This window comes from Rutidosis leptorrhynchoides, chromosome 1, assembly GCF_046630445.1.
Source record: "Rutidosis leptorrhynchoides isolate AG116_Rl617_1_P2 chromosome 1, CSIRO_AGI_Rlap_v1, whole genome shotgun sequence".
Classification (NCBI taxonomy): Eukaryota; Viridiplantae; Streptophyta; class Magnoliopsida; order Asterales; family Asteraceae; genus Rutidosis; species Rutidosis leptorrhynchoides.
The window spans coordinates 533,808,080-533,880,168 of NC_092333.1; the positions used below are offsets into that span (position 1 = coordinate 533,808,080).

General features: G+C 33.9%; 1 protein-coding gene, 1 long non-coding RNA gene and 1 pseudogene across 2 annotated transcripts; 2 read left to right on the forward strand and 1 right to left on the reverse strand.

Annotated features, from left to right (window-relative positions):
* Positions 1-10,686: 10,686 nt before the first annotated feature.
* On the forward strand, positions 10,687-13,667 carry LOC139842400 (receptor-like protein 7; annotated as a pseudogene).
* A 590-nt stretch (positions 13,668-14,257) lies between these two features.
* On the reverse strand, positions 14,258-14,959 carry LOC139842406 (uncharacterized mitochondrial protein AtMg00810-like). Its single transcript, XM_071832550.1, has 2 exons — positions 14,869-14,959; positions 14,258-14,760 (listed from the first exon to the last, which is right to left on the reverse strand). The coding sequence occupies exons 1-2, from the start codon at positions 14,957-14,959 to the stop codon at positions 14,258-14,260; spliced, it is 594 nt and encodes a 197-aa protein (XP_071688651.1).
* A 4,055-nt stretch (positions 14,960-19,014) lies between these two features.
* On the forward strand, positions 19,015-20,021 carry LOC139877637 (uncharacterized). The gene is made up of 4 exons (XR_011768705.1): positions 19,015-19,131; positions 19,552-19,628; positions 19,709-19,852; positions 19,937-20,021. It is a non-coding gene; the product is annotated as an uncharacterized lncRNA (long non-coding RNA).
* The last annotated feature ends 52,068 nt before the right edge of the window (positions 20,022-72,089 follow it).

A 72,089-nucleotide genomic window follows, 5' to 3' on the forward strand; every position in this document is an offset into this window, starting at 1 on the left:
TGTAGATCAAATTGATGAGAAACACAAGTAGAATCAGAAAAACGAGATCAAAAACTCCCCTTAACACTTTGCAATATTTGATGATTTTAACACTTAGACAAATGAGAGCACAAGCAACCCACGGTTCTGATTTTGGGTATTTGTACCCATCCTGCAACAGTGCGGTTGCAGCATTGTATCCGGCCCAAAATTATGTAACCATGCGGATGCAAAGTGTATCCGTGCGATTAGATTTTAAGTCCAAAAACCCCTTAAGTTTCACTTAACCGGGCGGTTACATGGTGTAACCGTGCGGTTGCATTGTATAACCGTCCGGTTGCAACAGAATCACTAAAACCTAGTTTTCCAATTCTCGTTTCAACTAACTCTAATTCTCAACCAATTCAACTCACATATGTAAACTAGTCCATAAAATCTCAACTTTACTCATTCTATCAAGATCCAAAAGCATTTTATCCTAAGTCAAATAAATTAATACCCGACTTATAAAACTTTACATTTTACGGATCTCTTCCACTAATCCCTTACACACTTGTTTACTCCCCCTGGTCCACACATACAGAGTTTATGAAGTAACCACCAAATGATATGCAAAATATACAGTATGAAACAAAAAAATTAAATCTTTTTTTCTTTTCATGCAAACTATGAAAAATTAAAATAATGCAAGCATATACATATGATGAATTAACTCAATAAACTAGCATGGTGAATATCACAAGCATGAAAACAGTTTAAACTATCAAGAATGAAACTGTACAGCTAAAATAGCATAAACACGTATTTTTGTGAGAAGATGAATTAATCAACATTTTTCTTGGGATCAGAACTGAACTATCATTTGCAACTATTCATTCATTCAGAACTTTTTGTTCCATTTCGATTTTCAAGTGCTTACACTTTCAGTCTTTGAAAATCAATAAACTTATCAGACTTTCCTCCCAGACTTTTTGAAAATCACTTGCGCACATGGGTAAATAATCTTAAACTTAGTCCTCACTTGAGATCGCACAAATTTATTAGGTAGTCAATTGAGCACAATATATTGACGCTGTCCGCTATCACCTCGATGTACTTTCGACTAGATTGAACAGGAACATCTCACGATGTTTCTAGCAACCCTGTCAGCCATGAGCTTCTACCTTAAACTTATACCTTTTGATTCAGAAGGCTTTGTTTATCTCAATTTTATTGCATACTCTGTAAGAACACAGTTACCAGTCGCTATAAACCCCATGCTTGAGCGGAAAGCTAATAATGATAGAATGATATGATGATTTTGGGGGTGATGGAATTCTAAGTCAGAATACCCTCCAGAAGATATCCCCATCTATCTAGATCAATCGGCACAACCCATATCACAGACAATAGATGTAAGGTCCCTTTAAATGATAGAATGATTTGAGTTTTCTAGATCTGAGACTCTGACACTTCTCCCCCTCAGATATAGATAACTTAAATTGTTCTGATCAGCATAGCGTATGATCATCTTCCACATGTAGACTTTAAATTTTGATAGACACAAAGTCTAAACTTTCATAACACAAATTCTATGTATTTGATGTGGTGCAGCATCTTTATTTCTTCATAAACATATACACATAAATAAATAACAAATAACATAATCCACAATTTTTTTTTCCTGATGTTGCTCTTTTTCCTTTGCAAACATAAACATAAATGAAAACAAACTTAAAATAAAATAATAAATACAACTTGATGATGATGCACCACACTTAGAGATGAACCACACTGCAACTTTAATCTTTGGCGTTGAAGCAGTCTCCTTTAACAAGTTTCTCAAACTGATGAAATGTCTGTGATACAGAATTGCACTTTTCAACCCGTTCATAGTGAGAACACCCCCTTCGGATACCTGACTAACCTAAGGCGTTTCGGCCCAAGCAATAAAGGTAAATAGAAACTGGTATAGGTTCGAACAGAGTAAACTCACCTTGTGGACTTACTTTGCAATCCTTCACTAGAGTATAAATCGTATTAGGGGAGACCTCAACCATCTGTTGAGTTCCTGAACAATCATTTCTCAATACATTCGCAGTGATAGTTAGGTGACTACCGTCAACCGCTTTAAACCTTTCCGCGATTTCCTTGCCAAGATTATTTACTTTATGCACAAGTGATCCTCTCTTTCCAAAATTCAATCCTCAAAATTTATTAACATTCATTAACTAATCATGTACTACTTACTTTTTACATAGAACGTTTAACATGCAAGTCCAGTAATACAATCATTTCTCGTTTTCGACATAGCAACTTCTCATTTTCTGATTTTTATGAGTTTTTCATTTTTCACTGTTTTTGTATTTTCTGATGAAGCAATTTTCTCAACTATTCTACTTAACAGAAAGTAAATAAATACAATATTTTGGGTTTTTCAATTTTAAAATGCATAGCAGAAAAATAAAATGAACATGCAAAACAGAATATAAACGAAGTAACATGCAAAAATGATGCAACATGCAAATGCAAATATACAAATGATTCAGATTGGATGGTTACTTCAATAACTCCTTGTCGGACACAACCTCCGCCCTTTCTTTCACACCTAACACATTTAACAGGAATAGGATATGGGGTCTATCAAACGCTTTTGTAAACAAGTCAGCCCTTTGGGTTGTTGTACCTATCTGTAGGACATCTATTAGTTTCTTTTCATAACAGTCCCTAATGAAATGGTACTTGATCCCTATGTGTTTGGTCTTAGAATGATTAACAGGGTTCTTAGTAACAGCAATAGCAGCAGTATTATCAACATATATAGGAGTGTTAGAAAGTTGCAAATCGTAGTCCCGAAGTTATTGTTGAATCCAGACAACTTGAGATGTACAACTTGCTGCTGCAATGTATTCATCCTCACACGTTGATTGTGTGACTGCCATTTGTTTCTTACACTGCCAACTTATCAACCTGTTACCTAGAAACTGACAACCTCCAGAGGTTGATTTGAAGTCTCTCTTACAACCTTCATAATCAGAATCACTAAATGCCGTTAGATCGAACCCATCTTTTCTAGGATACCATAAGCCCAAACTCGGAGTTCCCTTTAGATAACGCATGATCTTCTTTGCTACTAACATATGATTCACATTCAGCTGTGCCTGATACCGAGCACACAAACAAGTCGCGAACATGATATCTGGGCGAGACGCTGTGAGATACATCAAAGAACCAATAATAGCCATATACAGAGTTGGATTGACTTTCGGTCCTATATTTTCCGGTGTAATCCTGTGATTCACCGATAAAGGATTCTTGGCAACACGTTCATCTTCCATCTTGAATCAGCTCAAGATGTCTGCTATATACTTCGATTGATGTAGAAAGATGCCCTTTGCAGTTTGATCCACCTGCAACCCTAAAAAGAAATTAATGGCCCCTAGTGAACTCATCTTGAATCATTTTTGCATAACGTCCTCAAACTCATCAACCATTTTCTGATCAGTTGACCCAAAAATGATATCATCCACGTAAACTTGTACCAACATAATGTCGTCCCCCCTTTCCTTAATAAATAGGGTCTGATCGATGACCCCTCGGCTAAAACCATTCTCTATCATATAGTTGGATAGAGTAGCATACCAAGCTCTCGGGGCTTGGTGAAGACCATAAAGCGCCTTTTCTAAGAGATACACCTTTTCTGGATGATGTGGATCAACAAAGCCCGGTGGCTGAGTCACATACACAGTTTCTTGTAGAGTACCATATGAAAACGCACTCTTAACATCCATCTGAAACACTTTAAAACCTTTTCACGAAGCAAATGCCAAAAACATCCGTATCGCCTCAAGTCTGGCAACTGGAGCATATACTTCATCATAATCAACTTCTGGAATTTGTTGATAACCTCGAACAACCAATCTTGCTTTGTTCCGGATCACGATACCCTGATCATCTGTCTTATTTTTCAATACCCACTTCAGGCCATAAGGCTTACAACCTGTAGGTGGTATTACCAATCTCCAAACACCCAAGTGATTAAACTGTTGAAGTTCTTCATACATTGCTGAAACCCACTCATCATACTGCAAAGCCTCTTTGACGTCTTCAGGTTCGATTTGCGATACAAAAGCACAGTATGCATTTCTGAAGATTCTACCTGTCTGATTCAATTCAGTATAAAAAGTAGTAACAACATTTGCAGAGGGTGTTACACGCTCATCCGAAGCAGAAGATTCACCTGTATTAGCACCTGAAACACCTGCAGGATTAATTATATAATCATCAAAACATTTAGGAAGAGATACTGAACGGCCAGATCATCGTAGTCCTCCTGTTTCAGTGGTGTCATCTGTATTAGTTTGTAAAGGATCCACAGTAACTGTATGTACAGGTTCCTCATGGAGAATAGATTCCTCTAGTACAGTCCTTAAAGGTTCCTCCACTATCAAATCCTCATCTACTTCATCCAGATAAACTTCCTCCCTCTCAGACTGTAAGGTCGATTCCTCTAATGCTGGAACTGAATCGCCTGAGTCCGAGTCATCATCATTAGACCCTGTCACTGGTGCTATAAAATCAGTTGCCTTAGGCATTTGAGATTGCACACTCACATCAGACATACGTTCTGCAGAGAGACGCATGTTATACATCATATGTGCAGCTATCTCTTCATCATCTGAATCATCTTCAGGAAGATTGAATGAATCAAACAACTTATCATAATCAAACTGCCACGTATACCCTTTACCAGATGGGATTGCTGCATGTCTTTGAATATCAATTTCGGTACATTCTTCAACACACCTCGAATCCAAATTATAAACACGTTTGCACGCATTCCCATAACCCAAGAACCTACCTGTAACAGCTTTCGAATTGAATTTCCCACCTGTATCTCTAACCATTATAGTATAAAGAGAACCAAACGGTTCAAGATGCTTAATGTGAGGTTTTCATTTTAGGAGCAGCTCATAACATGTCTTGCCATGACGTTTCACAACAAGCACTCTATTCATCGTATATCATGCATTCAAAACTGCCTCACTCCAAAAGGTAACTGGTAATTCTGAGTCAGCTAGCATGGTCCTAGCAGTTTCAATTAGAGTACAATTCTTTCTTTCAGCAACACCATTCATCTGAGGAGTATAAGGTGAACTGAATTGTTCTTGAATTCCTCTTTCATTGCAATACTCTTCCATCTTCTTATTTTTAAACTCTGTCCCATTATCTGTTCGGATCCTACGAACCCTCAATTTGTACAACGTTTCAAGCCTCGTGATCAGAAACTTGATTTGTTCGAACGTATCAGCTTTACTTTTCAGCATCACAACCCACGTAAATCGTGAGTATTCATCAGTAACCACTAAGCAATAGGAGTGTCCAGTAATACTCTTCTTGTTAACCGGACCATAAAGATCCATATGAAGCATTTCAAGAGGAGTATCAACGGAGTGATGTTTCTTTGCCTTATGTGGTTTCTTAGCTTGTTTACCCTTCTTACACGGCACACAACCATCAGGAGCGTGAAATCCTTTAACATTTACCCCTTCTACCAAACGATTGTGAACTAAATGGTTCATTTTCCTGAAACTCAAATGCCCCATTCTTTTATGCCATAACATCGACTCTTGCTCAGAAGCTTTGGACACAAAAGCCTGATGTCCCGTAGCTGCATTCACATAAGCCTTTGACATATCGAGAATGTACAAATCTTGACATCTTGGTGCCGTCATAAGAATCATATCATCTGGAACTTTATAAACTTTTCTCATGATATAACACTGCTGTTCATCAAATAAAACTTTGTGCCTTTTATCGCACACTTGAGAGACAGACAGCAGGTTATTGGACATTTCTTTTACATAGCTCACTTTGTCAAAACTGACTGATGAATTTGAATCCATCCCTTGAGCGGTTATAAACCCTCCTTGATCACCAGCAAACGAAATAGGTCCACCCTTAATAGATTTAACATCATTTAGCAGAGACATGTTCCCTGTCATGTGCCTGGACGCCCCACTATCAACAATCCAAGTATTTTTGTTTGGACTATAGGTGACCTGCACAAGTAATAAGAAAAATGATTTGTTTGAGGGGGATACCCATGCCTTTTCGGCAATGTGTTTCCCATTTACATTAACAGCCTTTTCATTTTCCCTGAAAGTAGTGCCCAGACCACTAGTCCCATTAGAACCCTCCTTAGTCACCCACATTTGGCTTTTATGTAAGGGTTGCTTAAAATAAACATTATCTTGCTTAACCCTTTTACTGTTTTCAGTCTTGGACGGATTCTCATAAATCACATGTTGACTTGACCCTTGAGAGTTTGGTCTAGACGACATCCGATTTTTAGGAGGAGAAACTGATAGAAATTTTTGAAAACTTTTAGGGGGACTCAGTTCGATCTTCCTTCTGGGTGCTACAAATCGTTTAGAACAATGAACTGCCCAGTGACCTCCCAACCCGCAATGCAAACATGTACGCACTGTTTCAATATCATCATTCCTAAAGTAGGAATTGAAGCTAGGTCTACGAGCAGGTGGTGATCTATTTCTAAAATATCGGGGCGAAGATCTCCTGTTTACAGGAACTCGCTCAGGAGCTCTTTCAGGAGACCATTTTGGTGGAGGAACATACTTGGACTGCGAATTTCCAGCAGGTTTCAAGAAGTCCTCCTCCTCAAAATTGGGACCTTTAACAAATTTAATTGGCGATCTGTTCCTAATCTTTATTGGTTTCTGATTTGCCATATTTCTCAAAATTTTAACAGTTTCAGGGTTGGGTTTTTCTACGTTTTTAGACTTCTCAACCTCTAAACTAGGAGTCACTGATGTACCTAACCCGTTACCCTTACCTTGTTCGGTCTGTTGAATGGGGACATAATCTTCCCCGAACTGTTTCTCCGGAGGTGGGAAACTATAGTCATGCTCGAATGGAGGTGGACACTGTTTATAATCACTACTAGTTTCTTTTCCACCTACATTCTGACAATACTCAAGGACAAACGCACATCTCTTGTAGATATAGGCCTTTTCCTTTTCAGTTTCAAAACTAATTTTAAAAGATTCTTTTTCTCTCTTAAACTCATCTATCTCCTTAATCTGCCTCATTATGGTCTGAGTATTTAACAGCACATTTGACTTCAAATCTGTCACCTGATCGTCTAGAGTCTTAATAATGTCCCTAAACTCTTTTTCCCTATTCTTAAAGTACAGGTTGTCCTCATATTGCTTCTTAAAACCTGATTAGCCTTTTTAAGAACATCTATTTCTTGTTTTAAAGAAACACAATTATTACAATTTAGGCAAATATCAGACAATTTTCTAACCTGATCCTCTAGAGTTACACATCTACTGCATGTTTTAACTGACTCTCTAAGTTCATTAAGTTGCTTTTCGAGATTATCGCATTTAGTACAAACAAATTCAGTTTCAAGAGTTACCTTGGCTTTATTTGTCGAGTCAGCCATAAATGCATATAGGCGTGGTGCTTTGTCTTTAGCTTGACCTGATTTTGAATCCGATTCTGATTCCGATTCCGAACTCGAGCTATCCGAACCAAAATCCGATGAACCCTTTTGCTCAACCACAAACCTGTCCCCAACTCTTCCCTTTGTAATGCTACCGACTGACCAGTTTGTTTACACCAATTTCCCGATTCATCGTCTGAGCTAGAAGATTCACTATCGGTCCAAACATCTCCATCATTATGTTTTGCCCATTTAAACTTTTCTTAAACCCTCTTATTAACATACCCTCTACGTAAACAATTTGCCCAGTACCATGCCCTATCCAATCGTTCTTCCATTCTACATCCTAGGCATTTGCATTGTTTATCTCTACCAACACATCTCATCTTCTCTCTTTCTGCCTTTTCTCTTGCTTCCTCTTCCTCAGTCATCTGAATCCTAACAACATTAGCATGACGATCGTAAGCATCGGTCACATCGAAAGAACAATCATAGGACTCATCATCATCATAAGTAACAGCTAACGCCTTCTATGAGTCATCCAAAATGGGAACATTAACAGTATTTCTCGATTCACGCTTCTGATTATGAAATGGGTTATGAAATCCTTGCTGTTTTGGTTTAGTGCAATTTTGCTTGAAATGACCCAGCTCTTGACAGTTATGACACCTAACTTTGTTCATGTCAAAACCAAATTTGGTGTTCTTACTCACACCCAAGTGTTTCTCCCCAGTCTTTTCAATGTATCTTTTAGCCCTGCGAATCACACTTCCCATGGCCCAAAGAATATCCATTTTCTCCATCTCGTTTTCGTCTATCTGATCGTAGTCTTCCTGTTCCAAATGACTATTACCAATTCTCCCATGTAACAAATCATTATAAGAATTCACTACCATTGAGACTAATGCCATATCTTCCTCCACTCCTTTAATTGTACGCATGCGAATATTCTCTGTTCTCAAAAACTCAGTGCTTGCTCTCTTGTTTGAAGTTGTCTGATACAAAACACTTTGAGGTGCTGGAGTGACATAACTTGACGTGATCTTCTCAGTATTTGAAGTAAAGCCTGTCTGAGGCTGGGCGTGTTTTGTTTCAGATGAACCTATTTCTGGAGCCTTATACTTCACAGGATTCTGAACAGTCTCTAACCTCTTCAATCTCTCTTGAAATTCTAGTTCCTTTGCCTGAAGCTTAGTCACAAAGGCACTTAAAGAATTATCCATAATAGCAAAGGACTTCTCAATCTCAACAATCATAGGATCCCACTTAATCGGAAGACCCTCACGGAAGCATTGGACAATCTTCTTGGTAGTAAAGACAATATCAACTCTTTTGAGTTCAGTTAGCAAGTGACGATATCTAGCAACAACATCTTTTAGAGATTCATCAGATTGAACAGCAAAATTCTTCCATTCTTTCTTCAGAACCTTACCTTTAGTTTTTCTATACTCAGAAGTCCCTTGATTACCACTTTCTAAAGCATTCCATAATGTATAAGTTGTCAAATGTGTTTCAAATTGATGGAATATCTCTTTAGACAACGCTTGAGTAAGATGGCTATATGCTTTACACTCAAGATTATAATCCTCACGCTCAGTTGTAGACAATTCCATTGGTGTCTTGGTTTCCCCTTGATCCTTAACCGAAAAAAACATATTCAACTTTTAGGAAATTATATAGCCTAGAGTCTATACCGTTTAGCGAAATCAAGAACCTAGGCTTCCATTCTGCAAAGTCATCCAAAGATTCCAGCCTAGGTACCCTATATGAGCTACTAATCTCATTCTCTGTCTTCAACAAGTGATGAAGACCTGACGACGACCCACCGACAAGAGCAGATTGCATTTCACGAGATTCAAACACGTCTGACATTGTAACCGTACGGTTGCACAATACAGTTGTAGTAGTTTATACGGTTGCAATACACGGATGCAAAAGATCTGACACGGTTGCAAGTTACACGGTTGCAATGTGTAACTGGATTAGATTATACGGATGTAAGGTATAACCGGACGGATGCAGAGTGTATCCGCACGGTTGTGATCTTTTACGGTTGTGGTTTAAACGGGTGAAGATTATACAGATGTAATACGTATCCGTACGGTTGAGATATCCGGATGGTGTACCCGTGCGGTTACAGTGTGTAATCGTACGGTTGATTGCTTGGACGAATCTGGGCAGAAAACTGCACAGAAACTAGGGTTTTGGGTATTGGCCGATCTAGCACTCAATCTTAAGAGAAACCAGCTTATGTTTGACGTCCAAAATAAAGTTTTAGACCAGACTAACACGTTTACTTAACAAAAACACTAATTACCACTGAAAAATCATGATCCAAATGGGTTTTTGACAAAAACACTTAAAACACGATTTCTAAACAAAATTTGACAAAAACCAATCGTTCAATCAATCACACAAGCTCTGATACCACTTGTAGGATCGTGTAAACATGATTAAACGATCTTAGTCTCAATAACGAGTGCGGAAAATCTCGTTATTGGGTTTTATACTCAAACCTTAAAGAAAACCTTTGATCTTAGTAATAGAATTGACTTAGATATGTTAAAGATCGACTATATTGAATGCTAGAACACCAGGGATTCGGATTGTACGTGTGGGATAGGCTAGGATACGTAACCTTAACAATGAACCCGAAATCCTCTATAAATACACACAGCACGCTGCAACCGTGCGGTTGCACCTTGCAACCGTGCGGTTGTCTTCCTATCCGTACGGTTGCATCCTGCAACCGTGCGGTTGCATACCAGCAGAGAAACTTAAACTTTAAATCACTTGAACATGGTCATAATGAACTCGGGGACTAATTATGCACCAACAATTACTTTAGAATTCTTTTTGGTTAATGATAAAAGTGATATTTCGTCTATCAGAAACTTTGTGTTTTATGTTTTTTTTTTTTTTTTTTTTACCGTTTCCAAACAAAATCAATGACATACTGAGTAATAGATACACAGAAATTATACTAAGAAGTGGCGGGTAAAGTTCTTAAGTGGTGGGTCCTTCCAAGTGGTTATATATTGCTCCTATGTATATGATAAAAAGTTGTTTACAACACCCTCAACCAGTCAACCATGTTTACATTCTTTTCTCCATTGTTCATTTCTTATTTTGTTATGATTAAACGTTAAGCATGCGCATTCTCACTCTATATATATTAATATATACATATATACAAGGAACATAGCACCTCAAGAAACAATCAAATTAACAAATCATCTCTTCTGGCCTTAGTTCCTATGATTTCCTTTTTTTGGTTATTATTAGTCCTGATCACATCCATTGCATCATCATCATCATCTTTGATATCATCTATAATAAGCCATGATGAAGAGTGTTTAGCTTGGTTTGAATTTAAGCAAACCATTATTTATCAAGATTACACTGCACCTTTTAATGGCTGGCTTCAAAAGCTAGATTCATGGAGAAAGACCACAATTAGCAATACATCAGATAACGTTGTTTCTGATTGTTGTTTCTGATTGTTGTTTTTGGGATGGTGTTGTGTGTAGCACAAATGAGGGTCATGTGATCGAGCTTGACTTGAGCCAAAGCTCAATCAGTGGACCCATCAAGTCTAATAGTACTCTGTTTAACCTTGTCCATCTTCAAAAGCTCAACCTATCGAAAAACGACTTTGCAGAATCTCAAATCCCTTCTGAAATTGGTCGTTTAAACCAATTAAGAATTCTTGATCTTTCTGTTTCTGGATTCAGTGGCGAAATTCCAAATGAAATCTCACATTTAAACCAATTGTCTTTGTTGGATTTGTCATTGAATTTACTAAAGCTTCAAACTCCGTGCTTGTTGCAAAACTTGACTAGACTCGAAATACTCAATCTTAGACAAGTGTGCATCAGTTCTCATCCCGTACCGCCTTTCTTGGCCAACTTTTCTTCTTTGACGTTAATCAATTTCCAAGATTGTCAGCTTCAAGGAAAATTTCCATCCGCAATACTTCACTTATCGAAACTGAGATATCTTAGCTTGGCACTGAATCCCAACCTCTCAGGTTCCTTGCCCGAGTTTCATAACAACACCTTACTCAAGTATCTGAATCCGGACAAAACAGGGTTTTTAGGTATCATACCAAAATCGATAAGCAACCTAAATCAAATAGTAATCTTGACACTTGCTTGTTCCTTCTTTTCGGGGAGCATTCCAGGTTCACTTTCTAACTTGACACAACTCACATTCTTGAGTCTTCGACAAAACAATTTTGCTGGCCCAGTTCCTTCATTGGCAAGTCTGTTGAAACTCATGACTTTAGAGCTAAGTGAAAACTTTTTCGAAAAGGGGAGTGAATACGGATGGGTTGGCAAACTGACCAACCTTGAGGAGCTGTATCTTAACCATATCAACCTAAACCAAGAATTTCTACCCTCTCTTGCAAACTTAACCAAACTTAGTGTTGTCTCACTGGCAGAAAATTTTATTTTCGGTCGTATCCCATCATCATTTATGAACCTCACCCAACTAACAAATGTAGAGCTTCGTGATAATCAATTGCACGGACCCATTCCTGGTGCATTTTCCAACTTTAAAAAGCTAAATGTTTTTTACTTAACTGCAAACAAATTTAACGGCAGGGTGGACCTAGACACGTTTTTAAGACTAAACAAACTTGAATATTTATTCCTAGAAGGAATATCAGTTGTCACCACTGAGAACTACACTGATCGCACCCTACCCTAATTAAAACAATTACAATTGCAATCTTGCACCTTGAAGGAATTCCCCGCCTTCCTTCGCTTCCAAAAGAACATAACTGTCTTGAATCTTAGCCGCAACAAAATCGGTGGTCTCGTACCTGCGTGGTTTTTTTAACAGTAGTCAAGAACAAATGGTGTTTATCGATCTTTCACACAACTTTATCACTGGATTTCATCAACATCCTCGTTTTCTCCCTTGGGTTCGTTTGGAAGCATTTCTTATCGATAATAATCAGTTAAGAGGGCAAATCCTGATTCCTCCAAAGACCACACTTTATTATTCTGTCTCGAACAATAACATCACAGGAGAGATACCACCATTAATATTTCAATTGGAATCACTTCAACTCCTTGATTTGTCTTCTAACAGCTTGACTGGAACCCTTCCCACATGTTTCGGCAACTTAAGCAAATCACAGATAGTTTTGGATCTCAAACAAAATAAATTTCATGGAACGATGACGAATATGTTTACACATGAAAGCCAGTTGAAGATGATTGATTTAAGTGAAAATCAATTTTCGGGCCCATTACCGAAATCATTAGCTAATTGTACTAACTTAGAGGTTCTCAACATTGGAGCTAACTCTTTTGATGATTTCTTCCCGTTTTGGTTAGGAACTCTCACTGAGCTTCAAGTACTTATCCTAAAGTCTAACAGATTTTCCGGCACAATTCAAGTTCCATCTACTTTTAGCTCAGAGTTCCCTAAGTTACGGATTTTGGACCTTTCAAATAATGACTTCAGTGGTCAACTGCATGAGAAGTACTACAAGATTTGGAAGGCAATGAAATCAGTTTATGCCGGCAAATCGTCTACTATGGGATTTGAGATTTCTATATCATCTTTTTTACCCAGTGAGATTCCATACTCGATGACGTTAACCAACAAAGCTGTCAAAACAGAGTACTTAAAGATTTTAAACATATTTACTGCAATTGACCTCTCTTGTAACAATTTTGAAGGAGAGATCCCACAATCACTCACAGATCTTCAAGGCCTTCAATCACTTAATCTTTCCAACAACCATCTTACCGGATATGTGTTATCGTCATTGGGTAACCTAAAGAATCTCGAATCTTTGGATCTCTCCCGTAACGAGCTATCAGGAAAAATTCCTCAAGAATTGTTACAACTTACCTTCCTTGCCATTTTCAATGTGTCGTTTAATCATCTTGAAGGGCGTATACCAACTAGAAAACAATTCAATACATTTGAGAACAACTCTTACGTAGGTAATCCTCTACTGTGTGGAAGACCATTGTCCAATGATTGTCAAGGTTCAACCACATCAACACATTCGGATACAATCGATGAGTATGAGTCTCTCCTTCCAAATGACATAATCGATTGGGTTGTCATATTCTCGGGCGTTGGAAGTGGGTTGGTAATAGGAATTCTTTTGGGGAACTTTCTATATGGACGGTACCATGATTGGTTCTTTGAGCGATTTGGGATGAGGAAAGACACATGGGTAAGGCCACTCGGTTACCAAAGGAGAAACTAAGTCTATTGATTATTAATGTTTATGAAATGAATTATAGCATATGTAGCTTGTATGTATTTTTCGGTTTTAAATTATGTAATTTAAGTACATGTAAAGTAATATTGCTTAATAGCTGATGTTAATATTACGTACTATGCAGTATGAGTATTCTATCTATATCTATATAAACTCAAATAGCAAGTTAAACAAAATATGTCGGTGTATTATTGATGTCTGAATCGGGTTACAATACATTGTATATATAGAGTTTATATTTACACTTTAGACCCTCTACTATAATTATATAATTATGTATACAAGTTTGTGTCTAATATTTGCCCGCAAGCTGAGGCCGGGAAACGACCTGCAGCTTGGAACGAAGTAGAAGAAATCTTGGTGACGCTAGTGGCTTAGTGAAAATATCCGCAATCTGATCCTCAGTAGTTATAAATTGAACTGACAGCTTCTGTTGAGCAACCCTCTCTCGATTGAAGTGGAAGTCTACTTCAACATGTTATGTACGTGCGTGAAAAACATGGTTCACGGATAGATACGTAGCACCATGATTATCGCACCACAATGTAATAGCTTTGTTACTCGTCACACAGAGTTCACACAATAAATCTTGCACCAACATAAGTAGCTACAGTGTCAGCTAAGGCTTTGTATTCTAATTCTGTTAATGAACGAGATACAGTCTTTTGTTTCCGAGCAAACCAAGAGACAAGATTTGATCCCAAATATATATCATACCCCCTCGTGGATCGACGGTCATCAGGGCAACCAGCCCAGTCAGCATCAGAAAATCCGATCAATGAGTTGTAGGTTGAATATGTATAGGCATGAATACATGTGCCAGAGTCTAGTTGGAAACGTAAACAAAAATCAGTTGTGCGTGGTAGATATCGAAGGATGCGTTTAGCAAGAGTGATCAGTAGGCTATTGCATGAACTGACACACTTTGTTGACCGCAACGAGATATCAGGTCGTGAGAGAGTAACATACCGAAGAGCTCCGACCACTTGACGATACTTGACTGGATTATTAAAGATAGCACTATCGCCACGAGCAAGATGCGTGTTGGGAGCCATTGGGGAGGAGACTGGTTTGATATCTGAAAGATTAGCACGTTTGAAGAGCTCATGAATGTACTTCCGTTGTGAGAGAATAATATCATCACCTATTCAAGTCACCTCAACCCCGAGAGAATAAGAGAGAATACCTATGTCCTTAATGGCAAATGTACGCCCAAGACTATGCAAAACTTTATCGATGGTTTCCTGACTATTAACTGTCAAAACAATATCATCCATGTACACAAGCATATATCAAAGTGTAGTACCAAAGGAATAAATAAATAATGATGGATCAGTCTTGGAGCAATAAAAATCGAGAGATACAAGTACTTGTGATAAACGGCGAAACCATGCTCTGGGTGCCTGCTTCAACCCATACAAGGACTTATGGTGTAGACAAACATGATCTGGTTTGACGAGGTCAACAAAACCAAGGGATTACAGTCTCATCGAGATCACCATGGAGGAAGGCGTTATGAACATCAAGTTGTCGAAGAGGCCATTTGTGAGAGACTGTGAGAGAGAGCCTAACTCGGATGGTAGTGGACTTAACGACCGAGCCAAAAGTTTCTTGATAGTCAATGTCGTGTGTTGTCTAAACCCTTTGTCATGGAGTCGCGCCTTGATGACCCCTGTATGATCATGTTTGATTTTCTAAACCCATTTACAGTCAGAATATTGGCGTTCGGATTCTGGGCTACAAGAGACCAAGTGCCATTCCACACCAACGCTGAGTACACTTCGGCCATGGCTTCGCGCGCATTTAGGATCCTTGTTGGCAATGGTAAAAGTGTGTGGTTCAGAGAGAGGAAAGTGAGTGTGACAGAATGTGGCATTGTATTGTTTGTGTCGTTTAGGGTTTTTTTCGAAGGTTTGTTGGGCAAGGGCGTGTGGTCGTAGTAGATTGGGTTGGTAAACTATTTGTAGGTGGAGAGTTAAGAGGTGGCAGGTTATTGGTCTGGTAAGGAACTTTAGGGTGTCGTGTGTAGGTGCGAATGATAGGTGGGTTGGGGATTATCAGCATGTTGTGAAGATGTATTAGTCGGCTGAGTTGTGGAAGGTGTGTCGTGGTTGGTTGCGGAAGATGTCGGGGTTGGTTGGTGGAACCGAGTCAGGATAGATGGATGCATATGGGTTTGAGGTGGTAGTAGTGGAATGAGTAGGTCTAGTGGAACTAGCGATGGCAATGGATTGAATATAGATCGGGTGATCTCATATCGATATCCATATTCATTTAAAATTTTTAAATCCATATTCATTTAAAAATAATTCATCCATTCATATTCATATCCGTTGGATCAAGCGAGTTATTGGATATCCATTAGATGTTAAATTTTTCTGAAGATATTCCTATTATGAAATGAAATCATCAAAGTATTCATAAAAAAGATTTGTAATATATGTAAGATATATGAATTTAATACGATTTACATAGTTATATCTTTATAATATATATTTCTCGAGGGTATTATAGTAGTTTATAGTGTACATGTATAAGATGTATATCCGTCCCTAAATTATTGTCCGGTATTCTATTATGGGATGTCCCAAATTAATTGTCTACTTCCATAAATAGAAAGGAAAGAAGATATTTCATTGGTGGATCTGGAGAGAGAAGATATTTCATTGGTGAAGAAATGAAGTTAGTGGGATTTTCTAAAACTGTGTGTTTTTTGTCTGGTGACAATAAATATGGGATGGAGGGAGTATATATATATATATATATATATATATATATATATATATATATATATATATATATATATATATATATATATATATATAGGGGAGATCAAGGGATAAGTGGTATTTTTGGGATAAGGGGATAAGTAAAATGAGATTTTTATATCTTTTACATTAGAGCTCCAATTTAAAAAAAAAAAAATTCCGTAATCTACAGACATTGTGTAGATTCATAAAAAACTTTTTTTTTCAACAGGAGTTTAAAATGCATCTGATGCATGCTAACGTTTTTTGAGGTTTTTTTGAGTTTTTTTTAGGATTTAGCCCGATTTAGAGTTTAGGGTTTAGGGGTTAGGGTTTAGGGTTTGGGGTTTTCGGGTTTACTCCGTAAACCCTCAACCCTAAACCCTAAACCCTAAAATCTAAACCGTTCGTTTAAAAACTCGTTCTAAAACCCTAATTTCTAATCCCTAATTACTAAACCCTAAACACTGTTTTTTTTAATCAAAAGTCATTTTTTCTTTGTTTTTTGTTAAGATGCATCTGCTGCATGAAAGGCAGTTAAAATGCATCAAACAGCGGATAACATGCATGAGACGCATCTTATCGATCCAGTTGAAAAAAAAAAAAATTTCTGAATCTACACAATGTCAGTAGATACCAGCAATTTTTTTTTTAAAAATCGGAGCTGTAGAACTCGAGATATAAAAATCACAAAATCACTTATCCCCTTATCCCACTTAGCGCTAGATCTTCTCCCTATATATATATATATATATATATATATATATATATATATATATATATATATATATATATATATATATATATATATATATATATTTCGGGTGATAATTGGATATATCCATGTATGATAAATTGTCATTCAAATCCGATCCACTAATTTTTCACATCATACATATCCATATCTATATTCGTTTGTCATCCATTTAGATCATCCATATCCATTTAAATGGATCTGATCGGGTAGATATCCGATGGATCGAACATCCATTGACATCCCTAAGTAGAACAGGAAGCATGGAAGGGGAAAACGTGTTCGTTAAACCGAACATGGCGTGCTATATATATACGGTTGGAAAGTGGATCATAACATCGGTAGCCATGATGAGCGGTGCTATAACTAAGAAACACGTAAGGAGTGGAACGGAAGTCCATTTTGTGTTTGTGTTTAATTCGTGATTACAGCTCTGGTTCATGACAGTTTGACGTTTTCTAAAAAAGTCAAACTGATTCAAGCTTTTGAGCAATCCATGTGATATCAGATCAAATTGACTGTAGTTTCGTGATCCTCATATATCATTTGTGCTATCTGGATTCTAATTCTCAGGTCATAAAATCAAAGTTTTAAACCAAAAACTTAGATTTTTAATTCAATTCATACAAGTGTTTATAGAATCTGTTAATGATTAACGAGTGTTATATGAGCATTTTCAAACATATTTCGCTCATATATTATCGTCTAAAACTCATTAGAATTCATCTTTGATTCTTAAAGTTAGTTTTGGCGGTTTGGTACTGTAATTTGATGATTTTTGGATTATGAGTGTGTTAATCAGCTTCTAATCGATTTCTGTATGTTCTAAAATGATGCAGAAAGCTATTTGAAGCTTTTCAGGTTATATTTCATCGAAATCACAAAGTTGCAGGTGCTCACCGGGGTAGTTGCCGGAATCTGGTAACCGTTGTAGGAGATTTCATTTACGACACTTACACACGCATTTGTTATCTGACGGACGACTGACCTTCTTGCACGGTTGAATACATGGTTGAAACAATCAATTTCTGAAATTAGGCTTCCCACGTACGGTTGAACACGGTTGACTTGTGATTTTTGCACGGTTGACTAGTGATTTTTGCACGGTTGAAGTGAAGCGTACAGATTAGGGTTTATGTTCATTTGATTCTATTCTTACTATTTGAATTTAGGGAAGAAGACAATGGGTGTCGTAACTCGTAAGGTTATCTACTTATCCCGCAGAATCACGTTCAACTTAGTTTCAGCCCAATAACATTCAGGCCCAATAATATTTTAATTCATAAAACAATTTGACCTAACAAAGTCCAAGGCCCACTTCTAATTAGCTTAATCAAAAACTATAATTAGCCCAAATTTAATCCAAAGCTAATCAGAGCCCATATACTATTTGTCAGCGCATTAACAATAATATTGACATATTTGTTTACTTTTATTAAATAAATATAATATAATAAATATAATAAAAAAAGTGATTATATATATATATATATATATATATATATATATATATATATATATATATATATATATATATATAATCTATTCTATTCTATAATCTATATCTATAATAATAATAATAATAATAACTATAATAATAATAATAATAATATAATAATAATAATAATAATATAATATAATATAATAACTATATATAAATCTATTTACATTAGTCCACATGTCATTCAACCCTTGATTTATGGGCCAACTAGGAGAGAAGCCACACTCACAAAAAAAACCTATACATATATCATTTTGCTGCTATTCCATTTTACCTCACAAACTATCTATACATATAGATAGATACACCAATTTGCCAACCCATGTGACCCAAGTTTGAAATCAGATTCAAATTTGAATTTTTAATCCCAACTTTTTATGACACACTCATCTCCATCACCGCTAACCATCTCTCAATCTTTTGCAGAATCTAGATCTCAGATCTCAGGTACCTTTTAATATTTCATTCATCAAATTTTTATTTTTATCAATAAGTGAAAACAAAGAATTTATCAGTATCATTTTCCTGTTCTTTTGCAAAACCAAAGACGAAGACAAATTCTCATTCCCATTTGCCATCCCTTTCTCAGAAACCCTAAAATCGAAATCGTATACAAACTCTGAAATCAACGACCATGTTTGTATATGTGTTGTTTCAATTATGTCATTATAAAAGGTGCCTAATGCAATTTAATGTTTGAAGGTTTGATGTGGTTGCTCTTGAGCGTACAAATTATAAGGAGATCAAATTTAAGGAAGCAGATAATGAAAATCAGTTTTGCTTAGTTAGTAGTGTGTCTCACCATAACCTCTATTACTTATTTACTTGTGTTTAGCAATTATAAGTTTATAACTCAATCGTGTGCAGACAATGATATAGTGTTTGTAGATAGCCCGTTTGGATGTGATGGTATGCCATCTGTGAAAGTTAAGTTGTTGCGAAAGGTACCAATCTTTTTTCCTTTAAATAATTTTTGTACAGGGGTGCTGATGAACGTTGTTTGTTGACTACAATTTTTTTACAGGATGTCATGTATCTTAACCATCTTAATTACAAGGTACTTGGCGTACGACGGCAGGAATAAAGGTGGCGTACGTCGGCCGGATCTTCGATTGCCGGCGATTGTCACCATTATAATCACTAATTACCTAAGATTCTCATTTTAAAGGTATGTGCTTCATTATATCTAATTTTTTCTGAACTTGCTTCCTTTAATTATATATCTATGATTTGTCATTTCTGAATTTACAAGGTCGATTAGAGAGGTATGACCATTTATGGAAAACAGGGCTGCTTTTCATTGCTTGAAAATGAATGAGGTTTGTTGCACTTTTAGTATCTAAATTTTATGAATAGCAATACTTTAAGAAAATTGCAAAAGTTTATATTTTGGTTGACCAGTCTAATTTACAGGTGCTGTATTTATCTTTGTTTATAGTGTTTTGATTTTTGTCCGTCTATCTGTTTCTACTTTTTTTAGTCTCAATATGTTTTAGGGTATTGCCTCCTATCTAAGGAGAATCGAGAAAATTCTTACATTCAAATGCGTGGTCTACTTCAGTTATCGAGTGAAGGTTTATGGAGTTAGCTTGCACTAACACTGTAGTCTTTTAAGAGTCCCTTTTTATTGACTCAAAGCTGAGTAAACTGCAGATATCACAAAGTCGAAGATGCTTATCAGTTTGGTCAAAATACTCATGAGCTATGTCTAACCATGAACACATGAACTGCACACCAAATTGAGTTAAGTGTGTTCTTTACAAATATATGTTGTGAATCACTCTCATGCTTCTATACTTATTCTTACTTCTTTGTTTGAATTTTTGATCTCATGATGAAATAATGCAACAAAAGTCACATACGTACGTCAACTTTTCCTTTATATAACATGTTTAAGTAGCTCAATGAAATTGGTCATTAATGTTTATTGATTTATTTGTTATTTGATTTTTGAAATTTTATATAAAAAGAAATTTTGGATGACCTCAGACTTTAGTATCTGAAAGTAATCAAAATTTATATCTATTTATAATTATTTTTTTACATTATTTGTTAATATTTCTTGCTCATGTTAGTCTCTTAGTCACCACTTTCTTATCGTGAAGACCGTCACATGGTCAAGTCCAACAACTCTTTACATGTATCCTATCTTAATATGTATTCGTTTGTTTGGTATCTATGAGTTCATTGGTTACTAAATTAGTTATAACTTTGTTGTATTCTATATATATATATATATATATATATATATATATATATATATATATATATATATATATATATATATATATATTGGTAGGATCAAGAGAGAAGTAACCAATCGGGGGAAGCGAGGGAAAGCAAAAACTTTTTTTTTTCGTTTTTTGAAAAAACTTTGTTCACGAACATTATAGATTGGATGAAAATATGAACATTTAATAAAGACACTTTGTGATAAATGTTTTTATTTTGGCGGGAAAACGCTCGAAGAAGTAATATATAACAGTTATCGTGTTTTTTGAGCGTATGTTGAGGTTTTAGATATTAGGGTTTATAGGGTTTAGATATTAGGGTTTAGAAATTTAGGGTTTAGATTTAGGGTTCAGATTTAGAATTTAGATTGAGTTTTTAACACGAACGCTTTAGAGTTTAGGGTTTAGGGTTTAATGTTTGGTGTTTTGGGTTTATGGAATAAACCCAAAATACCAAACCCTAAACCCTAAACTCTAAATCGGGCTAAATTTTACTTCACAAAACATGAAAAAAAAAAAAAAAAAACGTTCACATTGTTCACGAACAATATTATCTTGAATGTTATTTTTGTCGATCGTTTTCCCGCCTAAATAATAACATTCATCACGAAATGTCTTTTCTAAACGTTCATATTTTCGTGTGATCTTGATGCCGGGAAAAAAATTCCAAAAAAACGAAAAAAAAAATTTGCTTCCCCCCGCTTCCCCGGTTACTTCCCCATTGATTCTGCCCCTATATATATATATATATATATATATATATATATATATATGACAAAATCGCTGAAATGGTCCATGTGGTTTGTACAAAAATGCTGATTTAATCCCTATGCTTCTTTTTTTTTACTGAGTTCATCCTCGTGGTTTGAAAAATGCTGCTGATTTCGTCCCTCCGGCAGGCGGCCGTTAAAAACTTCCGTTAACTCATGTCACATGCTACGCACATGAGGGTAAATACGTCTTTTATATTTTTTTTCCATTTTTTCATTTTCTTTATTATCTAGAATCCATCTAATCTCTTTCTTCCACAAATCTTCTGTATTTCAAAAAAATAAATTTAAATTAAAATAAAAACAACATATTAAATCTATCCATTCAAACATACTATCTGATCTTACCAATTATTATCATTTTATAATATCAAAATCAAATCAGATTACATATACACATTCGTTCATCTTGTAAATCCAGATTTAAAAGAAAAAAATAAAAAAATAATGTCAAACAATTTCTTCACTGCTACCACCTGCACACTTTCTTCAAACCTAATTTCAAATAAACAAAACCCATCTCTTCATATTACAACCATCAAAACAACTTCAAATTCAAAATAAATGTACACAAAAATCGTAAACCTAAATCAGCGTAGTTGAGTTCTAAATTTAAAATCCTTTTGTTCTTCTCTTAATTGGACCTTCATATCAAAGAATAGTAGCAGCAATCGATGAATAGCAGATCGATGAAACTGTTGGAAACAAAGAAACAAAGAAAGCTTTGGTCGGGGGGTTTCCAATTCATTTTTCAGGCTACCACAACATAGGTGGCTCGCCGGAGCAGCGGTGGCGTCGAAGGAGGTGAACCACCATCGTTCATACCTGAATTCAAGATATGTAAATTGGTATGTTCATCTGATGTCACAATCCCATTTCGAGATCTGTTTTTGTAAACCAATGTTTATAAAATGAAATGAGGGATTATTGGATTTGAATTTTTTTAGGGTTTAGAAATGTTGTGTTTGTAAAAATGGTGCGATAGTTGGAGTTTTTGTGTTTAGGGTAATTGAATTGTGTCTGTGTTTGTGAAAAACGGTGCCACACATCTATGAAATTGTATGAAATTGTAACAGAGCAATTGAGAGAATTTAAGTAAATCCGTTTTGTTCTTTTCAAGGGATTTAGAGATAAAGATAAAGATTTTGATGAATTAGTTTTGTTTGTAGTGATTTTGATGTTGGGGAAGAACATATATGATTTAGGGTTTGGTAAGGATGAAGATGGGTAAGTTGAAAGACATGAGATGTAAAAGACAGACTTACCCTCACATGTCTGGCACATGACTCTGACTTAACGGATAATTTAGACGTCTGTCAGGAATAGGGACTAAATCAGCAACATTGACATACCATGAGGATGAAATCAGTCAAAAAAAAGCACAGGGACCAAATCAGCATTTTGATACAAACCACAGGGACCATTTCAACGATTTTGTCTATATATCTATATATATATATATATATATATATATATATATATATATATATATATATATATATATATATATATATATATAGGGGCACGATCAATGGGGAAGTAACCAATCGGGGGGGGGGGGGAACGAGGGGAAGCAAAAAAAAATATTCGTTTTTTTGGAAAAAAATTTCAGGCATCAAGATCACATGAAAATATGAACATTTAAAAAAGACACTTCGTGATGAATGTTATTATTTAGGCGGAAAAACGATCAACAAAAATAACATTCAAGATAATATTGATCGTGAAGAATGTTAACGTTTTTTTTCATGTTTTGTGAATTACTTTTTGTTAAAATTTAGCCCGATTTAGAGTTTAGGGTTTAGGGTTCAGTGTTTTGGGTTTAGTCCCTAAACTCAAAACCCTAAACTCTAAACCGTTCGTGTTAAAAACTCAATCTAAATCCTAAATCTAAACTCTATACCATAAATTTCTAAACCCTAATATCTAAACCCTAATATCTAAAATCTCAAAATACACTCGAAAAACACGATAATTGTTATATATTAAGTCTTCGAGCGTTTTGCCTCCAAAATAAAAACATTTATCACAAAGTGTCTATACTAAATATTCATATTTTCATCCAATCTATAATGTTCGTGAATAAAGTTTTTTCAAAAAATGAAAAAAAAACTTTTGCTTCCCTCCGCTTCCCCCCGATTGGTTACTTCCTCCTTGATATATATATATATATATATATATATATATATATATATATATATATATATATATATATATATATATATATATATATATATATAATTCTTTGTCAAGACTCAGTTATTATCATATAATAATAAGCGTTTAGTCCATTCAACAAATAAATTTTGGTTAACGAAGACTTAACGGTCTGTTAGTTTTCTTTGTTAAAAACTTAACGAAACCGAAGTGTGACCTGCTAGCCCATAAGTAAGTACTGTGACAAGCAGTTGTTACTCACCCGACATGATTGTACGAGGTCACAGTTCACCCAACACGATCACCCGAGGTGAACAAAAATCGGGGATCGGATGCGGGCGAAATTCCCGCCAATGGCTGAGAATTAACCGTGCAAAGAAATTTAACGATTTTTGGTTTTAGTCTTCAACAGAATTTTAAAATTACAACAATGACGACCATAGATTTGTTAGCTCTTGGAACGGTAACCAGGCCACCAATGCTTTCTAGAGGCAGTTTTATAACTCAGAGATCCCGATTTTTGAAATTTTTTTGAAGAGTCATGAACGAGGAAAAGATATAAAGGAAACATTAAAGCACGTATTGGCTCCAAAGCAATTTCAACCCGGAACAAACATCGAACTCGATTTTTTTAAATGAACATTCAACAAAAGAATCGAATCATTGGTGCTCAAAAATTGATATCATATTTGATGTAATTTTTTAACCGGCGAGGTTTTCGAAGACATTGACACTTACGAATCAGAAAAATACATTTGGCATGAACTAAACAGTCAAATGCATGGATCTCACACTGCTTCTAAATCACGGATCACAACGACACTGAAAATATATGAATGTTTCAAACATGAGGAAGGAGAACTTCTCAAATCAGCTTATAAAAGAGATTTTGCAATATAATGAACTGAGTTATGAAAGAATGAACTTCTAAAGAACACTTAAGATAAGACATCGAGAATACCGGAATTCGAGACTAGGAGAGACATGCAATATGGACCCAGACTAGGAGAGACATGTAATGAACATCACTCAGAATTAAGACATCGAAAATACCGGAATTCGTTCGACTGTTGAGAAATCGGAATTTAATCAAACAGAGGTTACATGACGAAATGATGAGAAGGGAAGTTATCAAACAACTGTCGTTGATCCACTTACACTAATTGTGGAAAGGAACCAAGCTGTTATATATTCACGACAACCAAATGTTGAAGAGGTCGAGAATTCAGAATATGAAAAATCTGAAGCTGATGACAAAAATTCTGATTTTCTCAACATGGTTACTCTTCTTACCTGTAAACAAACAACTATCTAATGTCAAGTCAACCAACAACAATCTACGGCTTACTTCAGCATCTTCATACAACAAGAAGTCAGAGTTCGAGAAGTCGGAGTACCAAAAGAACTCTAAAATAGGAAATCGTTCAACCGTAGATGACAAGTCAACTGACTAGAAAGCTTATGCAAAAGGATTCTATAGTTGTGGGAAGCCAAGTTACTTTGTACGAGATTGTTGGAGGCCCGTGAAAAAAGATGAAAACTAATCTCGGCACAAGATTAAGACATCCTGATTTTTGGTTACAGCATAGTGCGCACCACGCAATATGCTTGCGCACCGCGCAATTCTGCAGACGGACAGGGGTTGGAAAATTCAAGGGATTTTAAGGTTAAAACGTAGTTTGAGTATAACGTCGTATAAGCTGAGTATGCTGGACATTGTACATCTCATGTTCACTCCAAAACACCGTATTTTAGTGAGAGAAAGTGTAACATCCTCTATCGGGCCTAGCTGTAAGATTACTAAATTGCCCTTAAGTTAGTATTGTATTATTATATGCTTTTATTTTTATTTAATATTTACTATTAAATAATGATGTGGTTAGGACCAGTTTGTGACAAAGGTCACAGAACAAGTTTGTTTATTTAATTTGGACTTCGTTTGGGTTGCCAAATGATGTACGAAAGATATCAGAGATAACTGATAAATACCCGTGTGTTACACAGTATGGGAATTAACTCAATTAAGATGACTAGTGCAGTCCATTTCTCTCACTTTCCAGACTTTTCCAAACACCTCGTTCTTCATCTTCTTCACCTAACAAACCCTAAATTCTAATCCTTGTTCTTGAGCTCAAATCTTTTGCATTATCTTGTTCTTTGTGATTTACTGATTCTATCAAGGTAAGAACCACAAGCTTTCATACTCTAAACTTTGAGAAATTTGAGTTTTTGTGTAAGTTTTTACAAAGTGAGTATTTTGGGTCAAAATGGTTAGATTTGATGTTGTTTGAGTCTAAATCTTGTGGGTTTATGTTTCTACATGTTTAGTGTTTTCGATTTGGTCAGTTTTGAGGTCGTAATCGAGCTCTAGAGCAAGAATTGGTCGATTTTTGGTGAAACCTGTCACTTTGTTCTTCAGCTTCTGCAGATAAACACAGTCGGCCGAGTGTCTCCTAACACTCGACCGACCGACTCGACCATCGATCGAGTGTGTATGACCCACGGCCGAGTGTGTCTGAGAGAGACCATCGACCGAGTGACTAGACACTCGGCCGAGTGAGTGTAGACAGTCGGCCGACTGTCTTTGACAGTCGACCGAGTGTCTTTGGCAGTGAAAGTGCTTGTTGCCCGTTTGTATTTTGATGATCAGGATGTAAATTTTGAAAGTGCTTGAAAGTGCTTGAAAGTGCATAAGTGTTAAGCAAAAATTTTTAGCGGACGCTTTTTGATACAAAAAATTCTGTATTGTGTTATTTGATGTTAATGGACAGTAACTAACTTGATTTGCCTTATGTTCAGGTGATAAGGATAAGAAAGCCGCTCAGTAGTAGATTATCTGAGCTGGTTGTTGGTATTTGGTGAGTGGGACTAACTGGAGAATACATGTTATATTATTTTTTTTTTGAAAAGCAAGAAAGATTATATTCCACCACCAAATTACATCAAGAGTACAAATCAGAGGATGAGAATCATCCTTTATACACGATCATACATACTACATACACAATACACATCCAAACTTGAAAAAAGAAGGTTGCAAAGGTGGCAACCAAAACCTTAAAACATGGACCTAAATACTATGAAAGAAGGTACGTGCCCGGATTTGTTAACCAAGATAGCCACTCGAATTTCTTCCCCTTTGATCTAAGGGATATCCATTCAAATGATTTGCTTTGAATCTCGGCAACAATAACCGGCGATGACCACGACTTTCCTTTGAACACCATGTTGTTTCGGTTCCTCCAAATGTAATAAACGCAAATCCACTCGATCGCTTGCCACACCTTGCTTCCAAAGCTTGACATCGTCGCGGAAGAATTACCCCTAAGAATTTCATTTGAACTAAAGTTACCAAAATTGCCAAGCCCCCACCACCGATATATTTTACTCCATACCTCCATAGCCTCTTTGCAAAAAATGAAGGTATGATCTATAGATTCCGTGTCATCATCACAAAGGGGGCAACGAACACTATGAAGGTCTATCCCCCGCTTATATAACTCTAAACGAACCGGAAGTCTCTTTTTCACAAGTCGCCATACAAAAATTTCAACTTTCTTAGGAACAAGTCGCCATACAAAAATTTCAACGAACACTATGAAGGTCTATCCCCCGCTTATCATCCTTTATACATGTTATATTATGATTGCCATGCTTGTTTGATATACTTACTGTTGTGGTTAGTTAGTACGTTGTGATGACTGCATGTTAGTTGATGCTTGTCTGCTGGAGCCCAGTGCGTCCCTATTGTGTGGTAGCCTCGGTAGGAGAGATCAACCTGCGGGTTGGGTTCCTCATGTGATAGCCTAGACAACCGAGGTGTATATTTATGTGAATGAAGCGTCCGTCGCTTGTGGATTATATATATACACACGATGGTGGAGGAACTTCTGGTAAGCCCCAATCCGATCAGTTGGTGGTTAATGGTTTGGCCGAGCCGCTAGAGTCTCTGTAGACGGCACTTGGGTGATGTTTGTGTGTTAGACTTTGTGACATGATTAGTATGACGGTTCCTGTATACTATCGCCTGTAGTTAGTCGTACTCACTTAGCTTCGTGCTAATTCCCCTCCATCTCCTCCCTGCAGGTTGTTAGCTTTTGTAAGTGATGCTTTTGGGGAGAAGACGGGCATGGTGATGTTATGTTTGACAGGAGTCAACTCTGATGTTGTCTTTCTTTGTTTAAACAATAATCTTTTGTAAACATATTGTAAATACATCTTCTCTGGTTAAATATGTATTTTGTTGAAACGACACGTGACACTGGTTGTTCTGTAATTAACAATAGTTAAAGTGTATTTCGTAATTAATTAATAAATGCTTCCGCCACGTATAAAAAAAAATTTAGCGGTGTCACAGAAAGCTTGGGAGCAAGTTAGGTTTTTAAGAAGGGGAGAGAACTCTCCATTTGAAGAAATCGAAGAGCTTTGGAGGTGCATGTCAGTTGTGAATGTTCTTCAAGAACAAACAAAGGGTATTCCAGCTGCGTCATCAATCTCTATCACTTATTTTGGTAAGAACCCTAAATCTAATTTTATGTTGATTTGGGGGTTTAGGATTTATAGATGAATTGGGGGTTTGTACAACCTTAAGATGAGAGTTCATCTTCATTTAAGTGTTTAACAAGTTGAGATGTGGTGAGAATTGTGTAAAATTAGGGTTCAAGGGATTAAAAGAGAATTTTGGGTAATTTCAGTATGAAGTTGTAGCATTACTACAAGTTATTAAGATGAAAATTTTGGGTCAAAGTGTATAAGTTCTTTTAACAAGCATTCTACCAAGGTGTGATACTTACTAGTAGTGAATTTCAAATGGGTGTGATTTTTGGGTATGAATGTCCATGTAAGTAACCAATAAGGAATGGGTCTTTTTGGGTAGTATTGATATGGGTTGGGAATTTTGGATGTGTGAACGATGGAAGTGATGAAATGGGTCACACTTCAACCATTATGGACTTTTTGAGTTGACTCTTTGAGATTGGGCAACTAACAGTGAGAATGTGTGTGTGTGTGTGTGTGTGTGTGTAGATGTGTTTATATAGGTTGCGCTAAGGAAAACTAAGTAATCACCAACCTTCACATTTCGTCGTCCAAAAGGTGAGTACATTGTTAGTAGGATGGCTTTTGGGAAAGGGATTGTGTGTTGTTGGATTGCACCCATGCAAGAGACGACATGCAATCTTGTGGTTTTTCGAAGGGACGTGATCCTCACACACCACTTTTTGATCCATCTACACTTAATTTACTATTATTCCCTTAATTATACATACAATAATAATATGAGTTCAACTCCCTAGGAGTATAAGTGTGAATAGATCAAAAAGTGGTGTGTGAGGATCACCTTCCTTTTTCGAAAGTGTTTACTTGAATATTTTAATTGTGTTTATAAACATTCAAGGTGGAAGTATTATCGAGTCCATACGGTTGGACAATTCTCGCAAGGGGCTAGTTGTGTGAGCGTGATAAGTGTAGGGTCAACTATTACACTTGGTTTTCCACGATTGGGGTCGGGCAAATGTAACCATATCGGAATCGGGATATTCATATTTGGGCTTGTTGTAATTGTGTGATGTTATTTATTCATTATATATGTATGTTGTGCCTAACTTGTATTCACTAAGCTTTATAGCTTACTCGTGTGTTTTATTGTCGGTTTAGTTTCAAGTGGTTTAAGTAAATATATACATATTTACTTAAATATATGCATTTACGTTTACAAATCCTTATATATTTACACTTAAACTACTGAAATGTTATCAAAATATAGATTGTGAAGATACAACTATATGAATAGTATTAAATTCGTATATATTGCATATATTACATATTTTTATTAAAAATACTTTGATGGTTTCATTAGATAATAAGAATATTTTTAGAAAAACTTAACATCCAACGGATATCCATTTGCCCGCTTCATCTAATGGATATGAATATGGGTGGATTAATTATATTTAAATGGATATGGATTTTAAGAATTAAATGGATATGATATAGGCTCACCCGATCCATATCTGATCCATTGTCATCCCTATTAGCCACCCACCCGATTATATCCAGGAAGTCACAGGTCCTCACTTTCTACACCCGTTAGGAGAAAATTTTAGGATATTGCACTCAAAGAAAACCCCTGAGGGGAGGAAATTGCATTATAAAATTCCCAACTGAGGTTCGAACTCGAGACCACCCTACACCCAGAAAAGAATGGTAACTACTTAGCTAATTGGAAATGGTTGCTAAAGTACACTATTTTGACTTGGAATATTTATACATTAGAAGACAATAAGATGACTTCAAAGTCTCGCATGGAATTTCTGCAACTTACTACCCTCCTGTTTATTTCCTTCTACAACTGATATTTTTCCACGTAAGACTACTCACAATGGGTCAGAGCTTTTTTGGAGGTGCCTTCCAACGGCTCCATTACTAGAGGTAGTCCTTGGGCCGCAGTTGAATGGCCGCCATTGAAGATGGTTATGCTTAGCAATGTTGGAAGACGAAATATGTGTATTATTTTGTTGTACATTACACATTAAAAGTGGTACAGTGTATTAATTAATTAATTTTGGTGGGTCCATTTGATGCTAAAAAGGTATGTCATGGATACTAGGGAGTGTGATGGGTTAAGTCTTATGAGGAAGTTGTTAAGGTGACGCTGGCACATGTGTCTATCTTCAGGAGCGGATTTGAGGGTGTTCAACGTGTGCGCTAGCACATGACCCATAATCCAAAGGGGCCTATAATCCAGCAATACGTAGTACTTATGAATAATATTGTTATAACTGATGCTTATACTTAACCTAATTTTTTAGTATTTAAAGAACTTATTCTTGCAATTGTTTAAAACTTTTGTATCACTACTAGAAAACCATTTATCCGGACGATAAATCGTCCCAGAAACTAATCCCGGACGACACATCGTCCCTGAAGAGTCGTCCAGGAAAGTCCGTCCCAGAAAGTTTTTTCGGACGGCAAGTTTTTTTCCCGGACGGAAGATGGGGCCCACATTGACATTCAACGCTTGCCTTTCTGGACGATATTTCCGGACGACACTTGGAGACGACTTGTCGTCCCTAAAGGTTTAATATTAAAATAATATTATATTTTTAATAATAAATATTTAATGATAACAGAAAATAGAAAATAATCCCGGACGACCTAATCCTGGACGACTAGTCATCCGGAAAGGGGTCTGATGCTTCTGCAGCCATATTCGGACCCGCTGTTTTCCAGCCGTACGAAACGGCACATTTTGCATATAAAAACATGTTACATAAATACGATTATAGTTTCACAAAATACCACAATAGCATTAAATAAAAGTATCCAGACGCCAATTACAATAATTATCCAAACATTTTAAAATCTGGAAAACTACCAAATCAACTAATATCGTTTACAACACATAACTTAACATTAAACACACCCAACAAAAGCATAATTGTCTTCAAACACACCCAACAAAATACAAATCGCCAAATCCATCATCATACAAATCTTCATCATTGTTATGGCTCGGGCGCGGAGTATTGGAATTGGAAGTAACGGTAGTATACCCAAAATTTGGTAGAATATCGGGAGGGACTACAAGATTATTGAAAGCAAAGATTCGTTCAAGTTGACTCGCCGTGTAGTATGGTTCCATTGGTGGTTGTCTACTCCGACCGCTAGACGATGAAGATGCGGAATTAGTTGCGGACTTTGGTAACTTCGGCCCCACTCCACGTTGGTGTCCACTTCGATCACCCAAAACTTCTTCCATGATATAGGTCTCGTCTCTTCCCGGTTGTTCTTTTAACAAAGCCTTCATTTTTGTCTACAAGGTTAAAAAAATATTAATATTATATATATATATATATATATATATATATATATATATATATATATATATATATATATATATATATAATATATTTCGGGACTTATATATATACCATTTGACTTATACTTATATTTATATTTATAAGTAGTACACCAAAATCTATGAAAATTTATTACTTACGTAGTTCTGTTTTGGTTTGAAATCCTTAGTCCACCTGGTTCCGTCCTTGGGTTTGTGCAAGAGCTTGTAATTTTTGATAGGACCGATTTTCGGACCGATCTTTTTCTTATTCTCGTTCTACAAACACACAAAAAAATAACTTAAATGTATATAAATCAAATAACATATTTTCTAACATTTTATCATTTATGTAAAACATTAAAAACAAGGAGGTTTAAGTAATTTACCAAATGTTTAACTATCGATTTGCTACCATGCAAACTGTGGCATTGGACTTTAGGCCGGTTTTTTGCATTTTGCTCACAATGCATTTGGTATACTTCGTTAAGCATCATGTTAACAAAAGGATTCCAGATTTCGGCTTCAACGTCCGGTGGTGGGTGGGAACGAACAAAATCAATATCATTAGGATATTGACTTCGGATGTTTTTGAAATAACCTTGTTGTTAACTTTTTATGTTTTTCCATCTATCCCCCGCTATCTTGTTAACAGCAGCTCAGACTATATGTTCTTTATCCGATTCTAGCCAAGTTTCAATTTTAAAGAAATTCTACGATATAAAGTAATAGATATATTAAAAGATTGTATATAAGAAACGCGCGTACACACACTCACACATATATATATATACATATAAAGTATATATGTATGCATATGTATATGTATAAGTACTAATTAATTAAACTAACGCGGATATCATGCCAAACTAAATCTTTTGATGGCTTTGGCACATCCGCCCAACACTCGTAATGTTTCGGGAACTTCGGGGACCTAACGACACTAGATATCAAACTAACAAACCTTGAACTATTGGGGCCAATCGGATTAATGGTATTCCACGTAAAATCAAAGTCAATATCGAGTCGTCCGTGAGCATCGTACAATTTTCGTAAACCTATGTTTTTTGATTTTCCCGGTTTACCCCGTGTATTAGGTTGGGGTTTGTTATCTTGGCCACCGGCCCCCGCACCGATCATTAGGAAAATGAGAACAAAGAAATTCATCTGCATAAATACAAATAAAGTGAATAGAACAATGATATATACATATACATTTATACATATATACATATACATATATATATATATATATATATATATATATATATATATACACACACACACACACACATATATGCATAAATATATACATTAAACTATAGTTTTTTTGTAACAACTATATATATATATACATATATATATATATATATACATATATATATATATATACATATATATATATACATATATATATATATATATATATATATATATATATATATATATATATATATATATATATATATATATATATATATATGAAGAAATATATACGTTAAACTATAGTTTTTTTTTAACGACTATATATATATATATATATGTTTTTGTGTGTGTGTGTGTGTGTGTGTATGTGTGTGCGCGTGTGCTTGTATATACATATACATATATTTCATGAGAAAAATTTAAAAAGACATTCATAGAAATAACATTCATAAAAATATTAAACATTTGATTACAACAACAAGCTTTTTTTTGATAAATGACAAGAATTACACATCAATAATCATCATCATCGCTAGAATAAGCTTCATTTTGAGGAATTTGGGGATTTAGCTCATCGTCAGCCACCACATCATCATCATCATCACATATATCATGAGGAAGGGAAATAGGGTCTAAATCACAAATGTCATCATCATCATCATCATCATCATCATTAACTTCATGTGTTGGTGGATTAAACTGAATTGGTGTTGATTCTCCGGGTACACTCATACTTGTATAAGTCATATTATCTAAATCAGCATCAAGGCTAAGATCGGATGAATTGGTTTCGTGTACAACATCCCGTATGGTGTCTTCGATAATGTCTCTATCCCAAAGTTTTCGATGATGTACCTCATGAACGACCTTCCAGTTGCTAGAGGTTTTGGAAGGATCGTCGATGTAAAAGACTTGTTGAGCTTGTGTTGAAAAAATGTGTTGATCATCTTGGTACCACTCATCTTTCGTGTCAATACTAGTTATGTTATTCACTTTAACTGTACGTTTACGGTTCCGGGTGTTCTCAGTCTTGAACCACCAGCATCTGAATAACACAACACTAAATGCACCACCATAATGCAACTCAACAATATCTTCCAATCGACCATAATACTTAGAGACAGGAGCACCGGCATCTGAGAGTGTTGCAATTCCATTATTTTGTGTTGTGCGTCAATCATCGCGATTGCTAACCACAAACCTGACACCATTCACATTGCATGCACTGTAATGGTTTGAGGTACCCACTGGTCCTTCAGCTAGACAGATCAATTCATCGCTATACTTCGATCCGTCAACTGACCGTAGTTCACGTATCTATTAAAAAATAAAAATATATATATAAAGTTTGAATAAAAATAGTTATCAAATGTAAATTATATATATATATATATATATATATATATATATATATATATATATATATATATATATATATATATATATATATACATACATACAATGAGTTTACCTGGTTGGTGAACTAACTAGGAAAATTTGTTTTCAAGTCCATATTGGGGTTCTCTACTTTAAACTGACTGTAAATGTTCAAAAAGAATTGTTAGTATGATCAACGTTTACACAGTTAAGTCATTATAAATTCATATTTTAGTATAATGACTTACTTTTTGTATTCGTCGATGTCAGAACAATTGTCGAGTACATACCAATGAAGTTTATCCTGAATATCCCGGGCCAGAGATTTGAACACACTGATGTTATGCGAGGTGTATATAAAATAGTTTATATTTTACTAGAAAAAAAACTATTAAATACGATACAATTTTACACAAGATATTTATTTATTTATAGAATGGATATACTTAAACCTTGCTACAACACTTATAGGCAGTGTACCTAATCGTACAGTAGTGTAGTTTTTAGTAAGTCCGGTTCGTTCCACAGGGAAATCTTTAAACAAAGCTCAACGCTATATTAGTTTACTTTTATAAAAATACAAATATATATATATATATGTAATATTATTATTATAAAGGGGGGGTTTTTACCGTTTAATGACCGGTTTGTCGATTTTAAGACTTTAGTCGCAGTTAAAATCTAATGTAAAATATTAAATAAATAAAAGACTTAATTCAAAGCCTAAAATAAATAACGATAATGAAATTGCAATAAAAGTGCGATAAAATAAACTTGCGATAATTAAAAAGTACGATAATTAAAAGTGCAATTAAATAACAATAAATAAAAGTGCGATAATTAGAAGTGCAATTAAATATAAAATAAAGGAAATTAAATATGAAATAAAAGAATTATGCTTATTTAAACTTCCGTAATCATGATGTTTGACATGTTGATTTTAGTTTTATGCCCATGGGTTAATTGTCCTTTGTCCTGGATTATTTAATATGTCCGTCTGGTTTTTGTCCATAACAGTCCATCAGTCATAAATATAAAGTGCGAGTGTCCTCGTCAAATTATTATTATACCCGAAGTTAAATATTCCAACTAATTGGGGATTCGAATTGTAACAAGGTTTTAATACTTTGTTTAATGAATACACCAGGTTATCGACTGCGTGTAAACCAAGGTTTTACTACTTTGTTAACAATTACACCAATTACCCTTGAATGTAATTTCACCCCTGTTTTAATTATTCTAGTGGCTATTAATCCATTCCCGTGTCCGGTTAAATGAACGATTATTCGTACATATAAATACCCCGCCCATCGTGTCCGATTGAGTGTATATGATAATTTATAGGGACGCCCAATTGTAAATCTTTATATTAACATTAACAAACTATCATTTAGTTAAACAAATATAAAGCCCATTAATAGCCCATAGTCTAATTTCCACAAGTGTCGTTCTTTTGTCCAAACCCCAATTATGGTACAAAGCCCAATTACCCAATTTTAGTAATTAGTCCAACATCATGATTACTTCGTTTTAAATAAGCATAATAATAACTTAGCTACGAGACATTAATATAAAAAGGTTGAACATAACTTACAATGATTAAAAATAGCGTAGCGTTACACGGACAGAATTTCGACTTACACCCTTACAACATTCGCTAACATACCCTTATTATTAGAATTATAATTAAAATTAAAATTAAAATATAAATTATATATATATATTTTACGTATATATGAGAGAAGAGAGAAAGATGGATATGAATTTTGATCAGAATTCGGTTGGCTTTATAGGGATTTTCGAAATTTGGGGCTCCGCGACTCGCGGTAAAATCCTCTTCAAACTCCGCGAGTCGCGGAGAATGAATTTACAGCTCACACCCTTGGAGTCTTTCTCTGCCGACGGTTTTATAATATATATATAATATATATATAATTAATATAATTAATTATATATTATATTATATTTATATACATAGTTAACTTGTAATTTTTAGTCCGTTGCGTCGAGCGTTAAGAGTTGACTCTGGTCCCTGTTCCGGATTTTCGAACGTCCTTGCGTACAATTTTATATTTTGTACTTTGCGTTTTGAATCTTGTACTCTTGTAATTTCGAGACGTTTCTTATCAATAATTGGAACCTCTTTGATTGTCTTTTGTTCTTTTGAGCTTTTTGGTCGTTTGCGTCTTCAATTCGTCGAATCTGTCTTTTGTCTTCACCTTTTATTATTTAAACGAATATCACTTGTAAATAGAACAATTGCAACTAAAAGCTTGTCTTTCTTGAGGAATAATGCTATGAAATATATGTTCGTTTTTAGCATTATCAAATATTCCCACACTTGAGCGTTGCTTGTCCTCAAGCAATATCGTCTTGAAATACTAGAATCACTTCTTTATTCTTCACACTTTGTACATCAGTGATTTCTATACGGCGGTATAAACAATGGTAGTAACGATATGGTTTACAGTCCCACATGACTATAAAAATTTAGATCCATTAAGGAAATTGGATCTTTATGAAAACATTTGATCTTTTGAAAATTAAATCTAGTTTTTACCCTAGATAAGTTTTCCGGGATAACCCTTTACCGGTGTTTGCAAAATATTTTTGTGGGTTTGGTGGGTTTCAGATTTGAAAATTTTAGCTCAAAACTTGCGGTTTTGTGTCACCCACTTGCTAACCTTGTATTAGGAGAGCAACACGTCCAGTTTACTTGTTCCGTATATTACCTTTCGGCAAACTACCGTCCGGTTGTAAAGGAAAGCGTTGAACAAGCAACTGTTAAGGCAATGTCCCGTGACATGCTTTTGATTATGGTCTATAACGTGTCGGACGCAATTACTATCCTTGGTAAGAGCAATAGTAAAGCTCACCCTTATAATTTTTCGGTCTGGCACAAGGTCCTGTCTTTGACCACTATGCAACCACCGTTCTTACGGTTGACACCCGATTTAGTTCAGGTGACCTAATGAATTCCAGGTGAATTCCTAGGATTTTACGTTCAATGGTAATGAACGCATTGAAAATAGGGTTTTCAGAAAACAAATCGGTTTGTAATTTTGATCAAAATATTTTCTCGTTTAAGCTCGAGTTTAGATATCATCGAATTCCATGAGTTTGTAATTCTCAATCTTTAAGGTCAATCTCTAGGATTGAGTAATATCAGTCTTAAAAGCTGATTTTTAATCTTTAAGGAGATTATCCTTTCTGGGGATCTGATTCATTAGTCTTATCCAGCTAATTTGCATGGTGCCCCCCATTGTACGAGATAAATCCTTCTCATGGTTAGGATAAATCCGACCACTTGGCGACCCTGTTTAATGCTGAGGTCCGTGGATTTCCTGCTGATTTTAGTGATGACTTTTCTAGATTTTTCGTCAACCTACAGCTGGTCTGGACGACAACTTCATGACCTAAATCAAGAAGCGCGTTTCTTTTTCGGAAGACTTTACTTCCTTTTAATGATGGAATTGATTCATCGTGTAGATCCATCTCTTCTTTTCTTTCATTGGGTAAAACAGTTTAGTTTAGTTCAAAGCAAAAGTATTTTCAGTTATTTGTTACAGATATATGTGACATATGTTTAAAATATCTTGGTAAATTTTCTCACACTTGGCTTTTATTTTCCTTTTTATCGTCCTCTATTCCATTTTAAATGAATTTTAACATTTTAGTTTGTTTCTCAATTTATGTTCTTTCCGAGGTAACAATAATTTCGGTGTTAAAACCTAGTTTTATCGTTCATAAATATGTATAAACATAATTTGAATTCATTTAATTGAAAATTTTGAAAAATTTTACTAGAATTGGGTAGTCAGTATATAAGACTAGGGCTGTTCTTTTTTATCAGAGAGCACTATATTCTAATACAACTACTGCTTTACTAGTATTTTTAATGGTAACCAAGTGTTTAAGATAAAAATTTTAAAATCCGAAAGAATTTAACCCCTTCCCACACTTAAGATCTTGCAATGCCCTCATTTGCAAGAAATCAGTAACAATTTAAATTATTGAGGGTGATTTGTGTGAAAATGATTAAATTTTTACCAAAGTTTCCAAATATATTGGCGTTTATTTGCTGAATGATAAATGGTGCACATCATTTGTTCATTCCGTCTTGTTGTTATTTCACATATATTTTGCATCTTGTCGTCAAAATTAGTTGCTTTTGCTGAACTTAATGCCAGTCTTTGAAAATGCGTTGTTTTACCCTGTTGTGTACATAAGATAAACTGCAAACATATATACATATTTTTGAAGTTTGGTATATTACCCCACATTCAAAAATTATTAAAATCTAAGAATAAAAGTTAGATAATTATAAAAATGATTACAATATTAACAAAAGTATTAAACGTATCAATAATTACAAATTACAAAATAAAAAAAAATAATAAGTAAACTAAGGATGATATTGGTACCAATAGGGGTTCCAGGCATAACCATAGGTGCTATAGAATGCTTCGGCAGGGTCATACGTAGGATATGGTGGCTGCATCTCTATAGACCAAGGAGGGAAGATGGGTTTCGGTGTAGGAATATAGTTTCTACCTATATGTTGGCAATGAGCTATGATCTGGTTCTGATGAACTTGCCAATCTTCAAATGCTCTCTGTCTAGCATTTTTGTATTCCTGAGAAGCTATAAACCTATGCATTTCTTGCATTTCATTCCCCCCTCCTACATTACCTTGCTGCTGGTTTCTCTCCACCTGTGGATGTCTACCATGGTATCGTACTGCGGCATTATTTCGCCTCTTCAAAACTTTCGCACCATGGTATACATTTAAACCTATAGTATCGCGGGGTTCCGGCTCTTCTAGTAATAATCCCCCCCGACTTATATCCACACCGAGATATTCACCAATCAAAGTAATAAAAATACCACCTCCTATTATGCTATGTGGTCGCATCCCCCGAACCATAGCTGATAAATAATAACCCACACAATATGGTATACTTACAGCGCTTTGTGGGTCTCGAATACACATATGGTAAAACAAATCCTGTTCAATTACTTTTTCCTTGTTTTTACCCCTTTGTGTAATCGAATTAGCTAAAAACCTATGTATCACTCTTAATTCGGCTCTATCTATATCCAAATAAGAGTAATTTCCCCCTTTGAAACGGTGATGGCTTGTCATTTGACTCCACACACCGTGTGTATCAAAATTTTCATCTATCTTTCTACCGTTTAGTATCAATCCTCTACAATCGGCAGACGCTAACTCCTCAGGCGTATATATACGTAAAGCCTGAGCCATGTCCAGTAAAGACATGTGGCGTATCGAACCGCCTAACAAAAATCTAATAAAAGAATGATCGGTTAAACTAGCTACCCGATCATTCAACTCTATACTACATAACAATTCTTCACACCATACTTTATATACAGGTCTACGTATGGTGAATAAATGTACCCAGTCATTAAAAGAAGAATTACCATACCTCTGTACAAGTAATTCCCTAATTGGCCCGGCCAATTCTACAGCTTCTAAGGGTCCCCATTCTATGACCCTCGGTACCTCAACAACCTTAGAATGAAGAGTATGCAAACCCCGTTGATATTTTGGATAATCTATCCAAAGTCTGTCAAATCTCAGGTTCGGGTGCAACTCTTCCAAGTGCATATCAGAAAAGGTCATGACTGGATGAGGTACATCCTGCTTGTAGTAGTTATCCACCTCCTGTTGTTCCAAATTCTCAGCAGGAGCATTGCGGGCTTGGGATGATGATTCACCCCTTTCATTCTGCAAAATACATCAAACACAATTTTTGTGCATCCAAATATGCATTAGTGTCAGCAAAATCATTAATCAAAATAATTACAATGACATTATCAATTTATATCAAACTTAAGCTCATTTTCACATTTTTATCAAATCTACACTTTTTCAAATAAGCATATACGAAAATGTTCGCCAAGTTCATAAGCATTCAACTCAAATAACATGTCTAAATAATCATTACCAGCAATTAAACAAGTCTCAAATGGCATTATCTTTCAAAAATCAAGTTCATGAATTTTAGACTTGAAAAAGTCCACTTTAATTCTCAAAATCATGTTTAGGCTCAAAGTTTGGATCATTTAACTATCTAGACATGTTACACTACTTATTTTAGCAACAATTCATGACAAAAATCAGCCATAACCTGTTTATATCAAAAAGCCCCAAATTTGCTCAAGAACACAAACCCTAGATTACTCAAAATTTGAAGTTTAAGGCTTCTAATCATGTTAAACAGCATCAATCTAGGTTATACAAGCATAATACATAAACAATTTAAGCTTAATTACACTAGTTTATATTTTAAATAAGCATAATAATAACTTAGCTACGAGACATTAATATAAAAAGGTTGAACATAACTTACAATGATTAAAAATAGCGTAGCGTTACACGGACAGAATTTCGACTTACACCCTTACAACATTCGCTAACATACCCTTATTATTAGAATTATAATTAAAATTAAAATTAAAATTAAAATATAAATTATATATATATATTTATCGTATATATGAGAGAAGAGAGAAATATATATATAATTTATATTTTAATTTTAATTTTAATTCTAATAATAAGGGTATGTTAGCGAATGTTGTAAGGGTGTAAGTCGAAATTCTGTCCGTGTAACGCTACGCTATTTTTTCATTGTAAGTTATGTTCAACCTTTTTACATTAATGTCTCGTAGCTAAGTTATTATTATGATTATTTAAAACGAAGTAATCATGATGTTGGGCTAATTACTAAAATTGAGTAATTGGGTTTTGTACCATAATTGGGATTTGGACAAAAGAACGACACTTGTGGAAATTAGACTATGGGCTATTAATGGGCTTTATATTTGTTTAATTAAATGATAGTTTGTTAATGTTAATATAAAGATTTACAATTGGGCGTCCCTATAAATTACCATATACACTCGATCGGACACGATAGGCGGGGTATTTATATGTACGAATAATCGTTCATTTAACCGGACACGGGAATGGATTAATAGCCACTAGAATAATTAAAACAGGAGTGAAATTACATTCAAGGGTAATTGGTGTAATTGTTAACAAAGTAGTAAAACCTAGGTTTACACGCAGTCGATAACCTGGTGTATTCATTAAACAAAGTATTAAAACCTTGTTACAATTCGAATCCCCAATTAGTTGGAATATTTAACTTCGGGTATAATAATAATTTGACGAGGACACTCGCACTTTATATTTATGACTGATGGACTGTTATGGACAAAAACCAGACGGACATATTAAATAATCCAGGACAAAGGACAATTAACCCATGGGCATAAAACTAAAATCAACATGTCAAACATCATGATTACGGAAGTTTAAATAAGCATAATTCTTTTATTTCATATTTAATTTCCTTTATTTTATATTTAATTGCACTTCTAATTATCGCACTTTTATTTATTGTTATTTAATTGCACTTTTAATTATCGTACTTTTTAATTATCGCAAGTTTATTTTATCGCACTTTTATTGCAATTTCATTATCGTTATTTATTTTACGCTTTGAATTAAGTCTTTTATTTATTTAATATTTTACATTAGATTTTAACTGCGACTAAAGTCTTAAAATCGACAAACCGGTCATTAAACGGTAAAAACCCCCCTTTATAATAATAATATTACATATATATATATTTGTATTTTTATAAAAGTAAACTAATATAGCGTTGAGCTTTGTTTAAAGATTTCCCTGTGGAACGAACCGGACTTACTAAAAACTACACTACTGTACGATTAGGTACACTGCCTATAAGTGTTGTAGCAAGGTTTAAGTATATCCATTCTATAAATAAATAAATATCTTGTGTAAAATTGTATCGTATTTAATAGTTTTTTTTCTAGTAAAATATAAACTATTTTATATACACCTCGCATAACATCAATTTTACACAAGATATTTATTTATTTATAGAATGGATATACTTAAACCTTGCTACAACACTTATAGGCAGTGTACCTAATCGTACAGTAGTGTAGTTTTTAGTAAGTCCGGTTCGTTCCACAGGGAAATCTTTAAACAAAGCTCAACGCTATATTAGTTTACTTTTATAAAAATACAAATATATATATATGTAATATTATTATTATAAAGGGGGGGGGGGGGGGGTTTACCGTTTAATGACCGGTTTGTCGATTTTAAGACTTTAGTCGCAGTTAAAATCTAATGTAAAATATTAAATAAATAAAAGACTTAATTCAAAGCGTAAAATAAATAACGATAATGAAATTGCAATAAAAGTGCGATAAAATAAACTTGCGATAATTAAAAAGTACGATAATTAAAAGTGCAATTAAATAACAATAAATAAAAGTGCGATAATTAGAAGTGCAATTAAATATAAAATAAAGGAAATTAAATATGAAATAAAAGAATTATGCTTATTTAAACTTCCGTAATCATGATGTTTGACATGTTGATTTTAGTTTTATGCCCATGGGTTAATTGTCCTTTGTCCTGGATTATTTAATATGTCCGTCTGGTTTTTGTTCATAACAGTCCATCAGTCATAAATATAAAGTGCGAGTGTCCTCGTCAAATTATTATTATACCCGAAGTTAAATATTCCAACTAATTGGGGATTCGAATTGTAACAATGTTTTAATACTTTGTTTAATGAATACACCAGGTTATCGACTGCGTGTAAACCAAGGTTTTACTACTTTGTTAACAATTACACCAATTACCCTTGAATGTAGTTTCACCCCTGTTTTAATTATTCTAGTGGCTATTAATCCATTCCCGTGTCCGGTTAAATGAACGATTATTCGTACATATAAATACCCCGCCCATCGTGTCCGATTGAGTGTATATGATAATTTATAGGGACGCCTAATTGTAAATCTTTATATTAACATTAACAAACTATCATTTAGTTAAACAAATATAAAGCCCATTAATAGCCCATAGTCTAATTTCCACAAGTGTCGTTCTTTTGTCCAAACCCCAATTATGGTACAAAGCCCAATTACCCAATTTTAGTAATTAGCCCAACATCATGATTACTTCGTTTTAAATAAGCATAATAATAACTTAGCTACGAGACATTAATATAAAAAGGTTGAACATAACTTACAATGATTAAAAATAGCGTAGCGTTACACGGACAGAATTTCGACTTACACCCTTACAACATTCGCTAACATACCCTTATCATACGTAAACGATAATAAGGGTAAAATACTTGATGTTATGCGAGGTGTATATAAAATAGTTTATATTTTACTAGAAAAAAAACTATTAAATACGATACAATTTTACACAAGATATTTATTTATTTATAGAATGGATATACTTAAACCTTGCTACAACACTTATAGGCAGTGTACCTAATCGTACAGTAGTGTAGTTTTTAGTAAGTCCGGTTCGTTCCACAGGGAAATCTTTAAACAAAGCTCAACGCTATATTAGTTTACTTTTATAAAAATACAAATATATATATATGTAATATTATTATTATAAAGGGGGGGTTTTTACCGTTTAATGACCGGTTTGTCGATTTTAAGACTTTAGTCGCAGTTAAAATCTAATGTAAAATATTAAATAAATAAAAGACTTAATTCAAAGCGTAAAATAAATAACGATAATGAAATTGCAATAAAAGTGCGATAAAATAAACTTGCGATAATTAAAAAGTACGATAATTAAAAGTGCAATTAAATAACAATAAATAAAAGTGCGATAATTAGAAGTGCAATTAAATATAAAATAAAGGAAATTAAATATGAAATAAAAGAATTATGCTTATTTAAACTTCCGTAATCATGATGTTTGACATGTTGATTTTAGTTTTATGCCCATGGGTTAATTGTCCTTTGTCCTGGATTATTTAATATGTCCGTCTGGTTTTTGTCCATAACAGTCCATCAGTCATAAATATAAAGTGCGAGTGTCCTCGTCAAATTATTATTATACCCGAAGTTAAATATTCCAACTAATTGGGGATTCGAATTGTAACAAGGTTTTAATACTTTGTTTAATGAATACACCAGGTTATCGACTGCGTGTAAACCAAGGTTTTACTACTTTGTTAACAATTACACCAATTACCCTTGAATGTAATTTCACCCCTGTTTTAATTATTCTAGTGGCTATTAATCCATTCCCGTGTCCGGTTAAATGAACGATTATTCGTACATATAAATACCCCGCCCATCGTGTCCGATTGAGTGTATATGATAATTTATAGGGACGCCCAATTGTAAATCTTTATATTAACATTAACAAACTATCATTTAGTTAAACAAATATAAAGCCCATTAATAGCCCATAGTCTAATTTCCACAAGTGTCGTTCTTTTGTCCAAACCCCAATTATGGTACAAAGCCCAATTACCCAATTTTAGTAATTAGCCCAACATCATGATTACTTCGTTTTAAATAAGCATAATAATAACTTAGCTACGAGACATTAATATAAAAAGGTTGAACATAACTTACAATGATTAAAAATAGCGTAGCGTTACACGGACAGAATTTCGACTTACACCCTTACAACATTCGCTAACATACCCTTATTATTAGAATTATAATTAAAATTAAAATTAAAATATAAATTATATATATATATTTTACGTAAAATATAAACTATTTTATATACATCTCTATAGGCAGCGGCGCCAAAAATACTTGATGTTATGCGAGGTGTATATAAAATAGTTTATATTTTACTAGAAAAAAAAACTATTAAATACGATACAATTTTACACAAGATATTTATTTATTTATAGAATGGATATACTTAAACCTTGCTACAACACTTATAGGCAGTGTACCTAATCGTACAGTAGTGTAGTTTTTAGTAAGTCCGGTTCGTTCCACAGGGAAATCTTTAAACAAAGCTCAACGCTATATTAGTTTACTTTTATAAAAATACAAATATATATATATGTAATATTATTATTATAAAGGGGGGGTTTTTACCGTTTAATGACCGGTTTGTCGATTTTAAGACTTTAGTCGCAGTTAAAATCTAATGTAAAATATTAAATAAATAAAAGACTTAATTCAAAGCGTAAAATAAATAACGATAATGAAATTGCAATAAAAGTGCGATAAAATAAACTTGCGATAATTAAAAAGTACGATAATTAAAAGTGCAATTAAATAACAATAAATAAAAGTGCGATAATTAGAAGTGCAATTAAATATAAAATAAAGGAAATTAAATATGAAATAAAAGAATTATGCTTATTTAAACTTCCGTAATCATGATGTTTGACATGTTGATTTTAGTTTTATGCCCATGGGTTAATTGTCCTTTGTCCTGGATTATTTAATATGTCCGTCTGGTTTTTGTTCATAACAGTCCATCAGTCATAAATATAAAGTGCGAGTGTCCTCGTCAAATTATTATTATACTCGAAGTTAAATATTCCAACTAATTGGGGATTCGAATTGTAACAAGGTTTTAATACTTTGTTTAATGAATACACCAGGTTATCGACTGCGTGTAAACCAAGGTTTTACTACTTTGTTAACAATTACACCAATTACCCTTGAATGTAATTTCACCCCTGTTTTAATTATTCTAGTGGCTATTAATCCATTCCCGTATCCGGTTAAATGAACGATTATTCGTACATATAAATACCCCGCCCATCGTGTCCGATTGAGTGTATATGATAATTTATAGGGACGCCCAATTGTAAATCTTTATATTAACATTAACAAACTATCATTTAGTTAAACAAATATAAAGCCCATTAATAGCCCATAGTCTAATTTCCACAAGTGTCGTTCTTTTGTCCAAACCCCAATTATGGTACAAAGCCCAATTACCCAATTTTAGTAATTAGCCCAACATCATGATTACTTCGTTTTAAATAAGCATAATAATAACTTAGCTACGAGACATTAATATAAAAAGGTTGAACATAACTTACAATGATTAAAAATAGCGTAGCGTTACACGGACAGAATTTCGACTTACACCCTTACAACATTCGCTAACATACCCTTATTATTAGAATTATAATTAAAATTAAAATTAAAATATAAATTATATATATATATTTTTAATTATAATTCTAATAATAAGGGTATGTTAGCGAATGTTGTAAGGGTGTAAGTCGAAATTCTGTCCGTGTAACGCTACGCTATTTTTAATCATTGTAAGTTATGTTCAACCTTTTTATATTAATGTCTCGTAGCTAAGTTATTATTATGCTTATTTAAAACGAAGTAATCATGATGTTGGGCTAATTACTAAAATTGGGTAATTGGGCTTTGTACCATAATTGGAGTTTGGACAAAAGAACGACACTTGTGGAAATTAGACTATGGGCTATTAATGGGCTTTATATTTGTTTAACTAAATGATAGTTTGTTAATGTTAATATAAAGATTTATAATTGGGCGTCCCTATAAATTACCATATACACGGACAGATTTTTTTTTGTTTACTTTTATTAAAAGTCATTTTTGTAAAAAATACGTTTTAAATATTCGAAAATATAAAAAGAAAAACAAAAATATAATTATTTTTAAGATTTTGTTAAATATTTAAGTTTTATAAGTTTCTTTATTTTTATTTTAGTTTATAAAAATATAAGTTTTATTTTAATATCTTTTATTTATTTAAAAACAGAAAACAGAAAATAAAAAAAAAAATAAAGAAAAAACGCGTCAAATTTAAAGCTGTCATCTGAATTTTTGAACCCCGCGACTCGCGGGGTTTGAAGCATTAAATACTGCAAGTCGCGGAGCTTCTCTGACACGCGAACTGGAAGCCCTAATTCAGCATTAATTACGGGTATTAATTAATTATTATTATTATTTTACCCTAATTATTATTATTATTATTATTAGTTTTATTTTAAGATTTACTTTTTATTTAATTTGTTTTATTTTGTTTAAATTAGTTTTATTAAATTGTAAAATTAGTAGTTTTATTAAAAAAAAAATAATATAAAAATAATATTTTTATAAAAATTGTACTTTTTACAACTTTTTGTATATTTTTATATTTTGTCCCTTTTTAATCGTTGTAGCATAATATTTGTATTTTTAGCTCATATTTAATTTTAAACTTAGTTTTTGCTATAGTGATTTTTACTCCTAGATTTTTAGGCTTTGCCGTAGAATTTCTTAAGTGCTTTTTCTTTAGACTAAGATTTAGGTGATTTAGAATTTTGCGACGCCATTTTAAGTTTTAGTTTCTTTTTAAGTTATTTCCATTTGGGATTTAGTTTTTCCTGTAAGCTTTAATATTTTTAGACGACTTTTTACTATGTACCAATTATCATTCCAATTAGTAATTTCAATTTGCGATTATAATTTTAAGTTAGTTGTAGTAATAAGGTTAGGTTAGTCAAGTATTTTTGGCGCCGCTGCCGGGGATCACTCTTAAACGCCGGAAGCGCAACGCTAATATAAAAAAAAAAAAAGTTTTCGGTGTTCCAAACCTTGCAAAAAGACGTTTTAAAAAGTTGACTACAACTCGTGCATCGTTAGTTGGGAGAGCTTGTGCTTCTGCCCATTTAGATACATAATCAATGGCTACGAGTATATATAGATTATTATTAGATTTTGGAAATGGACCCATAAAGTCAATACCCCAAATGTCAAATACTTCACATACTTGGATGACATTTTGTGGCATTTCATCACGTTGACTTATTTTTCCGGCCCTTTGACATGCATCACAAGATTTGCAAAGAAGGTGTGCGTCTTTGTAAATTGTAGGCCAATAGAATCCAGCTTCATAAACTTTTCTTGCTGTTAGTTGAGGCCCATAATGCCCTCCTGTTGGTCCTGTGTGACAATGGTTTAAAATTTTACTAGCTTCATCTCCAAATACACATCGGCGTATTATTCCATCGGGACAACTTTTAAACAGATGTGGATCTTCCCAGAAATAGTGTTTTATATCACTGAAGAATTTCTTTCGTCTTTGGTACGATAATCCTTTTTCAAGGAATCCACAAACTAAGTAGTTTGCATAGTCTGCAAACCATGGGATTTCTTTATAATCTATCTTCAATAGATATTCATCAGGAAAGTTGTCTTGTATGACCGATTCATTTAGAACTTCTAACTCAGGATTTTCAAGACGAGAAAGATGATCAGCGGCGAGATTTTCTGCTCCTCTTTTATCTCGGATTTCAATATCAAACTCTTGTAAGAGTAAGATCCAACGGATTAATCTTGGTTTAGCATCTTGTTTTGAAAATAGGTATCTAAGAGCAGAATGGTCAGTATAGACCACCGTTTTTGCTAGAACGAGATATGATCGAAATTTGTCAAAAGCAAAGACAATAGCAAGGAGTTCTTTTTCAGTAGTTATATAGTTTGTTTGTGCTCCTTGTAACGTCTTACTAGCATAATATATAGGTTGAAATCGTTTTTCAATCCTTTGTCCTAAAACGGCTCCCATTGCAAAATCACTTGCATCGCACTTTAGTTCAAATGGTAGATTCCAATTTGGTGTTATCATGATCGGTGCACTAGTGAGTTTCTCTTTAAGAATATTAAAAGATTTGATACACTCATCTGAAAAGATGAATGACGCATCCTTTTCTAGGAGTTTATTCATAGGAGTGGCAATTTTAGAAAAATCTTTTATGAAACGTCGGTAAAAACCGGCATGCCCTAGAAAACTCCTAACTCCTCTAACATTGGTGGGATGTGGAAGTTTAGCAATTACATCTACTTTAGCTCTATCCACTTCAATTCCTTCTTTTGAAATTTTATGTCCAAGAACGATGCCTTCTTTAACCATGAAATGGCATTTCTCCCAATTAAGTACTAGATTTGATTTTTCGCATCTAATTAGCATTCGTTCCAGATTAACTAGACATGATTTAAATGTATCACCGAAGACTGAAAAGTCATCCATGAATACTTCCATGCATTCTTCTATCATGTCGTGAAAAATCGCCATCATGCACCTTTGAAAGGTTGCAGGGGCGTTACAAAGTCCAAATGGCATGCGTTTGTAAGCAAAAGTACCATAAGGGCACGTAAATGTGGTTTTCTCTTGATCCTCGGGTGCTATTGGAATTTGAAAATATCCGAAAAATCCATCTAGAAAACAATAGTAACTATTTCCGGCTAATCTTTCCAACATTTGATCTATGAAAGGTAAGGGAAAGTGATCTTTTCTGGTGGCGTCATTTAATTTTCTATAATCAATACATACACGCCATCCTGTTACAGTCCTAGTAGGAATAAGCTCATTTTTCTCATTTGTAATGACAGTCATGCCACCCTTCTTAGGCACACATTGAACTGGGCTTACCCATGGACTATCAGAGATTGGATAAATTAAACCTGCATCTAGCAGTTTAATAATCTCTTTCTTAACTACATCTTGCATATTAGGATTTAGTCTTCGTTGGCGTTGCACATACATTTTATGACCTTCTTCCATAAGGATTTTATGTGTGCAATACGAAGGACTTATTCCTTTAATATCATGAATCTTCCATGCAATGGCTGGTTTATGAGCTTTTAACACAGAAATGAGTTGTGATTTCTCATTTTCAGTAAGAGAAGACGATATTATTACAGGTAATTCAGATTCACCATGTAAATAAGCGTATTCCAAATGGTTTGGAAGTGGCTTTAACTCTAATTTCGGAGGTTCTTCTATCGATGATTTATATCGATATCTGTCTTCTTCTTTTAGCATTTGAATTTCTTCTGTTGTTGGTTCATATCCATTAGCTATAAGTGTAGCTAACATTTCAGCTTCATCAATTGGTTCATTACCTTCTCCTAAAGAACATTCTCCTGTTCCTTGTAATTCTGGAAATTCTTCTAATAATTCTGCATGTGCATCTATAGTTTGAATATAATAACATGTATCATCTGCAGATTGTGGTTGTTGCATTGCTCTATCAACTGAAAAGGTAACACTCTCATCCTCTATACTTAGGGTCAGTTTCTTACCGAACACGTCTATCATTGCTTTAGCCATGTTTAAGAATGGTCTTCCTAATATGAGAGGAACTTGAGAATCTTCTTCCATGTCCAAAACAACAAAATCTACTGGAAATACTAAAGTACCAACTTTAACTAACATGTTCTCCATTATCCCTCTAGGATATTTTATTGATCTATCGGCTAGTTGTATGCTTATTCTTGTTGGTTTCAATTCTCCAAGGTCTAGTTTAGCGTATAGTGAATACGGCATTAGATTTATACTAGCACCTAAGTCTGCCAATGCTTCTATTGAACTAAGACTACCCAGAAAACATGGAATTGTAAAACTTCCTGGATCAGATAGTTTTTCTGGTATCTTATTTAACAGCACTGCTGAACAATTAGCATTCATAGTAACAGCCGAGAGTTCTTCCATTTTCTTTCTATTTGAGATTAGATCTTTCAAGAATTTAGCATATCTTGGCATTCCTGAAATCACATCAATGAAAGGAAGATTTACATTTATCTGTTTAAACATATCCAAGAATTTGGATTGCTCGGCTTCAAGTTTTTCTTTCTTCATTTTACTCGGGTAAGGAAGTGGTGGTTGGTATGGTTTAACATAAGGTTTATCCTTAACTGTGTTATCTTCATTAACCTTTTCAACTACCGGTTCTTTTTCCTTATCTTGATCAGGTTGTGGTTTTTGTGGAGTAGGAATAGCTTCATCAGAAGTTACAGGTATTTCAGGTGGTTTAAGTGTTGTACCACTTCTTGTGGTAATAGCTTTAGCTGTTTCATTCCGGGGGTTAGCATTTGTATCACTAGGTAGACTTCCCGGTTTTCTTTCACCTATTAACCTTGCTAGGTTACTCACTTCTTGTTCCAGATTTTGAATAGAAGCTTGTTGATTTCTAAATGTTTGAGCATTTTGTTCATTTGTTTGTTTCTGAGATGTGAAAAACTGCGTTTGAGTTTCAACTAGCTTCGTCATCATATCTTCTAAATTTGGTTTTTTATCATCGGTTTGTTGTGGTGGTTTGTTTTGAAAATTCGGTCTTTGCTGATTATAAGTATTATTGGATACTTGTTGATTGCTAGGACCTTGTTGGTTGTTGTATGGAATATTTCGGTTATAATTCTGGTTTTGATTGTAAATCGGTCTTGGCGGTTGATAATTATTCTGATAATTATTTCCAGGCCTTTGGTTTATGTATGAAATATTCTCTCTTTGTTCCATTGTTAATTCAATACTGAGACAATCTTTTGTCAAATGTGGTCCTCCACACTGCTCACAACTAATTCGTATTGAGTGAATATCCTTAGTCATCTTTTCCATTCGTCTCTCCACAGCATCTATCTTTGTGGAAATGGAATCTAAGTCATGGCTAGAATCGGCTCTAGCTGCTTTAGATGATCTAATGATATCTTTTTCTTGGTGCCACTCATGTGAGTGGGAAGCAGTATTATCAATAATTTTGTAAGCATCAGTTTCGGTTTTCTTCATAATAGAACCACCAGCTGCTATATCTATGTCTTTTCTTGTAGTGATGTCACATCCTTGGTAGAATATTTGTACTATTTGACAGGTGTCTAAACCATGTTGCGGACATCCTCTTAACAACTTTCCATATCTTGTCCACGCCTCATATAGAGTTTCATTTGGCTTCTGTGTGAACGTAACAATTTCTGCTTGAAGTCTTACGGCTTTAGATGCAGGAAAGAATTGTTTAAGAAATTTGTCAACTAAAACGTCCCATGTATCAATCGCCCCTTCAGGTAACGATTCCAACCAATCTTTGGCTTCTCCCTTTAAAGTCCAGGGAAATAACATGAGATATATCTGTTCATCCTCCACTTCTCGGATTTTAAATAGTGTGCAGATCCTATTAAAGGTACGTAGATGTTCATTTGGATCTTCCTTCGGCGTACCACTAAATTGGCATTGATTAGTCACCATGTGTAAAATTTGTCCTTTGATTTCATAATCTGGCGCATTAATGTCTGGATAAGTAATTGCGTGACCTTGGCCAGTGCGTTTAGCTCTCATTCGGTCTTCCATACTTAAAGGTTCCAGATTCTCCATAATTGAATTTGTTGAATCGGTATCACTAGATGATTCTGATTTAATGGTTCGTTCCTCAACAATCTCTGTTTGAATGATTGGTGGCTCCGGAGGAAAGTTTAATGATTCAGGATCTATGAACCGTTCCTGAATATTCTCCGGATTCTCAATTGTGAGGTCGGGTTCAAAAAATGGATTATCGGAAATTTGAACTGAAGTACTTGGTCGACTGGATGACGATTCTAAAGAAAAATCAACGGCGGTTATATTTGCTAAATGTCTTGATCTAGTTACAGGTGGTGAGCGTACAAAAGGTGATGAACGTCTTGCTTGGTGCATTCACTGAATATCCTATTAGTTTTTAAAAGGAAAGAAAAATTATAATAAGTTATCCAATTAATAGACTTTTCTGATTTTGCCCACGTTTCGAATAGCCAAAAGATGCAGCAGAGGGGCAGGATTCGTTTGGTCTCAATATAATTGAGGACTGTTTGGCTCCAATAACCCGGTCCACGTACAAATCCAACTATTACTACGAACCAGAAAATTTTGATGTCTATTAATTTAACCACTTAAAATAAATTTTCGTAATTTTAAGAAATTTAGATAAGAAGTAGAATAAAAATCTATGTCCTAAAACTAGAATAGCGAGAAATAAGAGAGAAAAAGAGTTCGTCGAAAAAGGTCGAAAAAGAAAAATGGTTGAAAAAAAATATTCCCGCCTGTCACGCGGGTGACCCGGGTTCGTTCCCCGGCAGCGGCGCCAAAAATACTTGATGTTATGCGAGGTGTATATAAAATAGTTTATATTTTACTAGAAAAAAAACTATTAAATACGATACAATTTTACACAAGATACTTATTTATTTATAGAATGGATATACTTAAACCTTGCTACAACACTTATAGGCAGTGTACCTAATCGTACAGTAGTGTAGTTTTTAGTAAGTCCGGTTCGTTCCACAGGAAAATCTTTAAACAAAGCTCAACGCTATATTAGTTTACTTTTATAAAAATACAAATATATATATATGTAATATTATTATTATAAAGGGGGGGTTTTTACCGTTTAATGACCGGTTTGTCGATTTTAAGACTTTAGTCGCAGTTAAAATCTAATGTAAAATATTAAATAAATAAAAGACTTAATTCAAAGCGTAAAATAAATAACGATAATGAAATTGCAATAAAAGTGCGATAAAATAAACTTGCGATAATTAAAAAGTACGATAATTAAAAGTGCAATTAAATAACAATAAATAAAAGTGCGATAATTAGAAGTGCAATTAAATATAAAATAAAGGAAATTAAATATGAAATAAAAGAATTATGCTTATTTAAACTTCCGTAATCATGATGTTTGACATGTTGATTTTAGTTTTATGCCCATGGGTTAATTGTCCTTTGTCCTGGATTATTTAATATGTCCGTCTGGTTTTTGTCCATAACAGTCCATCAGTCATAAATATAAAGTGCGAGTGTCCTCGTCAAATTATTATTATACCCGAAGTTAAATATTCCAACTAATTGGGGATTCGAATTGTAACAAGGTTTTAATACTTTGTTTAATGAATACACCAGGTTATCGACTGCGTGTAAACCAAGGTTTTACTACTTTGTTAACAATTACACCAATTACCCTTGAATGTAATTTCACCCCTGTTTTAATTATTCTAGTGGCTATTAATCCATTCCCGTGTCCGGTTAAATGAACGATTATTCGTACATATAAATACCCCGCCCATCGTGTCCGATTGAGTGTATATGATAATTTATAGGGACGCCCAATTGTAAATCTTTATATTAACATTAACAAACTATCATTTAGTTAAACAAATATAAAGCCCATTAATAGCCCATAGTCTAATTTTCACAAGTGTCGTTCTTTTGTCCAAACCCCAATTATGGTACAAAGCCCAATTACCCAATTTTAGTAATTAGCCCAACATCATGATTACTTCGTTTTAAATAAGCATAATAATAACTTAGCTACGAGACATTAATATAAAAAGGTTGAACATAACTTACAATGATTAAAAATAGCGTAGCGTTACACGGACAGAATTTCGACTTACACCCTTACAACATTCGCTAACATACCCTTATTATTAGAATTATAATTAAAATTAAAATTAAAATATAAATTATATATATATATTTTACGTATATATATATATAATTACGTAAACGATCATATTTATGAACGATACAATTAACTATGCGGCGCCAAAAATACTTGATGTTATGCGAGGTGTATATAAAATAGTTTATATTTTACTAGAAAAAAAACTATTAAATACGATACAATTTTACACAAGATATTTATTTATTTATAGAATGGATATACTTAAACCTTGCTACAACACTTATAGGCAGTGTACCTAATCGTACAGTAGTGTAGTTTTTAGTAAGTCCGGTTCGTTCCACAGGGAAATCTTTAAACAAAGCTCAACGCTATATTAGTTTACTTTTATAAAAATACAAATATATATATATGTAATATTATTATTATAAAGGGGGGGGGGGTTTACCGTTTAATGACCGGTTTGTCGATTTTAAGACTTTAGTCGCAGTTAAAATCTAATGTAAAATATTAAATAAATAAAAGACTTAATTCAAAGCGTAAAATAAATAACGATAATGAAATTGCAATAAAAGTGCGATAAAATAAACTTGCGATAATTAAAAAGTACGATAATTAAAAGTGCAATTAAATAACAATAAATAAAAGTGCGATAATTAGAAGTGCAATTAAATATAAAATAAAGGAAATTAAATATGAAATAAAAGAATTATGCTTATTTAAACTTCCGTAATCATGATGTTTGACATGTTGATTTTAGTTTTATGCCCATGGGTTAATTGTCCTTTGTCCTGGATTATTTAATATGTCCGTCTGGTTTTTGTCCATAACAGTCCATCAGTCATAAATATAAAGTGCGAGTGTCCTCGTCAAATTATTATTATACCCGAAGTTAAATATTCCAACTAATTGGGGATTCGAATTGTAACAAGGTTTTAATACTTTGTTTAATGAATACACACCAGGTTATCGACTGCGTGTAAACCAAGGTTTTACTAATTTGTTAACAATTACACCAATTACCCTTGAATGTAATTTCACCCCTGTTTTAATTATTCTAGTGGCTATTAATCCATTCCCGTGTCCGGTTAAATGAACGATTATTCGTACATATAAATACCCCGCCCATCGTGTCTGATTGAGTGTATATGATAATTTATAGGGATGCCCAATTGTAAATCTTTATATTAACATTAACAAACTATCATTTAGTTAAACAAATATAAAGCCCATTAATAGCCCATAGTCTAATTTCCACAAGTGTCGTTCTTTTGTCCAAACCCCAATTATGGTACAAAGCCCAATTACCCAATTTTAGTAATTAGCCCAACATCATGATTACTTCGTTTTAAATAAGCATAATAATAACTTAGCTACGAGACATTAATATAAAAAGGTTGAACATAACTTACAATGATTAAAAATAGCGTAGCGTTACACGGACAGAATTTCGACTTACACCCTTACAACATTCGCTAACATACCCTTATTATTAGAATTATAATTAAAATTAAAATTAAAATATAAATTATATATATATATATATATATATATATATTTTACGTATATATGAGAGAAGAGAGAAAGATGGATATGAATTTTGATCAGAATTCGGTTGGCTTTATAGGGATTTTCGAAATTTGGGGCTCCGCGACTCGCGGTAAAATCCTCTTCAAACTCCGCGAGTCGCGGAGAATGAATTTACAGCTCACACCCTTGGAGTCTTTCTCTGCCGACGGTTTTATAATATATATATAATTAATATAATTAATTATATATTATATTATATTTATATACATAGTTAACTTGTAATTTTTAGTCCGTTGCGTCGAGCGTTAAGAGTTGACTCTGGTCCCGGTTCCGGATTTTCGAACGTCCTTGCGTACAATTTTATATTTTGTACTTTGCGAACATATATTTCATAACATTATTCCTCAAGAAAGACAAGCTTTTAGTTGCAATTGTTCTATTTACAAGTGATATTCGTTTAAATAATAAAAGGTGAAGACAAAAGACAGATTCGACGAATTGAAGACGCAAACAACCAAAAAGCTCAAAAGAACAAAAGACAATCAAAGAGGTTCCAATTATTGATAAGAAACGTCTCGAAATTACAAGAGTACAAGATTCAAAACGCAAAGTACAAAATATAAAATTGTACGCAAGGACGTTCGAAATTTGGGGCTCCGCGACTCGCGGTAAAATCCTCTTCAAACTCCGCGAGTCACGGAGAATGAATTTACAGCTCACACCCTTGGAGTCTTTCTCTGCCGACGGTTTTATAATATATATATAATATATATATAATTAATATAATTAATTATATATTATATTATATTTATATACATAGTTAACTTGTAATTTTTAGTCCGTTGCGTCGAGCGTTAAGAGTTGACTCTGGTCCCGGTTCCGGATTTTTGAACGTCCTTGCGTACAATTTTATATTTTGTACTTTGCGTTTTGAATCTTGTACTCTTGTAATTTCGAGACGTTTCTTATCAATAATTGGAACCTCTTTGATTGTCTTTTGTTCTTTTGAGCTTTTTGGTCGTTTGCGTCTTCAATTCGTCGAATCTGTCTTTTGTCTTCACCTTTTATTATTTAAACGAATATCACTTGTAAATAGAACAATTGCAACTAAAAGCTTGTCTTTCTTGAGGAATAATGCTATGAAATATATGTTCATTTTTAGCATTATCAAATATTCCCACACTTGAGCGTTGCTTGTCCTCAAGCAATATCGTCTTGAAATACTAGAATCACTTCTTTATTCTTCACACTTTGTACATCAGTGATTTCTATACGGCGGTATAAACAATGGTAGTAACGATATGGTTTACAGTCCCACATGACTATAAAAATTTAGATCCATTAAGGAAATTGGATCTTTATGAAAACATTTGATCTTTTGAAAATTAAATCTAGTTTTTACCCTAGATAAGTTTTCCGGGATAACCCTTTACCGGTGTTTGCAAAATATTTTTGTGGGTTTGGTGGATTTCAGATTTGAAAATTTTAGCTCAAAACTTGCAGTTTTGTGTCACCCACTTGCTAACCTTGTATTAGGAGAGCAACACGTCCAGTTTACTTGTTCCGTATATTACCTTTCGGCAAACTACCGTCCGGTTGTAAAGGAAAGCGTTGAACAAGCAACTGTTAAGGCAATGTCCCGTGACATGCTTTTGATTATGGTCTATAACGTGTCGGACGCAATTACTATCCTTGGTAAGAGCAATAGTAAAGCTCACCCTTATAATTTTTCGGTCTGGCACAAGGTCCTGTCTTTGACCACTATGCAACCACCGTTCTTACAGTTGACACCCGATTTAGTTCAGGTGACCTAATGAATTCCAGGTGAATTCCTAGGATTTTACGTTCAATGGTAATGAACGCATTGAAAATAGGGTTTTCAGAAAACAAATCGGTTTGTAATTTTGATCAAAATATTTTCTCGTTTAAGCTCGAGTTTAGATATCATCGAATTCCATGAGTTTGTAATTCTCAATCTTTAAGGTCAATCTCTAGGATTGAGTAATATCAGTCTTAAAAGCTGATTTTTAATCTTTAAGGAGATTATCCTTTCTGGGGATCTGATTCATTAGTCTTATCCAGCTAATTTGCATGGTGCCCCCCATTGTACGAGATAAATCCTTCTCATGGTTAGGATAAATCCGACCACTTGGCGACCCTGTTTAATGCTGAGGTCCGTGGATTTCCTGATGATTTTAGTGATGACTTTTCTAGATTTTTCGTCAACCTACAGCTGGTCTGGACGACAACTTCATGACCTAAATCAAGAAGCGCGTTTCTTTTTCGGAAGACTTTACTTCCTTTTAATGATGGAATTGATTCATCGTGTAGATCCATCTCTTCTTTTCTTTCATTGGGTAAAACAGTTTAGTTTAGTTCAAAGCAAAAGTATTTTCAGTTATTTGTTACAGATATATGTGACATATGTTTAAAATATCTTGGTAAATTTTCCCACACTTGGCTTTTATTTTCCTTTTTATCGTCCTCTATTCCATTTTAAATGAATTTTAACATTTTAGTTTGTTTCTCAATTTATGTCCTTTCCGAGGTAACAATAATTTCGGTGTTAAAACCTAGTTTTATCGTTCATAAATATGTATAAACATAATTTGAATTCATTTAATTGAAAATTTTTAAAAATTTTACTAGAATTGGGTAGTCAGTATATAAGACTAGGGCTGTTCTTTTTTATCAGAGAGCACTAGATTCTAATACAACTACTGCTTTACTAGTATTTTTAATGGTAACCAAGTGTTTAAGATAAAAATTTTAAAATCCGAAAGAATTTAACCCCTTCCCACACTTAAGATCTTGCAATGCCCTCATTTGCAAGAAATCAGTAACAATTTAAATTATTGAGGGTGATTTGTGTGAAAATGATTAAATTTTTACCAAAGTTTCCAAATATATTGGCGTTTGTTTGCTGAATGATAAATGGTGCACATCATTTGTTCATTCCGTCTTGTTGTTATTTCACATATATTTTGCATCTTGTCGTCAAAATTAGTTGCTTTTGCTGAACTTAATGCCAGTCTTTGAAAATGCGTTGTTTTACCCTGTTGTGTACATAAGATAAACTGCAAACATATATACATATTTTTGAAGTTTGGTATATTACCCCACATTCAAAAATTATTAAAATCTAAGAATAAAAGTTAGATAATTATAAAAATGATTACAATATTAACAAAAGTATTAAACGTATCAATAATTACAAATTACAAAATAAAAAAAAATAATAAGTAAACTAAGGATGATATTGGTACCAATAGGGGTTCCAGGCATAACCATAGGTGCTATAGAATGCTTCGGCAGGGTCATACGTAGGATATGGTGGCTGCATCTCTATAGACCAAGGAGGGAAGATGGGTTTCGGTGTAGGAATATAGTTTCTACCTATATGTTGGCAATGAGCTATGATCTGGTTCTGATGAACTTGCCAATCTTCAAATGCTCTCTGTCTAGCATTTTCGTATTCCTGAGAAGCTATAAACCTATGCATTTCTTGCATCTCATTCCCCCCTCCTACATTACCTTGTTGTTGGTTTCTCTCCACCTGTGGATGTCTACCATGGTATCGTACTGCGGCGTTATTTCGCCTTTTCAAAACTTTCGCACCATGGTATACATTTAAACCTATAGTATCGCGGGGTTCTGGTTCTTCTTCTAATAATCCCCCCCGACTTATATCCACACCGAGATATTCACCAATCAAAGTAATAAAAATACCACCTCCTATTATGCTATGCGGTCGCATCCCCCGAACCATAGCTGATAAATAATAACCCACACAATATGGTATACTTACAGTGCTTTGTGGGTCTCGAATACACATATGGTAAAACAAATCCTGTTCATTTACCTTTTCCTTGTTTTTACCCCTTTATGTAATCGAATTAGCTAAAAACCTATGTATCACTCTTAATTCGGCTCTATCTATATCCAAATAAGAGTAATTTCCCCCTTTGAAACGGTGATGGCTTGTCATTTGACTCCACACACCGTGTGTATCAAAATTTTCATCTATCTTTCTACCGTTTAGTATCAATCCTCTACAATCGGCAGACGCTAACTCCTCAGGCGTATATATACGTAAAGCCTGAGCCATGTCCAGTAAAGACATGTGGCGCATCGAACAGCCTAACAAAAATCTAATAAAAGAACGATCGGTTAAACTAGCTACCCGATCATTTAACTCTATACTACATAACAATTCTTCACACCATACTTTATATACAGGTCTACGTATGGTGAATAAATGTACCCAGTCATTAAAAGAAGAATTACCATACCTCTGTACAAGTAATTCCCTAATTGGCCCGGCCAATTCTACAGCTTCTAAGGGTCCCCATTCTATGACCCTTGGTACCTCAACAACCTTAGAATGAAGAGTATGCAAACCCCTTTGATATTTTGGATAATCTATCCAAAGTCTGTCAAATCTCAGGTTCGGGTGCAACTCTTCCAAGTGCATATCAGAAAAGGTCATGACTGGATGAGGTACATCCTGCTTGTAGTAGTTATCCACCTCCTGTTGTTCCAAATTCTCAGCAGGAGCATTGCGGGCTTGGGATGATGATTCACCCCTTTCATTCTGCAAAACACATCAAACACAATTTTTGTGCATCCAAATATGCATTAGTGTCAGCAAAATCATTAATCAAAATAATTACAATGACATTATCAATTTATATCAAACTTAAGCTCATTTTCACATTTTTATCAAATCTACACTTTTTCAAATAAGCATATACGAAAATGTTCGCCAAGTTCATAAGCATTCAACTCAAATAACATGTCAAAATAATCATTACCAGCAATTAAACAAGTCTCAAATGGCATTATCTTTCAAAAATCAAGTTCATGAATTTTAGACTTGAAAAAGTCCACTTTAATTCTCAAAATCATGTTTAGGCTCAAAGTTTGGATCATTTAACTACCTAGACATGTTACACTACTTATTTTAGCAACAATTCATGACAAAAATCGGCCATAACCTGTTTATATCAAAAAGCCCCAAATTTGCTCAAGAACACAAACCCTAGATTACTCAAAATTTGAAGTTTAAGGCTTCTAATCATGTTAAACAGCATCAATCTAGGTTATACAAGCATAATACATAAACAATTTAAGCTTAATTACACTAAAAAGCATCAAAATCAAATTGGGGAAAAATTTGCTCAAGAACACCAAATTTCGGATTAAATGGTGTTTAGGTGTAGAAATTTACCGTTTTTCTTGAGTAATTCTTAGATAGCATCCTTCTCAACATGATTTTAGCAAAAAATTTGGTGATTAACGGTTAAAAATTGGGATTTTTGGGGTGTTTTTGGGTGGTTTTTCGGAGTTTTTTCGTGCAGAATTCTGTTTTGGGTGTGTGAAACTGAGCTGTTGCAGCTCTATATTTTTTTTCTGATTTCCGACCCCACCGCGAGTCGCGGAGATTTAGGCTCCAAACTCCGCGAGTCGCGGAGTTTGGTGTTTTTTTTTTTTTTTTTTTTTTTTTTTTAAAGGTTAACTTATTAAAACAATTAAGTAATTAATTTTAAAATTTTGTTTCCCTTGTTATTTAGGACGAGGTCGTTTCGGATCGATGTCCTAGTCCGTCTCTCGACAAAATTTTAAAATTTGTCTTTTTGTAGCGATTGTTTTAAAAGCTAAGATTTTTGGGTTTTTTCAATGTTTTTGGCATACTCTAATTTAATAAGATTAAAAATAATGATAATAAAAGTTCTCGTCCCTCCCTCGGGTAAAGCAATTTCAGTTCAAAGACCTAGTCTTCAACTTACGACGAATTTTAAAAATCATATTCTTAACTTAATGAGATAAAGTAAATTTTTGTTTTTAAATTCACACAACTTAAATATGAAATTCAAAATTAATATTAAAAATTCACACCAAACTTAATTTATAAATTTATAAATTCATATCAAACTTATATTAATTTTTCAAATATTTACAATTTTAAATATATTGTTTTTACAAAGTTTACAATATTAATTTAAGATTTAAATATTAATTTTAAAAATATGGTAAAAATAAAATTAAAAATCTTTTTGTCTTTTTATCCCACTTTAATCAATCAAATATTATCAAAAATATGCGCCCCTCTTTTCGGTAAAGTAATTTCGGTTCCAAGACCTAATTTAACTCATGACGAATTTTTGAAATATTTTGGGTTGATTGATTAAAGATATTTATACCTTAAGAATAAACGTTAAATTTCGCAGTGATGTAATAAATTTTTGAATGATATCAATAATTTCGGTCGCCAAACCTAATTTTATTCAATACCAATTTAATACTTTTTAGCGAACAAATTAGCGTTTATTATCAAAAGGTTAAAAATAAAAATAAAAATAAAAACTGTACAGATATACCTGTGAAATAGATTTCTTAGTTATATGATCTATCCAATTCATAAGATAGTCGGTTTAATTGATTTTCCATGGCTACATAGGCGTAACCTCGAGCATTCAGTGTCTTTTCTTCTAAACATATGAACGGTCCGTCTCTGCATAAAGTAACAAATTCGGTATTTGAATAGGTTTGATTATTTGAACATTTACCTCCATGTGACCATTTTCCGCATTTGTGACATCTTTCTAGGTGTCGTGCTCTTCTTTTCGCTGCGGATTTTGATTTTCCTTTACCAAATTGTAACTTATTATCTTCGCATCTGGATTATTTTCTAACTCCGTCCATTCTTTCTCTGATTACTGATACTATTTCACTCGGTAGTATGTCATTATTACGTTTAGTGATCAAAGCGTGTAGCATTAGACCATGGTTTAGCTCACAGGCAGTCTTCATTTTGTAAAAACCTAAAAAAAATAAAAATTCAGAATGGGGGGGAGAAGACTAGTTCTTTAGGGTCTGCTAGGGAAAGACCATTCGGGTTCCATTTTCGAGAACTACACGAAAACAGACAATCTAACTCTAACAGAAATACATATTATCATTTAAAGACTTGATTCTCCCCACACTTAGTTAGCTGTGGTGTCGAAATTGTGATTAACTTCGTTGTCGACTTCCATCGGACCATGTATGTAATGTTTAACTCTGTGACCATTAACTTTAAATTCAATCCCATTTGAATTTATTAATTCTATCGTTCCGTATGGGAAAACTCTTTTGACTATGAATGGTCCAGACCATCTTGATTTCAATTTTCCAGGAAATAGCTTGAATCGTGAATTGAAAAGAAGAACTCTGTCTCCTTCTTTAAATTCTTTTGAACTTCTGATTCTTTTATCATGCCATTTCTTCGTTCTTTCTTTATAGATTAACGAATTTTCGTATCCTTCATGTCTTAATTCTTCTAATTCGTTTAGTTGACTTAATCGTAGACGTCCAGCTTCATGTAAATCAAGATTACATGTCTTCAAAGCCCAAAATGCTTTGTGTTCAATTTCTACTGGAAGATGACATGCTTTTCCATAAACAAGTCTAAAAGGTGTGGTTCCAATTGGAGTTTTGTAGGCTGTTCTAAAAGCCCAGAGTGCATCCTCCAATTTAATGGACCATTCCTTCGGATTTGATCCTACGGTTTTCTCTAGAATACGTTTTAAAGCTCGGTTGGTATTTTCAACTTGTCCACTTGTTTGTGGATGATATGCGGTGGAGATTTTATGAGTTACTCCATATCTTTTAAGAACTTTCTCAAGTTGATTATTACAGAAATGAGTACCCCGATCACTTATTAAAGCTTTCGGTGTTCCAAACCTTGCAAAAAGACGTTTTAAAAAGTTGACTACAACTCGTGCATCGTTAGTTGGGAGAGCTTGTGCTTCCGCCCATTTAGATACATAATCAATGGCTACGAGTATATATAGATTATTATGAGATTTTGGAAATGGACCCATAAAGTCAATACCCCAAATGTCAAATACTTCACATACTTGGATGACATTTTGTGGCATTTCATCACGTTGACTTATTTTTCCGGTCCTTTGACATGCATCACAGGATTTTCAAAGAAGGTGTGCGTCTTTGTAAATTGTAGGCCAATAGAATCCAGCTTCATAAACTTTTCTTGCTGTTAGTTGAGGCCCATAATGCCCTCCTGTTGGTCCTGTGTGACAATGGTTTAAAATTTTACTAGCTTCATCTCCAAATACACATCGGCGTATTATTCCATCGGGACAACTTTTAAACAGATGTGGATCTTCCCAGAAATAGTGTTTTATATCACTGAAGAATTTCTTTCGTCTTTGGTACGATAATCCTTTTTCAAGGAATCCACAAACTAAGTAGTTTGCATAGTCTGCAAACCATGGGATTTCTTTATAATCTATCTTCAATAGATATTCATCAGGAAAGTTGTCTTGTATGGCCGATTCATTCAGAACTTCTAATTCGGGATTTTCAAGACGAGAAAGATGATCAGCGGCGAGATTTTCTGCTCCTCTTTTATCTCGGATTTCAATATCAAACTCTTGTAAGAGTAAGATCCAACGGATTAATCTTGGTTTAGCATCTTGTTTTGAAAATAGGTATCTAAGAGCAGAATGGTCGGTATAGACCACCGTTTTTGCTAGAACGAGATATGATCGAAATTTGTCAAAAGCAAAGACAATAGCAAGGAGTTCTTTTTCAGTAGTTGTATAGTTTGTTTGTGCTCCTTGTAACATCTTACTAGCATAATATATAGGTTGAAATCATTTTTCAATCCTTTGTCCTAAAACGGCTCCCATTGCAAAATCACTTGCATCGCACATTAGTTCAAATGGTAGATTCCAATTTGGTGTTATCATGATCGGCGCATTAGTGAGTTTTTCTTTAAGAATATTAAAAGATTTGATACACTCATCTGAAAAGATGAATGGCGCATCCTTTTCTAGGAGTTTATTCATAGGAGTGGCAATTTTAGAAAAATCTTTTATAAAACGTCTGTAAAAACCGGCATGCCCTAGAAAACTCCTAACTCCTCTAACATTGGTGGGATGTGGAAGTTTAGCAATTACATCTACTTTAGCTCTATCCACTTCAATTCCTTCTTTTGAAATTTTATGTCCAAGAACGATGCCTTCTTTAACCATGAAATGGCATTTCTCCCAATTAAGTACTAGATTTGATTTTTCGCATCTAATTAGAATTCGTTCCAGATTAACTAGACATGATTTAAATGTATCACCGAAGACTGAAAAGTCATCCATGAATACTTCCATGCATTCTTCTATCATGTCGTGAAAAATCGCCATCATACACCTTTGAAAGGTTGCAGGGGCGTTGCAAAGTCCAAATGGCATGCGTTTGTAAGCAAAAGTACCATAAGGGCACGTGAATGTGGTTTTCTCTTGATCCTCGGGTGCTATTGGAATTTGAAAATATCCGTAAAATCCATCTAGAAAACAATAGTAACTATTTCCGGCTAATCTTTCCAACATTTGATCTATGAAAGGTAAGGGAAAGTGATCTTTTCTGGTGGCGTCATTTAATTTTCTATAATCAATACATACACGCCATCCTGTTACAGTCCTAGTAGGAATAAGCTCATTTTTCTCATTTGTAATGACAGTCATGCCACCCTTCTTAGGCACACATTGAACTGGGCTTACCCATGGACTATCAGAGATTGGATAAATTAAACCTGCATCTAGCAGTTTAATAATCTCTTTCTTAACTACATCTTGCATATTAGGATTTAGTCTTCGTTGGCGTTGCACATACGTTTTATGACCTTCTTCCATAAGGATTTTATGTGTGCAATACGAAGGACTTATTCCTTTAATATCATGAATCTTCCATGCAATGGCTAGTTTATGAGCTTTCAACACAGAAATGAGTTGTGATTTCTCATTTTCAGTAAGAGAAGACGATATTATTACAGGTAATTCAGATTCACCATGTAAATAAGCGTATTCCAAATGGTTTGGAAGTGGCTTTAACTCTAATTTCGGAGGTTCTTCTATCGATGATTTATATCGATATCTGTCTTCTTCTTTTAGCATTTGAATTTCTTCTGTTGTTGGTTCATATCCATTAGCTATAAGTGTAGCTAACATTTCAGCTTCATCAATTGGTTCATTACCTTCTCCTAAAGAACATTCTCCTGTTCCTTGTAATTCTGGAAATTCTTCTAATAATTCTGCATGTGCATCTATAGTTTGAATATAATAACATGTATCATCTGCAGATTGTGGTTGTTGCATTGCTCTATCAACTGAAAAGGTAACACTCTCATCCTCTATACTTAGGGTCAGTTTCTTACCGAACACGTCTATCATTGCTTTAGCCGTGTTTAAGAATGGTCTTCCTAATATGAGAGGAACTTGAGAATCTTCTTCCATGTCCAAAACAACAAAATCTACTGGAAATACTAAAGTACCAACTTTAACTAGCATGTTCTCCATTATCCCTCTAGGATATTTTATTGATCTATCGGCTAGTTGTATGCTTATTCTTGTTGGTTTCAATTCTCCAAGGTCTAGTTTAGCGTATAGTGAATACGGCATTAGATTTATACTAGCACCTAAGTCTGCCAATGCTTCTATTGAACTAAGACTACCCAGAAAACATGGAATTGTGAAACTTCCTGGATCAGATAATTTTTCTGGTATCTTATTCAACAGCACTGCTGAACAATTAGCATTCATAGTAATAGCCGAGAGTTCTTCCATTTTCTTTCTATTTGAGATTAGATCTTTCAAGAATTTAGCATATCTTGGCATTCCTGAAATCACATCAATGAAAGGAAGATTTACATTTATCTGTTTAAACATATCCAAGAATTTGGATTGCTCGGCTTCAAGTTTCTCTTTCTTCATTTTACTCGGGTAAGGAAGTGGTGGTTGGTATGGTTTAACATAAGGTTTATCCTTAACTGTGTTATCTTCATTAACCTTCTCAACTACCGGTTCTTTTTCCTTATCTTGATCAGGTTGTGGTTCTTGTGAAGTAGGAATGGCTTCATCAGAAGTTACAGGTATTTCAGGTGGTTTAAGTGTTGTACCACTTCTTGTGGTAATGGCTTTAGCTGTTTCTTTCCGGGGGTTAGCATTTGTATCACTAGGTAGACTTCCCGGTTTTCTTTCACCTATTAACCTTGCTAGGTTACTTACTTCTTGTTCCAGATTTTGAATAGAAGCTTGTTGATTTCTAAATGCTTGAGCATTTTGTTCATTGGTTTGTTTTTGAGATGTGAAAAACTGCGTTTGAGTTTCAACTAGCTTCGTCATCATATCTTCTAAATTCGGCTTTTTATCATCGGTTTGTTGTGGTGGTTTGTTTTGAAAATTAGGTCTTTGCTGATTGTAAGTATTATTGGATACTTGTTGATTGCTAGGACCTTGTTGGTTGTTGTATGGAATATTTCGGTTATAATTCTGGTTTTGATTGTAAATCGGTCTTGGCGGTTGATAATTATTCTGATAATTATTTCCAGGCCTTTGGTTTATGTATGAAATATTCTCTCTTTTTTCCATTGTTAATTCAATACTGAGACAATCTTTGTCAAATGTGGTCCTCCACACTGCTCACAACTAATCCGTATTGAGTGAATATCTTTAGTCCTCTTTTCCATTCGTCTCTCTACAGCATCTATCTTTGCGGAAATGGAATCTAAGTCATGACTAGAATCGGCTCTAGCTGCTTTAGATGATCTAATGATATCTTTTTCTTGGTGCCACTCATGTGAGTGGGAAGCAGTGTTATCAATAATTTTATAAGCATCAGTTTCGGTTTTCTTCATAATAGAACCACCAGCTGCTATATCTATGTCTTTCCTTGTAGTGATGTCGCATCCTTGGTAGAATATTTGTACTATTTGACAGGTGTCTAAACCATGTTGCGGACATCCTCTTAACAACTTTCCATATCTTGTCCACGCCTCATATAGAGTTTCATTTGGTTTCTGTGTAAACGTAACAATTTCTGCTTGAAGTCTTACGGCTTTAGATGCAGGAAAGAATTGTTTAAGAAATTTGTCAACTAAAACAACCCATGTATCAATCGCCCCTTCAGGTAACGATTCCAACCAATCTTTGGCTTCTCCCTTTAAAGTCCAGGGAAATAACATGAGATATATCTGTTCATCCTCCACTTCTCGGATTTTAAATAGTGTGCAGATCCTATTAAAGGTACGTAGATCTTTATTTGGATCTTCCTTCGGCGCACCACTAAATTGGCATTGATTAGTCACCATGTGTAGAATTTGTCCTTTGATTTCATAATCTGGCGTATTAATGTCTGGATGAGTAATTGCGTGACCTTGGCCAGTGCGTTTAGCTCTCATTCGGTCTTCCACACTTAAAGGTTCCAGATTCTCCATAATTGAATTTGTTGAATCGGTATCACTAGATGATTCTGATTTAATGGTTCGTTCCTCAACAATCTCTGTTTGAATGATTGGTGGCTCCGGAGGAAAGTTTAATGGTTCAGGATCTATGAACCGTTCCTGAATATTTTCCGGATTCTCAATTGTGAGGTTGGGTTCAAAAAATGGATTATCTGAAATTTGAACTGAAGTACTTGGTCGACTGGATGACGATTCTAAAGAAAAATCAACGGCGGTTATATTTGCTAAATGTCTTGATCTAGTTACAGGTGGTGAGCGTACAAAAGGTGATGAACGTCTTGCTCGGTGCATTCACTGAATATCCTATTAGTTTTTAAAAGGAAAGAAAAATTATAATAAGTTATCCAATTAATAGACTTTTCTGATTTTGCCCACGTTTCGAATAGCCAAAAGATGCAGCAGAGGGGCAGGATTCGTTTGGTCTCAATATAATTGAGGACTGTTTGGCTCTAATAACCCGGTCCACGTACAAATCCAACTATTACTACGAACCAGAAAATTTTGATGTCTATTAATTTAACCACTTAAAATAAATTTTCGTAATTTTAAGAAATTTAGATAAGAAGTAGAATAAAAATCTATGTCCTAAAACTAGAATAGCGAGAAATAAGAGAGAAAAAGAGTTCGTCGAAAAAGGTCGAAAAAGAAAAAAAAATGGTTGAAAAATAAAAGGTGACGGAAAAATAAAAGAAACTTATAAAAACTTAAAAATACTTAACTAACCTAATCTTATTACTACAACTAACTTAAAATTATAATCGCAAATTGAAATTACTAATTGGAATGATAATTGATACATAGTAAAAAGGTGTCTAAAAATATTAAAGCTTACAAGAAAGACTAAATACCAAATGGAAATAACTTAAAAAGAAACTAAAACTTAAAATGGCGTCGCAAAATTCTAAAGTACCTAAATCTTAGTCTAAAGAAAAAGCACTTAAGGAATTCTACGGCAAAGCCTAAAAATCTAGGAGTAAAAATAACTATAGCAAAAACTAAGTTTAAAATTAAATATGAGCTAAAAATACAAATATTACGCTACAATGATTAAAAAGGGACAAAATATAAAAATATACAAAAAGTTGTAAAAAGTACAATTTTTATAAAAATATTATTTTTATATTATTATTTTTTTTAATAAAACTACTAATTTTACAATTTAATTAAACTAATTAATACTAAATACAAATTAATTAAAAAGTAAATCTTAAAATAAAACTAATAATAATAATAATAATAATTAGGGTTAAATAATAATAATAATAATTAATTAATACCCGTAATTAATGCTGAATTAGGGCTTCTGTCGTCTGTCAGAGAAGCTCCGCGAGTCGCGGTAATTAATGCATCAAACCCCGCGAGTCGCGGGGTTCAGAATTTCAGATCTGGAGCAGTTTGAAATTTTTACGCGTTTTTATTTTATTTTCTGTTTTCTGTTTTTTCTATAAATAAAAGATATTTAATAAAATTTATATTATTATAAACTAAAATAAAGATAAAGAAACTTATAAAACTTAAATATTAAAAAAAATACTAAAAAATACTTATATTTTTATTTTTCTTTTTATATTTTCGAATATTTAAAACGTATTTTTACAAAAGCGACTTTTAATAAAAGTAAAATAAAAATCTTTTTTTTTTTTTTTTATATTAGCGTTCCGCTTCCGGCTTTTAAGAGATTTCCCCGGCAGCGGCGCCAAAAATACTTGGTGTTATGCGAGGTGTATATAAAATAGTTATTAATTTTAGCAGAAAACACTATTAAATACGATACAATTTTACACAAGATATTTATTTATTTATAGAATGGATATACTTAAACCTTGCTACAACACTTATAGGCAGTGTACCTAATCGTACAGTAGTGTAGTTTTTAGTAAGTCCGGTTCGTTCCACAGGGAAATCTTTAAACAAAGCTCAACGCTATATTAGTTTACTTTTATAAAAATACAAATATATATATAAGTAATATTATTATTATAAAGGGGGTTTTTACCGTTTAATGACCGGTTTGTCGATTTTAAGACTTTAATCGCAGTTAAAACCTAATGTAAAATATAAAATAAATACAAGACTTAAATTAAAGCGTAAAGTAAATAACGATAATGAAATTTCGAATAATAAAAGTGCGATAAAATAAAATTGCGATAATTAAAAAGTACGATAATTAAAAGTGCGATTAAATAACAATAAATAAAAGTGCGATAATTAGAAGTGCAATTAAATATAAAATAAAGGAAATTAAATATGAAATAAAAGAATTATGCTTATTTAAACTTCTGTAATCATGATGTTCGACGTGTTGATTTTAGTTTTATGCCCATGGGTTAATTGTCCTTTGTCCTGGATTATTTAATATGTCCGTCTGGTTTTTGTCCATAACAGTCCATCAGTCATAAATATAAAGTGCGAGTGTCCTCGTCAAATTATTATTATACCCGAAGTTAAATAATCCAACTAATTGGGGATTCGAATTGTAACAAGGTTTTAATACTTTGTTTAATGAATACACCAGGTTATCGACTGCGTGTAAACCAAGGTTTTACTACTTTGTTAACAATTACACCAATTACCCTTGAATGTAATTTCACCCCTGTTTTAATTATTCTAGTGGCTATTAATCCATTCCCGTGTCCGGTTAAATGAACGATTATTCGTACATATAAATACCCCGCCCATCGTGTCCGATTGAGTGTATATGATAATTTATAGGGACGCCCAATTGTAAATCTTTATATTAACATTAACAAACTATCATTTAGTTAAACAAATATAAAGCCCATTAATAGCCCATAGTCTAATTTCCACAAGTGTCGTTCTTTTGTCCAAACCCCAATTATGGTACAAAGCCCAATTACCCAATTTTAGTAATTAGCCCAACATCATGATTACTTCGTTTTAAATAAGCATAATAATAACTTAGCTACGAGACATTAATATAAAAAGGTTGAACATAACTTACAATGATTAAAAATAGCGTAGCGTTACACGGACAGAATTTCGACTTACACCCTTACAACATTCGCTAACATACCCTTATTATTAGAATTATAATTAAAATTAAAATTAAAATATAAATTATATATATATATATTTTACGTATATATGAGAGAAGAGAGAAAGATGGATATGAATTTTGATCAGAATTCGGTTGGCTTTATAGGGATTTTCGAAATTTGGGGCTCCGCGACTCGCGGTAAAATCCTCTTCAAACTCCGCGAGTCGCGGAGAATGAATTTACAGCTCACACCCTTGGAGTCTTTCTCTGCCGACGGTTTTATAATATATATATAATATATATATAATTAATATAATTAATTATATATTATATTATATTTATATACATAGTTAACTTGTAATTTTTAGTCCGTTGCGTCGAGCGTTAAGAGTTGACTCTGGTCCCGGTTCCGGATTTTCGAACGTCCTTGCGTACAATTTTATATTTTGTACTTTGCGTTTTGAATCTTGTACTCTTGTAATTTCGAGACGTTTCTTATCAATAATTGGAACCTCTTTGATTGTCTTTTGTTCTTTTGAGCTTTTTGGTCGTTTGTGTCTTCAATTCGTCGAATCTGTCTTTTGTCTTCACCTTTTATTATTTAAACGAATATCACTTGTAAATAGAACAATTGCAACTAAAAGCTTGTCTTTCTTGAGGAATAATGCTATGAAATATATGTTCGTTTTTAGCATTATCAAATATTCCCACACTTGAGCGTTGCTTGTCCTCAAGCAATATCGTCTTGAAATACAAGAATCACTTCTTTATTCTTCACACTTTGTACATCAGTGATTTCTATACGGCGGTATAAACAATGGTAGTAACGATATGGTTTACAGTCCCACATGACTATAAAAATTTATATCCATTAAGGAAATTGGATCTTTATGAAAACATTTGATCTTTTGAAAATTAAATCTAGTTTTTACCCTAGATAAGTTTTCCGGGATAACCC

Coding starts and splice junctions, on each gene's coding strand:
- LOC139842406 (XM_071832550.1), bottom strand. CDS start 14,959: ATGGATGATATTGTTTTGACAGTTAATAGTCAGGAAACCATCGATAAA. Junction 14,761..14,868: donor ATTTGCCATTAAGGACATAG/GTATTCTCTCTT, acceptor CTAATCTTTCAG/ATATCAAACCAGTCTCCTCC.